Raw genomic sequence first — 72,089 nt, 5'->3', positions numbered from 1 at the left:
AGAAGACACAAGACTCCTAGTTTTGTAGACTGAATGTTTGTTCCCCTCCCAAAATTTCTATGTTGAAGCCTTACCCCAGCAAGGGGCCCCTGCGTAGTGATTAGGTCATGAGAGCAGAGCCCTTATGAATAGGATTAGTACCCTTAGAAAAGATGCCCCAGAGAGCTCTCTCAGTTTCTGTCCTGTGAGGACTCAATGACCATCTGCAGGACCATCTATGAACAAGGAAGGGAGCACATCAGACACCGGGTCACTGGAACCTTGATCCTGGACTTCCCAGCCTCCAGAACTATAAGAAATAAATTTCTGTTGCTTATAAGCCACCCAGTCTATGACATTTTATCATAGAAGCCCAGGACTGAAATACCTAGTTCAGAGACAGAGCACCTTAATACATTGCCCCCATCCCTTATCTGAGGTGAATATGTCCCAAGATCCCCAGGGGTACTTAAAACCACAGATAGTACCCAACCCTATTACATATACTATGTTTCTTCTTATACATACATACCTATGATAATATTTAATTAATAAATTAAGCACAGTAAGAAATTAGCAACAATACCTTTATAAATAGAACAACTATAGTGATATACTGCAATAAAGAGTTATGTGAATGTGGTCTCCCTTTCTGTCGAAATATATTCTACAAATTTAATGTTTTTTCCATTTTGGGTGGGGGGCGGCAGGGGAAGGTAACTAGGTTTATTTATTTATTTTTAGGGTAGGTGCCGGGGATTGAAGCTAAGACCTTGTGCTTGCTAAGCATGTGCTCTACCACTTGAGCTATACCCTCCCCCCAATGCCTTTGCCATTTTAGCGGAGCACTTACCACGTATTATGGTCAAAACTTTCGCCGTTTGAGGGGCAACAACACAACTAGCATGACTTTCTTTTTCCTTCTTCACAGTTTCACGGATAGATTTGTTCTTACCATAGATTTTATCAACCTCAGCATATGACCTTTTTTTCCCTTTTCTTATTAAGTTGAGAACGTTCACCTTTTCACCTAAAGGAAGCACTGTATAGCTTCACTTTGTAATATCCGAATTGCCAGCATCTACTCTCGGGCTTTGGGGCCCTTATTAAATGAAATAAGGGTCACTTGAACACAAGCACTGTGATACTGTGACAGTCGATTTGATAACCCAGGTGGCTAAGTGACTAAAGCGCAGGATACGCTGGAGGAAGGGATGATTCACATGCCGGGCTGATGGAGCCATATTTCATCACACTACTCAGAATGGTGTGCAATTTAAAACTTATGAATTGTTTATTTCCAGGATTTTCCATTTAATGTTTTTGGACTGCAGTTGACCACGGGTAACTGAAACCGTGGAAAGTAAAACCTCGGATAAGGCGAGGACTGCTGTACTCGCACCCAGCAAATGGCAGGAGCTTCATGTTCGTTTCCCTCCTCCTTGCCTCTCAAATCCAGCGAGAGCATTGTGGAGGGGCCCGGGTGAGTGCTGCACACACCTTGGGTTGTGTTACAACCAAAGGACCCTGGGCTTTTGTACTGGACGGTAAGCAAATCCCCTCTGCTCCAGAGGGGGACACCCTGTCTTCCAAGGCTGTTTGCTATACAAACATCCTGGGAAAAGACAGTTCAGAAGCAGAGGGCAGATCAGCCTCTGCTCACAAAAAAATGCAGAAGTGCAAAACACCCACAGAGGATTGTCTCTGACATCCAGAACTTTTCTTCGTATTCTCTTATTTGTTCAGTTTTTTATTGTCTTTTGCTTCCACTAGAACATAAGCTTCAGGAGAGCAGGACCTTCTGTCTTGGTGTCCTCTTGCATTGCCATACCAGCTAGAACAGCACTGGGCACAGAGTCGAAGTTCAGAAAATCCATGTTAAATAACTAAATCTCTCACAATCTTGTTTGTCCTTCAAGACCCGGCTGAGATGACCTGCCTTCGGAAGAGCCGTACCAGATCCCTGGAATTGAGATGAAGTGTTTAGGCATCTGGGCTTTCATAATACCTCTTATAATTTAAGTGTGGCTCTTGGAGATGAACTTTTTGTGTTATAATTCTTTTCACTCCTGTTGGTTTGACTAGACTGAATGTTTTTTGCAGGCAGGGATGGAGTCTTATATATATAAGGCTTAGCCTAGGTTGAAGCAATTAAAGCACCTTGGGTGCAAAACTGAAGGAGGCGCTCACTCTCAGGTTCATGCACGGGTTCCCCAGGTGCCCTGCTTGCCTCCCTCTGGTCCAGCTCTGATTATTTGTCTTTATAGCCTCAGGACCCACTGAAGTGGCTCTCCTCTAATAGATGTTCCATCAATTTTTTTCCATTAAGATGAATAGAATTGAAAGGATCACAGACAAGATGTGTTTGAGACTCATGAGCTTAGTACCTGTACCTGGTGTTTGCCCTTGGCCCCTTCAGAGTCAGGCTGTACCACTCCAGGTGTCACTTTGTGCCACAGAGGGCTGACTTGTATGAACTGCACCGAAAGGCACTCCTGCCTCTAGCGACTAGTTGGGTCACTAGGACTCCTGGTAGGAGATGGAAGGGCAGGAGGAGAATGGCCTCGGGGTATCTTCCCTCAGCTCCTTGCCTGCAAGGTCACCTTGGATTGACTTTGTCCCCAACAAAGACAGAGCTCTTGTTAGTGAGTCCCGTCTCTAGTCACAGTTACTCTCTTCAGGTTCCAATACTGCTTCCTCCCCTTGCTCCTTCATGCCTAAGACGATAATGGCTCCCCATGGTGGCTCGCTCTGGGGTGCGTTCTCCATACCTTTTTGTTTCCCTCAACCCTGCCTGCACTTTTTTATGAGTTCATTTGTTAAAACTTCCAATTACCTTCTTTTTTCTCCTGGGTCTCAAAGACTATAATTTTGGACACCAAGAGATACTTTATAATAAACATGGGAAAAACAAAGATATAAAATATACCACTATTTGAACAGACTAACTACTATATGTAAAATAGATAACAGAGTCGTATTGTATAGCACAGGGAACTGTATTCAATACCTTGTAATAACCTATAATGAAAAAAATATGAAAAGGAATATGTATATATAATTGAAACACTATGCTGTATACCAGAAATTAATACAACATTGTAAACTGACTATACTTTAATAAAAATAAAATAAAATAAAACATACCATTAAATTTTTTTCATAAATGATGCCATTTTAAAAGAAAATTTGACAGTAACTGTATGACATTGTATTGATTTTAACCCAATGGATTTAATTTCAATGGATCATGATACCTAAAATTGATGAAGTAATGAAATTAGGCCAAAGGGAAACTTGTTTGAAGGCTGGGAAGATTGGTGATTATGGTATTATGGTATTACGGATGATGGATGCTGGGAGGTGAGGGGGGTGTTTTTATAATTCACCTTTATGTCATCAACACGTTTAATAGCAAATCTATATATCAAAATTAAAATGTCCAATTATGAGATTACTAGGGCCTTAGATGATTCCAAGAATAATTAGGGCATAAAGACTTTAAAGAGCCTAGAAACTAAAGGATGTTTTTCAAAACAGTTTTAATTATTTTAATGATTAACATTATAAGCATGAACAGTCTTAATACACAGTGGCATAGATGCGCCTGGCTAGTAAAAGGAAAGCTTTAATTGAATAGAAAAGGGTTAAAGTTGATACACTATTTCATCTGGGAAACTCAATTACCAAAAAGAAGAAGAGCAATTTGATTAATAGATGATTTTAACAATGGTTTTATGCTTTGGTCACTACAAACAGAGTGAGAGGTGATGGAAATTCCACTAATTAAATTCATAACATCTTCATAAACCCAGAGAATTTTGGATAATAATAGCAGGTTTATTTTGATGTGGGGCTGACATCTTACTTTAGATTCTGTCTCTTCTAATAGTGTCACTAAGAAAAAAAATCTTTGGATGAAATAGGAAAGGCAGTACCTTAACCCTTTTTTCCCTGCAAGTTATTACCTACAGAACAAATGTGGTTGCTTGTTAAATTTTAAACTTGTAAAGAAGATACAGAACAGAATTAAATAATTATGCAAATGATTGAGTCCTGAGACTTTCTCCTTATGCAAGGAATCCAAGTATTGATGCAAGGATGAATTACCCAGTCTCATTTCTGGACTTCACTTTACAGGAAATAATTGCAGATTCGAATTCATTTGGCACTGATTGAACAGCAGCCCATTCCAAAGCTATCCCATGTGCTGACTCAGTTAATCGTCCTAACACTTTTGTAGTATAGATATCAGTGTTGTCTTACAGATGAGGAAACTTGAGTTCAGAAAGGCTTATCACTTGCCGTGGAGTTGGATTTGAACCCACACCCTGTTACTTTAAGTCCCGCACAGTTTCCTCTGAACCATACGGACAAATAAATGAGAAATGAAACCTGAGTATGGGTGTCAAAGCCACCAACTCCAGGAAAACACCAGCAGCCCAGGAATGAACTTGCGCCTCTAAGTTCTAAGCAAAATGCCTTGAATTTCGCGAGGAGCCTGTGCTTGGGCCCTCAGAGCAGAGGGGAGAGGAAGTTTACATTAAAATCACGTTGTTTTCCTCATCTGTTACCTGTCACTTTCTCTGGAAAGTACTTTTTTTTTAACCTGATTTTTTGAGAAATAGAGGAAATATTATGACATTAAATGGTCAGCAGTTAAGAAGTAACCCATGGGTTATCTAAAGACTATGGAGAAGCTTTCCAGAAGACTCCATGTGCCTTTGCCAATGTTACAGATAAACATTTTGTTTTACATATAGATGATCAAAATTCTGAAAGGGAACAAACAACAATTTAAAATTCCAATGCCTGAGGAAAAAATGAGATAATTCCTCAGGCGTTTACTGTCTCCTATTCACAGAGAAAAGAATGCACACGATTGAAAATACATGAGAAAACTGAAAGAAGCAGGAGACAGAACAGAATAGCTGTTGTCTGGAAAAGAGCAGATGGTTCTCAGTCAGGAAGAATACCAATCGCATTCCAGTGGCGTGTGACTTAGTAGAACCAAAGTAAGTGACGTATTGGGCCAGAGAGAAACTGCCCTAAGTAGAAGCTGGCCAGAGGAGTGAAGAGCGATAGAATGTGTTCCAGGAAACGTGACTGTCATTTGCGTTTTCCCCTTGGTTTGATCTTGAACCTCCCAGCCTTAGTCTCCTGCACACTGAACAGTGAAATGAGCTGCTTTCTAGACCCTCACTCAGCAACCCACCCAAACGTAATCTCAGTCAGTGCCCGACAGAAGCCCAGAAAACCCCAGAGAGGTTCATTATGGGATATTTCTCTTTTTTTTAAATTTATTTTTTCTTGAAGTGTAGTTGATTTACAATGTTAGTTTCAAGTATACAGCAAAGCGATTCAGTTATATATATACATATACATATATATGTATATTTTCAGATTCTTTTCCATTATAGCTTATTACAAGAAATTGAATATAGTTCCCAGTGCTGTACAAGAAGCCCTTGATACTTATCTATTTTATATGTAGTAATGTGTCTGCCAATCCCAACATTAGGGTGCCTTGCAGATAGGAATGTCAGTATAAGATACAGCAGAAACATAGAAGTTTAAGAACTTTATAATGATTTAAAATACGCTTCATCAAATCGTGAAGATTTGATGGTGGTGATATTTCTTGCAAATAAATGTGCTGCAAATCCAAGCTGGGCTCTGGTTCCAGAGTGTTGCGTGCAACGCTCCCCTGTCCGTGATGCTGAGGTCACTCCTGGACAAAGTGAAAGCAGTCTCTGTCGTGGGGGTGGGTTTGGTAAGCAATGCTCCTGTATAGTAAAGAAAAACTGCTTCTTACCTGACTCTTACTAAGTCCCCTTGAATGTAGTAATGCAGTGAGGGGTTTTTTTAGGGCTGTTTAATGGGGGAAAACTCAAATTAGAAAAAAATGCCCACAAGTATTTGACACTAAGTGTACTGTAGTTTGTATTATATCCATGTCAGAGGGACCACAGGAGATGTGCAAGAATGAGGTCGTTTTCCTTTTTTTAAGTTCAAGAGAGTCCTGAAAGTGGCGACTCTTGAGCACACAGGAGAGAAATTTTCCTTCTTTCCCTAAATGGTTTCTCTTTCTGTTAAGCTTTCAAAGTGGCGACTGTAGCCCTCCACTGTCAGCACTAACCTCAAGTCCAGGGTTGGCTATTGCTTCCCGGGAGGGAGGGACCATGGTGGGCGGGAAGCCGGAAGCAGGAGGCGGAGTCGCGCTCAGCATCTCCCCCCTGAGCCTTCCTCCCACCCGCTGTGGATTCCCCTGCCTCCTCACTACCCGTTCATTCGACTTTCTCTGCCTTGTGCAAAGTCACAGAAGGTCACCAAGTGCATCATCCATCATGGCATTTTGACAGAATACCCTCAACCTCGCTGAAGGAAGACTTGGGGTCATTAAGGGCTTTCAACACAGGAGAGGAATCAGATTATATATGAACCAAATTACTTCCCTTGGCCATGAAGGATATTAATGTTGAAATAGATTTCCTAGAAGCTACTGCAGGATCGTCCTGCCTGGACACCTTGGGGAAGAGAAGTGGTACTATCATGTCTAATGCTTAATGAGGGGAGGAGAAGACCTAGGGGGTAAATAGCATAGCCCTCGATTTTCTACCTGCCTTTTTATTTTATTGAAGTATTATCACTTTACAATGTTGCATCAATTTCTGGTGTACAGCATAACGTCTCAGTCATACATATACATACATACATTCTTCTTCACATTCTTTTTCATTATAAACTGTTACAAGGTATTGACTATCGTTCCCTGTGCTGTACAGTAGGAACTTGCTGTTTATTTTACATATAGTATCTACCAGGTTTGGACTTCTGTTACACTTCTGGTAGATATTGGTTACAAGTGCTTGTGAGGAAGTATTAGATGTGAAGTACAACAAATCACTGATCATTTACCTTCACTTAGATCACCTTTGGGTATCCATCAGCTGTTGATGAGAAATAACAAAATTAATGGACACTGTCCACTGCAGAGAAATTGCTACAACCTCTCTGCTCCCTGTAGGCTTTCATAACCAGGAGAATCCATTACCAGAAAGCCCACTGGGGAAGAGAAAGTTAAGGGACAGAAACAAGAAGAAATGATCTTTAAGTCAGTGACCCCATTTTATCCCCTTCTAAACAACCACAACCCCGCTCAACATTTCTATTGACTTAAGTGAAAATGTGAACTGGGCCCCTAGTTGCCATTGATTAATCACACTGAGAGACAAATCAGCCAAGAAACCAATTGAATTAAAAGGCCTCTTTATTTGCTGAGCAAGTTAAATAAAACCTAGGAACAATCCTTTCACGTAGACAGTTATGACTCAGACGTGAACACTCAGCACAAAATGATCCTGAAACTATGGAGAGAAATGACAACTATCATTATTATTTCTACCATTATTAGTTACTATTATTACCACATTTTATAAAAAGGTCATAAAAAAATAGATGTGGCACAGTAAAACCTATCTCAAGAGTTTAAACTATAGTTAGAGAAAAAAAAGTCAGGCTTCCACAGTTGTGCTTCAATTAAATTAATGTTTAATACATACTGCTGACATAATTTTTTGGCCTACAGCTGTAACTAAAAGGCTAAAAGGACTTGTACATTTTCAGAAAAGGAAAAGGAGATAAAGTCAGGATGCTGCAGCAGAATAAATCCCCTTCCAGTTGATAATTACCTATCACACAATACAGTAACTTTCAATTAACTTGGTCACAGTTTAATTAAAACCTAAGTTTTATTCGATCAGATCTCCAGGAAGCTAGTAATTTGCATTTGCATTGTGCTTAGGCTGTGTATTTGGTTCTCCTCCAGATGTTATTACCAGGTAATTCAATAACGATTGCTTGTGACCAGGAGCTGATAGTCGCAGAATTTATCACCTCACTATAGAATGACCTCGGCTTGAGTCTCCTTCGGTTTCTCTAACTTGTTTTATTCATGAGGCACTCCTGTTCCAGGAGAACAAATACAGTTATCAATGGCAAAGGTCAGCGCCTGTCTTTAGATAGCTCCTAAGTTAGTGGTCCTACAAGGGGTTATTACATTGCATTACACGTTATGGACTGCATGTATCAGGAAAAGCAAACAAGGAAACAAATGAAAAGCAGGGTACTGTCCTTTCCCTGATGAAGTCTGTTATCTGCTTTAGGAAGGCATATTGGTATCTTATCCCCTCACAAGGACCTCCCAGCCAATCTCGCTTCCTCTAGCCTCTGCTCGCTACCATAGATCTACTTGGTTCTCTTCCATCGGATCGACTTTTCTAAGACTCTCTGGTTCTGTTACTCTTCCCCAGGATAGCTGACTTCCAATTCTTCAGCCATCAGAATCTACACAGTATGGTTGCAGTCACCTAAATCGCTTCAGTAGCCTCACCCTCAACCCCATGATGATGCTGGCTCCAGCCTTTGTCCCCACCTGAGCCGTCACCTCCTCCTGCTTTGTTGAGATGTAGGCTGCCTGTACTTCAAGTTCAAGTTCTCCTCCTCTACAAGAGTTGTCAGAACAGCCTAGCCCTCGGCGCTCTCACTCTCACCCCCTCTCCCTCTTTCTCTCTCCCATTCATGGGACTTCCTGCTTTGGCAAAGGTTTCACTGAGCAATCAGTCTGCCAAATTAAATCATTGGTTTCCTTTGTGGAGGGCAGGATTTATACCTTCTTGATATACTCAGGTTCTCCCCCAGCACTATTTTTCCCTGCCTAGGAGTCCTCAACAAATGATAGTAAGTCACGATGGAGGATGATTAAAATGGTAAAAAACTGATGATGCAATGCCTTAAAACACTCCTGGTATGTTAACACATGCAACCATTATATTTTAAACTTACTTATGTCTTGCCTCTCCCAACTACATTCTGTTTTCTCTGAGAGTCTAGAGCACGTCTTCTCACATCTTCTACTTTATTGTTTAATTCCAAATTTTTAGCACAGCACTGTGCAGACTGTAGAGATTTACTGAAAAATTGCTGGTTTAAATTAGTTAATTTGGTATAGCAGACACAAATATCTACAGAATGAAATACAAATATCTGTGCCACTGCTGAAGAATGTAAGTTAATTACCATTCTTCAACAATGCTAGACTGCCCTTGTATTGACAATTCACTTCTCAGTCTAATGGGTTATTTATCTAATTAATAGCTACTTGCCCATTAGAATTCATTAACATATCAAAATTGTTTTTTCTGAGACTTATCAAAAAGAATACATTGCACATGTGTTTACTCTATGATTCTTAATTACTTTAAAAAGTATTAAATCTGTTTGATGATCTAGGAGTCCTTAATAATATAACAAAGTATACAAATATTAGATGTATAACTCCGTTGTAAAAATAAGCATAATATATGAATTTGTTAACGTTTTAAATCTTTTCTGAAGTACATCAAGGAGAAATAAATCAGTTTGATTCCACAGGACTTTGTCTTGCTTATATAATAAATATAAAAATGCAGGAAGATATACTTGGTTTAGTTGGGTCTCCAGGAGTTTCTAGGATTTAGTTACACGTTGTTTACTTGTTTCTTGGAGCTTTTGTTGCTTGTTGCTTCTGGCGCATCAGAGGAAGACTTTGCTTAATATGTCATTCTTGGCTGTCATTCTTTGGTTAATATGAGGTTCTGTGTTGGCATCATTTGGTTTCTATTCCCTACAAACGGTTCATTCTCCATTGAATCGAGAGCCTGCTAAGAAAAAAAGAAAGTTAACTAGCAGCAGGCAAAATAGATCAATGTCCAAATCTCCCTAGTAAGCAAATGAGCCAAACCATTGCCTTGAATCTGGGCAGACGGAGCTTCAAATGGCTGCTCCGAGACACATTGAAGAACTGATGTCATTTGCCCTATTTCAGGGAATTCATTCACCGAAAGACTCACTTTATCTTGAAGCAAACAACATAGATAAACATGAACAAAGGAAGCCGTGGTCTTGGTTTCTATATGGGGCGTAAATGCAGTCCACAGTCAGGCGTCTGACCACTCCTGTTTCACTTAGGACCAGATCTTTTAATGAAATTATTGAATTATTAAAGAAGCACTTCTCGCCAGCCCATCAGTCACTGTTTAGAGATTTATATTTCACGAACAAAATCAATAGTCTCGTGAGGACACTGCTGCTTATATTGCAGAACAACACCATCTGTCAGCACTGAAATTTGGGAAACTTTTTATATGACACACTATGTAAGTATCTTATATGCACAGACCTATTTTTTTCTATGAGTGCCTCTTAACTACCCCAATTTGACACATTTAACAGTCCAAGAAAAGGGCACAGTTAATAAAACTCAACTGTCACATTCTCAGCAGCCAATGCCATCACACGTGCAGAGTACCCCTACCATCTGTGTCAGCCAAACCCAGGAAAACTGCAGTGCAAGTTCAGATTCTGCAGAGGGCCAGCCACCACCTACCCAATGCACGCATGCACACAAGTGTGCACATGCACATTCTGTGTGCGTTCCAGGTGATAGATCAAAGGTCCAGGAGTATATAATCATAGCACTCACCACCAGATGTTTTTCTTACTCCAATACCATAAACCATGGGAGATGAATCTTCCTCAGAGGGTGAAGAGAAGGTGCCTTGGGAGGCAGAATTTTTTCCACAGAAGTCGTGTGCAAGATGGAAGCCAATTCTGATGGTAGAATTTCTCAAAAAGGTAAAGATAACCTCCACAGAGGTTTTCCTCAAGATCCACTTGACAGGCTGTGTAAATTCTGTCATTCGAGGTAAGAGTGTTGCAGCAGATGGTTTTGGATACTGGGTTAGAAAGACTTGGTATGGAGCCCACATGAAAATGTTTCTCCTTTTCAAATCCAGGGGGTGATACAAAGGATGCAATCGACTGAATGTTTAGGTCCCTCCAAAATTTGTATGTTGAAACCTAAACCCCAGTGTGATTTGGGGCAATGGGAGGTGGGGCCTTTGGAAGATGACTAGGTCCTGAGAATGGAGCTCTCATGGCCGGAATTGGTGCCCTTATCAGAGAGGCCCCAGAGAGCGCTTCTGCTTCTTCCACCACGTGAGGACACAGTGAAGACAACCTGTGAACCAAGCTCACTGAGGGCTCTCAGCAGACACTGAATCTGCAGACACCTTAATCTTGGACTTCCAAACCTCCACAGTTGTGAGAAATAAATGTTTGTTGTTTAAACCACCCAGTCTGTGATGCTGTTAGAGCAGCCCAAATGGACTAAGTCAGAAGGATTCTTGGGAAAGCATTTTACTCCACTGAGAATTTGTGGAAATCACTCCAACCATGAGACCACTGCAGCTTCAGATGGGTTTCGACAGATATTCTGAACTCTCTTCTAAGAAAATACCAGTGTACAAGGTGAGTTAGTGCCCACTCTTCTGAACACAGTCATTAGACTAGTGTTCTCAGAGGAAAAAAGAGGTAATGTTCTCAAATCACTCAGACCTACTCAGTGTACTGCATCAGTGTTTGCTAGCTGTAGATTACTCATTCTTTATGGATGTCTATAGTGTATCAGGCACCATTTCAGGTCTGATAACCCAGTGGTAAGCAAAGTAGACTAGATCCATGCCTTCTGGTTGGGGAAGTGGGGAATAAGCGTATAAATAAATAAGTACAATACTACCTGATACTCTTAAATACTATTTAAAAAATAGAGTAATAAGGCATTGTAATGGCATTCTGAATTAAAAGAACTGAAAAAAAAAAAGCAATTAAAGTTCTTTGAGAGCAAAACCCCTTGTCCTGTCTATCCTAAGATACTTGGGGTCTAATGCTATGCATGCCTGCTAGTTAGTAAGTGGTAGGTGTGCACCATTTTTTTTTTTAGCAGTTGTTGAATTAATTCCAAATGCATAAAAAATAAAGCATCAACCAAAGCAGGAACTTTGAAAGAAAGGATTAGAAATACACTAACAAAGCTTAAAATCCTTGGCTATCAAAATTCTAATGCAAATGGCCATGGCCCTAAGCACAAGGAAAGCACTTAGAGTTGCTCTCTGCCTGAGGGTAGAGCTTCTGGCCCTCCCCCGATCAGGGCACTGATTAGAAAGCCTCCTCGTCTGTCTAAACCCCAGTACACTTCGTGCTCACTGCAAAGAAGGGAGCATTGGCTTTACTTTGATTCAGATTTATTATGGCAGGACACACAATCGCTTCCTTACTGCGAGGCAAGAGACACGAGACACGAGGGAGACTCTAGGGTGGAACCTAGGTGTTAAAAGCCATTTGATGCTGCGCTTTCAGCCACACCTCGTGAGGGGGTCAGCAAGAGACACCAAGTAGGGAAAGAAGTCATCCTCCCACAGACAGCAGGCTGCTGAACCAGTGTCTCTTCTAACTCGCTAGTCATTACAACTCATCGGCATATTACAGGATCAGACAGAAAGAGGCCACAGATTCAGGGAGGAGGTGTTAGGTCATTTATTCATTTCTCTGAGTTGTCAGTATTAGCTCCTAAATGCATGTTTATGAGAGGAAAGAGGGTTTTGTTGTTCTTAGTTGTAATAAGATGCTGTGTTTGAGTCGGATCAATCTCTGTCTATTTATAATTACAATTAAAAAAAAAAACCTGTAGTACTTTTTGCAATAGCCAAGACGTAGAAGTAACTTAAATGTCCATTGACAGATGAGTGGGTAAAGAAGTTATATCTATATATCTATATATATCACACACACAATGGAACATGACTCAGCCATAAAAAAAGAATAAAACAATGCCATTTGCAGTAACGTGGATGGACCTAGAGATTATCATACTAAGTAAAGTAAGTCAGTCAGAGACAAACAAATATATTACTTATATGTGTAATCTAAAAAAGATGACACAAATGAGCTTATTTACAAAACAGAAACAGACTCACAGTCATAGAAAACAAACTTACATTTACCAGGGGAGGAAGGGGGAGGGGAGGGATAAACTGAGAGCTGAGATTAACTGATACAAACTGCTATGAACAGAATAGGTAAAACAGCAAGGTCCTACTGTATAGCACAGGGAACTATATTCAATGGCTTGTAGTAACCTGCAATGAAAAAAATGTGTGTATATATCTACAACTGAATCACTATGCTGTACACCAGAATACATACCACATTGTACATACATACATAATACAACATTGTAAATCAAAAAAATGCAAAAACATAAAATAAAATAACCTAAAAAAAGGAAGTACAAACATTTTTTAATTTTTTCTAAAAATTAAAAAAAAATTAAAAGCCTGCAGTATCCGTAGAGCAGAGATAAATTTTTGCACACTCATGAATTAGAGTAACATTTATATTGCACTAATAATACAAATTGTTTATTACCATTCAGGTTTCCTGCTTATTAGATCATTGGTAGGAAATAACTTCCTCATTTTTACTGGGCAACCCTCTGCCGTAACGCTCTGGACCCAGGGGCCTTTATGTGTTCTCTCATGCAGAGGCTCTGTAACGACTGATTTTGTGGTCACACCTGGATTCCAGTTTTGGCTCTTTTCTCTCTTAACTGCATGATCCTGGGGAAATTACCTATCTTCTCTGAGTTTCTACTGCCTCCCCCATAAAATGAGGATGACAATATGTACATCAAAGATTTGATGATGACTAAATAGCAATGCATGTTCCTTTGCTAGGGCTGCCGTGACAAAACCCCACAGACTAGGTGGCTTGAACAGTAGAAACCTCTCACAGCTCTGGAGGCTGGAAGTCCAAGATCTAGGTGCTAACAGAGCTGGATTCCTCTGAGACCTCTCTCTTTCTGGTTTGCAGATGGCCATCCTTTTGCTACCGCTTGACATGGTCATTCCCCTCGACACATGTGGAGCCCCAGTATCTCGTCTTCATATAAGGACACTAACCATATTGGATTACGGTACCACCCTAATGGCCTCATTTTGACTTACATTCTGGGAATTGGGACTTCAACATATGAATTTGGGGGGACACAATTCAGTCCATAACACAATGTCTGTAAGGTCCTTAATAAATATCAGACTCCTTCTGCTTCCCCTTTTTCAAATTAGGGGTTGTCCCAGATCAGCAGATCTCAAAGTGTGGCTGTGGATCCTGAGGTTTAACAAGCTTCTTTCAAGGGCATTTGTGAGATCAAAACTATTTTCAAAGTAATAATAAGACTGAGATATTTTTTGCCTTTTTTAAGTGTTGAGTTTTGCACTGATGGTGTTAGAGCAATGATGGGTAAAACCATCAGCCCCCATACCATCCATCAAGGCAGTGGCACCAAATTTTGCTTGTAGGTAAAAACAGTTGCCAATTTCATTTAAGAATGGCCCTGATGAAGAAGTCAGAGCTATTATTCAATCTCAACCCTAGAATACATGCATTTGTAACATTTTGTTTGATGAAATGGGAGATGCTCATATCAAGTATGTCTGCCTCATACTAAAGGAGCGTGGCTGTCTTGTGCGGCTGACATGCGAGCTCACCTAGCTGCCATTTTCGTGGATCACCAGCTTACACACTTAAAAGCTTTGATCTGATGATGTTTGACTTGCAGACAAACAATGGTTATTAGAACATTGATATTTGATGACATTTTCTTGAAAATGAACAAGTAGACCTCTCAACTCAAAGCAGGAAAAAAACTGTGTTTTTCAGTATTTTTCACCAATGATCAAATTGGAACTATCAGGCAAAAATTGGAATTTTGGAAAACATGTATCTCCCACCATGAGCTTAACAGTTTTCCATTGCAGAGACATTTTCCTGATGTGACTGGTGGTGATATTTAAAAATATGATTTTTAAAATATTATATAGGAAAATGTGCCAAAATTTGGAAGGTCTGCATAACTCAGTGAAATAATATTTTCCAAATGACCAATTTATGCATTCAAATCATGCATGGATAAAAAAAATTAATTCAAAGTGGAAGGTGAACTCATAGATTATTTAAAGTTTTTAGAAGTTTATTGATTTGATTTCAGATTCTGTATCTTGCTGAGCTTTGGTGTGATATCAAAGAATACCTACGATTATGTGAAAAGACTATCAACATACACTTCTCTTTTCCAACTACGTATCTGTGCAAAGCCAGGCATTCTTCACATACTTCAACCAAAACAACGTATCACAACAGTGAATGCAGACACAAGTGTGAGAACCCAACTGTCTTCTGTTAAGCAAGACATTAATTTATAGCAATGCAAAACAATGCCACTATCCTTCATACACTTTTTTTTTTTGCTTTGGAAAATAAAGTTGTTTTTAATAACAACTATATTTATGTTACCACATGGGTTTATTATTATTTTTAAAAGAATTAACAAATGTATATTTTAAACACTTCATAGTTTTAACTTCTAATATAGCAAGTATTTCTAGACATAACCCACATAAATATAATCTCTTTGAGGGCTCTCAATAATTTTTAAGTATATAAATGGTTCCTGAGTCATCTCTCGCCACCTCGAAAAAATATTGATAACTACTGACCTAGGTCAATGTTTCCCAAGACACACACTGCTGATCATACATGACATAGTTCTAATGGTGACACAGGTAAACTTTTAGAAATTTTATAACTACAAATTTATTTTAATTTTTTATGGCAAGTAATACTGGCTTACCATTTTTCAAAATTTTAGTCACCAGTTCTTTGACTTTAATCTCACATGCAAGCTATGTCAACCTCTGGGCTTCATTTGAACCAGGAAACATCCCAAACTCATGTTTTAGAGATGGTGATACCACTGTTCACTTCCCAACTCTATGGGAAGTGGTGTGGGAGCCAGCCTTGAGAAGCAGGGTGGGCTAGGGGCTGGAGTCCTGAAGTCAGCATCAGGAGACCTGGGTTCTTTTCCCGATCCTCACCCAACTTTGTCCTGAGGCCCTGGACAAGTCACTTCATCTCTCCAGACCTGACTTTTCTTCTCTGCAAACAACGGGTTGAACCAAATGACCTTCCAGTTTCAACAGCCTGACTCAGAAGAAGACTGGGAATAGTTTCTGGGGGAGCTGGTTGTCTCTGGGACTCCAAAGGGATGAGAGCAGGCACCCCACGTGAGGTACCGCTCAGGCCGCCCAATGCCAGGCTCTGCCTTTATGGACGCAGTCTCCATTTTCATTTCCACTGTGTGATTTCTTCTTAATCTGCGACTCTGCAATGGCTCCAGAACTTAACATAATGAAAGGGAGGGGGCGGACACATCAGATGGGTGAAAAGACGTGGCTGCCTGAGCCCCAGGACTGTGTATTCTCAACTTGGCTCTGCTGCTGTCTGAGGACACACCACGTACCCTTTCTAAAACCTAGACTATGCTTCTGGACAACTGCATTAGCCCATCTCCCAGGCCTGTTGTGAGAAATAACTTATAAAAATAGGCATGTAAAAGAGTTTGCAAAATGAAGTGCTAAAACGGAAACGGGCCACATGCTGAGTATTCTTATCCCACCCGGCTCACTAATAAATATAAATTCGCTATTACTTGAAAAGTCCTTAAGAACATAACTACTTAATCGATACAACACCAGCAGCCTGGCAAATTAGCATGAAGCCACAGGCCTGAGACCCGAAAGAAATTAAATTGGCACTTGATAGAAATTGGACTGTGAGCGAGATTTCTGGAAATATAAAATCCAGCCCATGAAACCAGAACCACATTCTACATGGTTAAATGCTAGGTGCCGGTAACGAGCAGGTCCACATTGTGACACATATTACTCATACTGTAGTGAATGTGAGGAGACTAACAAAAATGTCTTGGAGATCCCATGAAATTTTAACATCTATCTGCAAGACTGACGTATGAATTGTGCTTTGCTAATGGACTTGAGAAGGTATTTTGCAAATGAAAAAATGGTGTTGCTATTATTACTCTAAATAAATTTACCTTTTGAAAAAAATTCGTTTAAACTAGGCAATTTAAGAATTAATGAGAGGGAAGGAGGGAAGGCGGGGAGAGAGCAAGGGAGTTAGCTCAGTTTATTTGAATGCCAGGGTTTTTTCCTTTTTTTTCCTCTAAGTCCTGTATGAGATAACTTAGCAGGAGAATTGCAGTGCCTACGGGGACAAAGGTGTATGTCTGTGTCTCTACAACACCCACATAAAACTCCGGAAAGGAAAACAACTGGAATAGTCAGTTGAGCTAGTTCTCTCTTGAGAGCTGTAGTCATTCCTCCAGTGGCTGGTGGTTCAGCTTTTCTCCTTCCCTTTTCTTGGCAATGAAAGCTGGCCACAGTTGTCTTTATGGCAGCCTCCTTAAAGGATGCTTCGATTCTGGCATAAGGAAAGGTCTGAATGAATACATTGTAAGAGTTTTTGTCACCTCTGTGTTCCCGAGTCCCCTCTCTCTGCCTGCCTAGCACATCTTGCAAACCGAGCAACAGTCCGTGCTCCTAGGACAGCAGCAGTCTTCTTTGATTGCCCTGTGTTCTTTTGCTGGATACAAAGGTTTAGTCATGGTCAGATTCCCTTGCCTCATTTCCATGGAGTTAAACTAAATGACAATCTGGCACTCCGTCTTGTCTCTCGGAGTCAGCAGGAAATGGCAGCTCCACTGAGACCAGTCTTGAAGAGAAAAGATACTTTTTGCTAGAACCAGCCAACACAAACATTTCTTATTCCCCAGGTAGTCCATAAAGTATTCATGACTTAGAGATTTAAAAGACCCAAAAAGTTTGTCAGTTTGTTTTAATTTTCACCCTTCAGCCTTTTGGGGGGTGGGGTGGGAATTAGGTTGATTGGTTGGTTGGTTGACTGATTTTTTTTTTCAATGGTGATACTGGAGATTGAACCCAGAACCTTGTGCGTGCTAAGCACACACTACCACTCGCCCCTATAAAATTAGGGTTGAGGATTAACACATTACTATATATAAAATAGATAAACAACAAGGACCTACTGCATAGCACAGAGAACTATATTCAATTTCTTGTAATACCATTTAACAGAAAAGAATCTGAAAAGAAAAAATACATATATATGAATATGCATAACTGAATCACTTTGCTGTACACCTTAAACTAACATTGTAAATCAACTACACTTCAATAAACATTAAAAAAAAAAAAAGACCCAAAACAAAGATCATATTTCAAGGCTCCACCCTCCAGGCTTGCCCTGCAGAGTACTTCGTATCCACAGGAAAATGTAACTCAGGAAACAGACTCCAAATTCAGTTATCCCAAAGTCTGGGCCAGCCAAGCCCAGACTTGATGACACAAGAATCTTTTCAACATCTGCTCTACCCATCCAGCAAAGGACCAAAGATGACCGTTTATTTGATTTGTTGATAGGGTATAGTCCTTTTGCCCATTATTCCACTGCAGTGAGCTGGAAAACAGCAGTTCTTTGCCACTTGCAAGCCTGCAATAAAATCAAAGAAAATCAGAGAGAGGAGGAGAAAGAGAAAGAGAGAAAGGAAAATCAAAGCCTCTGATTATCAACCAGGTATGCACACAAAGCTCTCTGTGGAAAGAGAGCTGTTAAATAAGATCGTTTTAACAGCTATTACTCTGACGCTACTTGTTGCCATCTAAAAAATATGTCAGAAGCTGTCCTATAGACCAGGGATGAAACTTCCATTTTTTTCCCCAAATGTCTTCTCTTATCAAACCTGGTAACCCCAAAATGATAACTTAATTCCTTGAGCAATAAAATTAAAAGTAGAATTATTGTTCAGTACACTAAAATGTATCAAATGACTGAAAATATAGTTCAAAATTGTCAGAATTAGAGAAGATGACATACTTATATATAATTTTTGAAATGAGACAAATTATTTGCAGAAAGTACCACCCCAGGCACAGCTAGTGAGTTTTGTTAGAGGGATGGAGGCGAGGCAGTGAATAGGTCACCAGGGAATCGTAGTCAGGTGGTCTGTCTCTAAAACAGTACCCTGATCAAACTGCCACTCTTCCATCAAAAATAAATAAATAAATAAATAAAAAGTCAAAACCAAAGGAAGAATTCCTAAAAGTTAGGCAATTGAATGTTTATTTTTGCTATTGTTTTCATACTAAAGAGGAACATGAAAGAAATCTTTCACTCAGCAGCTGCATCTAATTTAATATGAAGCTCCCAAAAGAGGAGAGAACAGGATGTGATGAGCAGCGGTTAAACATGGATGCTAATATTTTGTGAGGCATCTGGTACTGTTCTACCACCTAGAAATCTAAGAATCAAATTAGCAGATTCAATTCTGCCAGAGTTATCAAATTATTGTCAAAAGGATTTTTGCAAAGCAGGCTCCTCCCTCCCAACATCTGCTCTACCTACCCATCTAGTGAAGGACCAAAGATGACCATCTATTTGATTTGCTGATAGGATATATTTTACCAGCTGCTGGTCCAGCTAAATCCCACACCTTTTATTGTAACAGCCTTCAGTTACTGAATCATTCAACACAGAACTCTAATAAACTAGTGCACCCAGAGGTCCAAATAGAGGTGATTTAAACATTTTATTTAATTCATAAAACATTGAATTGTAAAATATTTACATATTTTATAAATATGTTTAAAGTGTGTCAAGATTTAAGTGAACACTCAAACATCTCCATCAGCAAATAAATAAAAGCAGTTTATTTTGGGTGGGGAGGGGAGGCATGAAGGAAAGAGTAATAAAGATTACCCGAATGTTCTACTCAAAGCCTGTTAATCTGCTTGAGAAATATAATTTCATCCTAAAAAATTGCAGAGGTTACTACCAAGTTTTGCTGCTCATCCTTGCTGTACTATTGGAATCAGATGACAGATTGCTGGGCAAAATCTGTTAGGCAAAAAAAGCCATCATGAAAAGTTGCCAGGGACTTGACTTGCCAATGTCTTGCAAGAGGTGTGGAATGAAAGAGTATTTATTTGTCTGGGATGGGATATGTGTGCCTTGGCCTTTTCATAGAGTCATTTCTCTTCCTTCCAACCAAAATGGAAGCCGGAGTTCCAGTGTGCATCAAACATACTGGATTCGGAGACAATTGACTGGAACCTGACTGCTGAGGATGTGGCTCGTGTAGCTCGAATTTATGACGGTGCATCTGCTGTGAGTGGTGTCTTGAATAGAGGCCAGGAACTCTTCCGTCAGCCGCATCCATATGCTATGCATGTGTTCAGTGCTACGCACATTTTTTAAATTTAGCTCTTGTGGGTACATGTTCTACACTTTCCCCCTGTACGTGATTTTCTAAAATATGCTTTAGAAAATATACACAATCTTTTCAAAGTCTTTGCTGACTCACTGGGGGTTCTTTTGAATGTTTTCCTTTTGAAAGCCTTAAGTTAAGTAGTCAAAAGTGTACAACTCAAGCTACTCTTCATCTGCTAAGATTAAAACTTACTGCTTGGTCTAACACAGCTGTTAGGTGATGACCAGTTAGAAAACTTCTCTTTTTCCATCTAGATGCAAACTCTAGCTCTTTTTGGTGGGCTGAAAATTGGTGAGGAAAAACTGGGGAGAAGATCATCCTGGCCAGTTTGGGGCCAGCTTATTTGTGAATCTTCCACACGTGTTTCGTCTTTAAGTTTAGACAGAGGACAACCTAAGTGTCAATACTGCATTTGTTGGTACTGCCTAGAAGGTATCTCCTTGAAGTCCGTGATTGAGGAGATGGGGACTCAGACATTGATGGCTAAAAATTCAAGCAGCTATGTTATCCAGCAGATTAACTTCCACTGCTCTTTTTTCAAATGACAGAGAAGTGAATCAAAGTCATCACCTAAGTCAGGCATTCCTGTTACAAGACTGAGAAATCCAAACTCTGTTGGTTGGCTACAGCATTCCTGGAGGCCTGGGCGTTCATCCAGCTAACATGTAGTGGTTACATTTTATCGTCTTTTTGTTCCTTGGAAAACAATACATCGCCATTATCTGGATGTTTATAAAAATGTTCTTATTTGGCATTTATTTTTTTAACTCATTTTTAAAATTTTTTAAAAATCTTTTTAAAGGAGGTACTGGGGATTGAACCCAATGCCTCTTTCACGCTAAGTATGTGCTGTACCACTGAGCTGTATCCACCCCCCACCCCCGTTCTTATTTAGCATTTAAATGAACACTTTCAAAACATTCCATTTGTGTTTCACTTGACCCTGAAATCCAAGTTCTATTTTTCTTCTCCTTTATAGGCAGGTAAGATACCTATGCTTACATCTTACTGTTATAAATTCTTGAGGGCCAAGACTACGCATTCTTTCATTTTGAATTTTTTTTCTTTCTTCTCCTTATTTTACTTTCTCCATGGCATCTATACTCCTGTGCATACAGAAAGCAGAAAGCATTCTTAATTAGTTGTGTTTCCCTCTTCTCTCAGTACCAAACTACACTGATAGCTTCCAAATTCGTTTTCCTCTAATGTTTTAAATCATTTGAAAAATACATCTAATAATGTAATGTGAAATACAGGGTTTACATCTTTAGCATGTTTTTGCATTCTTAACTGCTCTGAGGCACCCCTTAAAAGACAGACTTCATCAAACTTTTCAAAGAAATTAGAAGTTTTATTTGAAAAGGTAATCATTTTACAGTGAGTGACAGCAAAATAATTGGATGACAGCCACATAATTGATTAATTCAATGTATTCAGCCTATAAAATGAGCCAGTTGGAATATTATATGGAACAAACATCTAAATATTTCATATTCATCATCTTACCATCATATGGCCGTCATGAATTAAAGGAGAAGAAAAGTAACCCTCAAGAAATAGCTTTGTAAAGTGTATTTCTAGATATTTTTCTTCCCTGAGGAAGAATAACCTTCTACTCAATCTAGCTGATATTTTTATAGTCACTGCATTTGATGAAATGATAAAGGGAAAAACCACTAAGGGATTTTACCCAAGGCTGGGAACCACTGAGAACTATGCTCTGAGACTGGAGGAGATGACACTTTTCATGAATCTTTCTTAAGGCTGCTCTATGAACTCAACCATTTTCAAAGAAGCATTCAGAATAGTCTGCAACATCACATGCCTGACTTCCTGTAGGTCTTGTGACTCCCCCCAGACTCTTCCTAAGTCAGGCATAAATCCACAGTGTACATATTAACAGCCCTGGCCATCTCTCTTGCCCTTAAAAGTGGTAGCAATGCTGTATGTTTCCTCATGATAAAGGATGACAGACCAAGTTATAATTCACTTAAAAATCTTACTCCGCTAGGAGGAAGTCATTCAGCTCCTCTAAACATCTGCAAACATTTGATCTTATTCCAATCCACCTAAAAATTAGCCTTTTTTCTCCTACCAGGGAAGGAGCATTATCACTTAGTGCCAGCCTTTTCCTTGTGACAGCTCTATGTCCAGCCCATCCAGTCCGTCACTGAACCCTGCCTCTGCTTGCTCCTAATCTCTCTCACCCACCCTCTTGTCTCTCTGCCCACTGCCACTGGCATATTTCAGACCCTGCTCGTCCTGGATTACTGTAATACCCCCTCCAGCCTACTTCATTACTTAATCCTCCACACTGATGTCAGAAGGATATCTTTGCTCTTCAATTTTGAAATAATTTTAGACTTACACAGAGAAGTTGCAAAGTCAGTGCAGAATTTCCATAGACCAGCCAGCCAGCCTTCCCTAATACTAGCCTCCTACATGATCATAGTACAGTTACCGAAGAATTATTTTTAACCAGAATCTGATCACATTATTTCTTAGCTTAGAATGGGTCCTCAGCACCTTCAAGATAATGCATATCCCTTGGCGTGATGACAGTGCCCTCCACGGTCCAATCCTCTCGGCTTCACTGCTTTTCTACCTGTGATGGTTAATTTTATGATGACTTGACTGGGTCATGGGGTGCCCAGATATTTGGTTAAACATTATCTCTGGGTATGTCTGTGAGGGTGTGTCCAGATGACAGTCACATTTGCATCTGCAGACTGAGCAAAGCAGATTGCCCTTCCCACTCTGGGCGTGCATCATCCAATCTGTTGGAGGCCTGCTTCGAACAAAAAAGCAAAAGAAGGGAGAATTCACTGTCTCTGCCTGTCTGACTGTTGAGTTCTGACATTGGTCTTCTCCTGCCCTCAGACTAGGATCCATACCATTGGCTTCCTGGGGCTTGCCGGTGGCAGAGTGTCGGACCTTTCAGCCTCCATAATCAGTGAGCCAGTTCCTTATAAGAAACCTCTCTCTCTCTTTCGCATGTGCACACACACACCCATGGTTCTGTTTTTCTGCAGAACCCTGACTAACATGCTACCTGAGCTCCACACACCTGTAGGAAACTACACATGGTTTCTCGAATTGTTCTGATTCTTCTGGGCCTTTGCACATACAGTTTTCTCTCCCTTGGATGCCATTCATTCCACTCTCCACCTCCATATTCCAAATCTTCCTGTTTTCATCTGGCTAACACTGACCTGGCCCTCAAGACTCAGCTCTGTCCTGTTCTCTGACTCAGCACCGAGGCCTCTGCTGGTCGTAGTATTGCCCTACACTGTTATCCTGTCTGCTCACCAGATCCTCTCCTACAGCTTCTGGGACAGTAGCTGCTAACACATAATAAATTTTCATTGTGTCTAGAGCAGGGGCCAGCAAACTCTAGCCTCTATGCCAAATCCCACCCTCCTCCTGTTTGGTAAATACGGTTTTGTTGGAACACGGCCATGCTCATTGACTTCTGTATTATCTGTGGCTGCTTTGGCACAATGGCAGAGTTGTGTGGCTGTGACAGAGATCATATGGCCCACAAGTATAAGATATTTCCTATCTGGTCAAAGAAAAGGTTTGTCAACCATTAGTCTAGTGGACAAACCAAGAATCAACTCCATTTTATATTTGATCATCAAGTGCAATGTGTGCTAAAAGTCAATGAATTTGTTTAAAAGAAACCCTTTTCAGTGCATTAATCATCATCATTATGTATGAAGTGGGAATCAGCAAAGATGTTTTAAAATAACAATTTCCAGTGGTGGCGAGGGTGCAGGAAACAGTCACCCTCACACACTGCTGCTGTGAGTGTAAATTAGTACCTTATTTCTGGAGGGCAATTTGACAATATGTTTCAAAAGCATTAAAATACTGCATAACCTTTGTTCCAGAAATTTCACTTCTAAGAATTTACCTTAAGGAGTAATCAGAGATACGCACAAAGATTTATGTACTATCTCACTCACTGGAGCGTTATTTACAATATGGAGACATTATACCAACTAAATACCACCTGAATAGCTAGCAGAAGGAAAAAATGGTTAAATAAATTACATCCACAGCCTGGGAAATTAATGTAGCCATTTTAAATCATAGGGAACACATATTAATACAGGGAAGTGCTCATTATATATTGTTAATGGGAAAAGAAAGTTCTAAAACTGTAAGTAAGGTATGATGCCATTTTTAAAATAGTACACATACTACATGCACAGAAACAGAAAAAGCCTTAAAGGAAATGTCCATAAAGGTTAACAGGAACTATCTCTATTATGTCTGATATTTCTTTTCTTTGTTGTTCATCTGTGAATTCTGTGCAAGAAACCTATATTACTTAGGCAATTATAGTTTTTTTTTTTAAAGAAAGAAAATGTGCTGTTCTCCCATTCCCTAAAATTTGGAAGAAAATTTACTTTTTTTAATTACATAATTTCAAATTCAGAGGGTGAAATTAAAAATGCTCTGGCTGAACAGAGGTCAGAAGCTAAGAAAAGCCTCCTCCCCCACCCACCCATTTCCACATCAAGAGAATCAATATAACAGCTGAACACTGGCCAGGAGAAGGAAAAATGCTCCCTTCGGCATTTTATCAATATTGAGGTAATTTGTTGCCTAAGGTCGACTACCATGAAGTTTAAGCAAAGATTGGTGGCAAAAAAGGTTGAAGTCTGTAAAGTTTGGAGGGTACGGGGAATAGGATGAACTGTCCACCTAACTTCAAGTAACTAGTTGTATTGGTTTTTTTCCCTCACTTTCAGCTGGATATTAAGTATTATGTGGACACAATATTTGGGAACAGTCTCACACATAGTTGACCCTCCAAGGGACAAGGAAAATTAGAATCTAATGGGCCAAACAACTTCAGTGAATGACGTATGTGTGTGTAGGGGGGGTGATGGTGGTGGTGGTGGTAGGTGGAGGTGGGAAGAACCATGAGTACAGATGGAATCTTCTGGTTAATAAGTCCATGGACTCACGTATTTTGTCTGTGGGTGATTTGTATAGCCTTTACTTAAAAACCTGGTTGAATAATTGGTCACCACTGTCTAAACTTTTAAGTGTTTTCTCACTTGCCCCAAACTGACTCCCACCGCTCCAGCTAGGCCTGCGATGTTTCCTCCTATGCCCTGTTCCTTGCCACACACCCCGACTTCTCCACTTCTCTACTTTTTCTAAAATATGCTTATGACTGTAGCCTGCTAAGTGCAGGACAGGGTTTCTCGAAATGTGGTCCAAGTATTAGATTCACCTGAAGCGTGTGTTTAGAAAGCAAATCCCGGGGCTCCACCGCAGACACACCGACTCAGTCTCTGAGGCTGGGTCCGAGGATCTGTACTGTCATCGGCCTGCTGACCACCGATCACCAGGGGATCTTCCTGCATATTAAAATTTGAGAACTCCTGGGTCAATGAGTGCCAGCATTTCCAGGTGGATCCATCTTTACTGAGACTTTGGTGAGATAAAATGACTCAAAACATAAAATGCAAAGGCTAACATGTCAAGGCCTGCTGAAGAATCATCTCTCAGGGAAGGGGTGGTACCTTTTGGCTTCTTCTCTTCCCTGCCTCCAAAAGCCACATCTATCCTGCCTTCCGTTAAGAGAAGCCATCATTCTTTTAGGGAGGAGAGCAACGGGGAATTAAATAGTAAAGCCATATTAATTGTTAGTGTCTTTAAGAATTCTGCACTCTTGGGGTGCTTGATATTTACACTTTTCCGCTTGTTTTTAAGCCCCAAAAGTATCCATTCTAAGTCCTGGAGGGATTGTTTTTTCCTTTACTATCCTACTTCTTTATTTGTATTTACAAACTTATTCTTGAATCAATCCACCCTTCAAAAAGGTCTTTTGATAGAAATAATACCTTGACTGGAATTGCTGATTGGAGTTTTGTCTCTAAAGCTGAATTTGAATGGATGTGTTACCTAGCTGGATAAGGTATGACATTAAGTTTGCGAAGCGGCATCCTTATTTTCAGTCTTACATGTAGTGATGGGCAAAAAGGGATCTCTCCTGAGGGGGAAACCTTTCATTTGCATTCATATCCACGTCAGTTTCAAGGGCAGTAATTTCAAGTCTGCAACTATATTCTCAACCTCAGTCCACATTTCTGGGGGAAAAATTGTGGATAATATAAGGCCACATTATTTTAAATTGCCAGTAGATTCCATTACATATTCAACTCCTGCACAATATCCTTTATCTAGTCACCATCTTACTTAATTTCAGTGGTTTCAAAGGTGAGCTGTTGCTCTTCATGAATATGACGGTTGACAAGGTACAGACTGCCAAGTTTGATCTTAATAGAAGTTGAGAGATATTCATCAGACTCTTGCCTCTCCAAGGCAGCAGATAACAAAATTGTGAAATGCTACGTTTGAAAGACTGCAGATTGACAAGCTCACGGCTATTCCCAGTTTCTTCATTCAGAGGACATTTTGGTATTGCTCTGACAGAAACATCTCTGCAGATGAGGGTATCGTAAAAGCTTTGCCTAATAAACTGTAATGCTCCTAGACCCCCAGGTCAGACTGAAGCGCCACAGTTCCTGTTGCTGTGTAAATGTGACGAGCCATGATGGGAGCTTAGCTATTCATCTCTGAGTTATAAATTCATCCTTGCTGAAGACACTGCATTAATAGGGCTCTGCTTATGCGTATGTATATGTGTATGTTCTGGCTGTGTGTATGATCTTTAAAAGGATGGTATTAAAAAGGAATGGAGGTACTCAAACACAATTTAAATCAAATCTGTAACATATAACAACTTTAAAACATGATAGACCCATGACATGTTAAGTACATGATAAAGGATGTGTGTGTGCGTGTGTGTGTGTGTGTGAAATGTTTAAAAATCCAGACATCTGATACTAATAAATCCTTTGCTGGTCTCCCACTAGGAAAATGAAAGACAATTTTCTAACTGCTTTGTCCCTGAATATGTATATATACAATGGAGTTTTGGGGGGTTTGTTTTAAATTTCAAGCCCTTTATACAGAGCCATCAAATCTTAGAAAATTCTGGTGAAGTGGGAGCAGTAAGTGCCCTCCTATGTTTATTCAATCAAAAGCCAGATTAAGTTGGGAAGTTTCTATGACTTTCTAAAATTGAGGAACGTCAGGCAGCGAGGAGAGATGAGGTGGGGGTGGTGACAGTGGCCCTTCCAGTGCTCTGGGCATTATACTGTAACGTGTGCCTCCAGCGGGAGCTGCAGGAATAGCTTAGCCAATAAGTAACTCACAGATACAGACTCAAAGTAAACTTGACCGACGAGATGCCAGCCCAAGACAGACAAGGCTCAATTTAACAGGATATAAAACACTATATTTGGTTTCAAAAAATCAATTAAACAAATATGGGCTGGAAGAGACTTAACTAAATGGCAGTTCACTGGAGGTTATCTAAGGCTTACACTTGGCCACAACTTTAATGTAAAATAATGGTAATGGTAAGATGGTAGCAACTTACATTTTTATAGGAGTCTTTGGTTGACTTATCTCGTTTGATGCTCCCAAAGATAAGTTGCGAGATAAGTGTTTTAATCCCTAAGTATAAAGATTCAAAAGACTAAAGTTAGGGAAGATTAAGAGCCTGTTCCTGAATAACATACCTAGTACCTGAGAGTTCAATAACCTAGAAGGCAGGATGGGTAACTAAAATTTATTGAGTATCTATTTTGTACTGAGTCTTTATATATATTAATGGATATATATATATATATATATATATATATATATATATATATACACATACACATATATATTTATTCATTTAAACCTCAATACAATACTGTAAAATGGCCAATGTTTGGTCCAATTTATAGATGAAAAAAATTGAGGCTCAAATACTTGCCTAGAATCATACTAATAATATTGTTGTAATGGGCTGAATGGTGTCCATCAAAAAAATCAGGTCCTCCTCCCTGGAGCCTGGGAAAAGGGTCTTTGCAGGTGTGATTAAATTAGGAATCTTGATGAGATAAACTGAGATTATCAGGATGGATCCTAAATGCTATCACAATTGTCCACATGAGAAGCAGAGGAAGATTCGACATCACACACACACAGGGGAAAAGGTAAAATGATGAAAAAGCAGAGAGAGATGCGGCCACAAGCCAAGGAATGCCAGCAGCCGTCAGAAGCAGGAAGGGCACCAGAGGATTCTCTCCCAGAGCCTCTGGAGGTCATGCATCCCACTGGCACCTTGATTTCAGACTCTGACCTCCAGAGCTGTAAGGAAACACACTTCTGCTGTATAAAGCCCCCAGTTTGCAGTAATTTGTTACAACATCCCAGGGAACAGGATGGACACATTGTGGTGGAGGCAAACTTAAAACCTGTATTTGCTGGACTCTAAATTCCATGTTGTTTGTATTGTGAGATCCTAAAGAAAGAAGATTGTGGGAGATGGGGGGAAAGGGACAAGACCAAAAACTGTCACTAAATAGGATATCCAGGGCAGAAACACAGAGAAGTAAGGATGTTTTACACCTCCTTCTAAACAAACCAACCTCCCCTACTGCACCTTCAAGAAGAAAAACAGGAGCCTCAAGACAAAGAGCAAATCTCAAACTAAATATGGGTTCAACTAATAAATGTAATTTTTAAACAAAAGGAGAAGAGCAGATTAGCAAGAGCTAAGAGAAGAAATCCAATCACAAACAAGTGAAGAACTCACAGGCAAGGATAAACTAACATATGCATGGTTTAAAAAGAGACCTAAGGGAAACTGATCACTGTAAAAGAATATGCCAGCGTACAAAAAGGTGCCATGAGTGCTGAGACCCCAGAGAGGAATGAAGACATCACCCACAAAGAGCATTACTGCAGCAGCAAAAAGAACTAGTTATGTATTAGAGGAACCAGCAAAGCTAGTCCTATGCAAAGGAGCAAAGTCACACACAGATGCTAACACAGGAAAAGATGATGGACTTAAAGAATTATTAGAAAGAGGCCCAGGCGCAGACACATGACTAGACTTGCTCTGTTTATTTCTAGAGGTCTCAACCACACTAATGAGAAGGAAATAACAAGAAAGCCATTTTGGCTCAATGAAAGGAAGGAATTTTAAGCAACCAGAACTTCTCAACAGTGAAATAAGCCTCCTTGTGTGACAGTGACCTCCTCATTATAAGAAACATGAGAGTGGAGGCTGGGTGACCATCTGTCAGAGATGCTATAGATGAGATTTCAGCAGCTCTAAATTTTAATGTCTCTTCCAACTCTAGGAAACTATGATTTTATAAAAAAATGCATAAATTATAAAAAATAATTCATAAAGATGTTTAAAGGACAACTGATTGTGATGATGTTTAACATTTCCCTAAAGAGAATCAAGATATAATTTAAATTTAAATCTAAATGTTTAATTTACCTTAAACTACAATAGTGGCTAATCAGAGTTCTCAAATGGATATAGTTAACGTGTTTCAGTGAAATTTAACATATAAGCAGAGGTTAAATAGCTATTCCGCTACACTAATGGAGTCTACATTTGGCAGAAGCATAAGTCATAAGCCTTCATAAGCTACAAGCACCTGAGGATACGGTGAAGCACTATAAGCATTTGAAGACAGAGGTCTGAATTAAAGGCCAGAGAGCCAACTTCCCAGCTCTTAACAAGACGTTGAACCCTACAGAGCTTCAATGTCCTCCACATTAAATGGGGATAAATGATAGCGGTCCTAACTCACCAGTGGTTGTAAGAATCTAACGAGAAAAATGAGCATGAAAGTGCTTTGTAAACAGTGCTATATACACATGAATGATTCTTATTCTTAGGACTTCAAAGCCTCACTGTCTTTTGAGGTACTTATAGCTCTTAAAGCAATAAGCCTTGGGTTGGGCTGGCCTGGAATCAGTCCCTGAGGCAAGGATTTGGGTGCATGTGGTTGGTTTGGACAGTGATCCCAGGACGCTCCAGTAGGAGAGTTGGGAAGTGAGACGGGGAAGGGAAGGAAGTCACTATGGGTGGGTGTTAAGGAACACGTTAACTGCTGCTGTGGGTAAAGGTGGTGAAGTCCTGATGACGACCTCTGGGAGGCAGCATAGAATACACCTGAGTGGTGAGGCAGCTAATGTCTTTACTCCATTTCCCACCAATCTTTGGTTGACGTCTACTCTCAGAGCACTAGCTCTCCATGTTTCTGACCTGCTCCAGCAGAGAGCCTGCAGGCAAGGAGTCACAAGTGCTTGCAGTAGAAGTCATTGGGTATTTTTTTTTCTCTTTCTGGTTTACTTAGAATGACCATCTCTTATAAACTGACTATACTTCAATTAACTTTTTTTTTTTTAAAGGAGTCACTGGGTCTGCATGCTTCCATATGGGAAGGCCAGGGGGAAATGCACAAGGCACCACCAGCACCATCTCCAAGTTCTTATCTTCATTTGGATAAAACCAAGGCACAAAGAAGTTTTAAGACTTGGCTAAAAATACATAACTGCATATCAAAGACATATATCCCAACATAGTGAGCTACTTAGTTACAACGACTCAAATTTCGCCGTATGTGAACCAATTCATCAGAAGCTTTTAGTTTCCTTAAAGGCCATGTGCATAGGAGTCGACAGTATGACAAATATTTTAGCATTTTTTTTGACCAAAGGAGCATCAATTTAAGAAATATGCATCTAGGAGAAGTATAAAAAGACAATTAAAATAAAAACTGAATGGTAAAGAAGAATGCGCATATTTGAAAGAAAGGTAAGGGCATCGTAGTTCAGTTTTAAGATGCTCATCAAGCAAGGCCTGCCCTTAGCCTGCCTTTCTCCACCCACACTCCACCTTCCATCTTGGTAAATTAAGGTCTTTGGAAATTCACAGAGGAGGTTTCACCCATGTCTGGTTCTGCTCTTCCTTTCCTAGTCACGCCTTACGTTATGTTGTCTTGCAGAGCATCGTTTTCTCTCTTTCCAAGGGCTCGCCCTGACCTGTGTGAGACGGCATGCTAATTCTCACTTATCTCAGCTGTAAAGTATGATCTATTACAGCACTGGCCTATCAGCCAGGCTTCTTAATGGTGTAAGGAGTGGGACTCGGTTCAGCAAACCCACTGTGAGGTGTGGGACCTGGGAGCTCCTTCGTTCTGAGCGTTTAATGTCATTGACTTCCAGTGTGGCCTTTGAGCAAGTCATTTAACCTTCTTGGCTCAGTTAACCATATGGAAAATGAACATGATAATATCTCACAAGGGCATTGTGAGATTGCTCAATGTTTACAAAGTGCTTGGGAAATGGAAGGCCCTGGATGTGCCCCACAATGTCATTAATCATGTGGCCAGTCGAATTCGGGCAGCTGGATGCTTATAGAACTCTTTACTTTCTAGATAATTTCACTGCAATACCTCACAAAGCATGAAGCTTAAATCTATGGGAACTTGGGTGACGAATTTCGCACCATAGTGGAGGACCCAGAATTTTTCAGAGACTGTATTTCTTCCTTTCTCAAGAGCAGAATATTATTCAGGCATTGATTCTTTTCTTTTGGGAGCTATACCACTTCTCCAAGTACAATGGGTTTTTCCTTGTCTTCTTTGTTGCTTTGTTTGTTTACTCAGTCATTCAACAAACATCCATTTAGCCCTAGCTATATTCTGGGTACTCTGCTAAGTGTTAGAGATAAAAACACAAGGCAGACAAGATTCCACCTTGGAGGGGTTCCCAGTCTGGAAGAGGAAATAGATATGTACCCAAAGAATTACTAAGGAAGCTCATGCTCCAAAGAATTATGGAAACCCAGGTGAATTGCTAAACTATGTGCCAGGAAGTGAATTAACCTAAGTTCCCCTCCAGGAATGACTTCCTCCTTCCTGAAACCTCTTCCTTGAATTCCATGATATTGTGCATCTCTTCTGGTTCTGTTACTTCCATCATTCTTCTTCATCAGCCCCTCTTTTCCTTTCAGTTCCTTAAATGCAGGCAGTTCTCTAAGGTTCTACACTTGGTTTTCTTCACTCTTTACCTTCCTGTCTTCAATACATCTATCACCCAATGGCAGTGACTGTTAGAAGTGCACAGGTCCCACCCTGACCTCCCGTCTCAGTGTCAGACCTACCTGGAGGTCCTTGAACTCGACATGGCCCCTCCAAACTCACCATTTTTCTAACAATATGACTTCCTCAGCAGGATCTCTCAAGTTTTCTTAATAGTACCACCATTTCCCTTCGAACCCAGGCTTTAAACTCGAACATCACATGGGACTCCCTCTTGTCACTCAACCTCACATCAAAATGACCACCATGTCCTCTTTGTTTTGGTCCTACAGGGCCTCTCAGACACTCCATACTCCCATGCGCATGCTTGCAGTGGTCTCTTAGCTCCTACCCCTCTGGCTAAGTTCTTCTCCAGTGCATTCATATACACCGACAATCAGAATTTTCTTAAGCATTCTTCTATTTATATTTCTCCTGCTCAAAAGTGTTGATTGCTCTCCAGTGCCTACTAAATGAAGTTAGACCTCATCCTGGGTCTCAGGAACCTTTACAGAATGTCTCCAGATTTGTTTTTTAGTCTTTTTCCTCCAACACTGAGCATGAGATGGAGCTAGGTGGATGGTTGCTGGTCTCCAAGCAGATATCCCATTAGTCCCCTCAAGGCCTTTACACACACTATTCCTTCTGCCCGGAAGGCTCTCCCTGCCTGTCTCTGCCCAGTACACCCCCCCCCATCCGTCAAGGCCAGTCTCCAACATTGCCACTTCCACACAACACTTCTTCCTGGTCCCCGACTGCACTGGCCGATTCTTCCTTCCAACCTCCAAAGCTCCTTTTGTTTCCTCTCTCACTGCATGAATTCTGCTCTGCATCTACGTTATTCCCATATCCCTTTCTATCCCCTGCTTACCTCCTCTCAGATGGAAAGCTCCTTGAGGAAGTAGAATGTATCTTGTTCCGTCTTCATTATTTCCCTAGGACTTGCAGCAATACTCATTGAAGTAAGTAAAATGAGAAACCCCAGTCTTGCTGCTGCTTCAACTACTCTTTATTTATATAAATGGGCCTTGTTCGACAAGATTTTAAATATAATAGCTGGCCTCATTATTGAAAAGAAAAAAAGCAAAAAAAAATTAAAACAAAAAAAAAGCAATGCAGGGTCTGCTCTCACAATGTAAATTTTTACTACTTCAATTTAATAGTGAAACAAACATTTTTCGAGTCACTGAGTCTATGTTTGTTCAGTGCTGGCATATAGATAATAAGACCTCATTTTTGCCCTCAAGAAACTCATCATCACATGTGGGAGGCTGATAAATAAATACATTGCAATGCCAGATAAGAAGTACAAAACTAAAAACGTGGCCAAGATACAGAGCTTAGAGGCAATGACTTAATGTAAGGGAACGTGAGTATGGGAAGTCTTGCTATAGGTGAAGCCAGACAGCTGTTCTGGAAAGCGAAGAGGGGGAGACCAATCCATGTGGAGAGAGCAGCCTTTGCAAACGCACAGGAACATGAAATAAGACGGTGGTGCAGCAGAACTGGACCCGTTCAGTATTCCTGCCACATAAACATAGACGGAGAGCTTCCTAGTGCGATGGTAGTTAGAGAAGTCATCAGTAGCCACACTGCAAACAGCCTTCAGTATCTTGCTCTGGAGTTTGGATTTTTTTTCCTAGAGATGATAGGGTGCTGATAAAGGAGCAAGTCTGACTTTCTTAAACTAAATTTTCTCATCATGGGTTCAGTTTTGACTTAAAAAAGTAAAATACCAGCGCTGACTAGAAAAAGGAAGTCAGGCCAAGAACTGGAGAAAAAGCGTTGCCTTTCACGGGTATTTATGCATAAACCTACATTAGAACCTGCAGGGGGAGGTCCCATTTGTCATCAGCGCTGCCTTCTGGAGCAGCAGTGGCCGTATTGAGAGTTTATACGCACCAGGTAGTATTCTAGGCATTTTTAATGGATTACCTCATATAATCTGTCCAACAGTCACATGGAGTCGCTGTACAGAGGCGGAACTGAGGCGCAGAGGGTCGAGCCGCTATCTAGGGTCCCCAGCCGGCGAGAGGCACCCCAGAGGGCCCCCACAGGTCCAGCCCCTGTGTATCCCAGCCCCCGGCAGTGGCAGGAAAACTGTTGCGCAGATCTGCGCCTCTGTTTGTTTTCGTCTGTTTCGTGAGAGCAGCTCTGTTTCCGCGTTACTCCGCCCTCGGGGAGCCCGTTGTGCGCTGCGCGGCCTCACGCGGGGACGGCTGCTGCCACACGCCGTGCGCCTCGCTCTGGAACAGAACCGGGTTGTGATTCAAAACAAAAACACTCCGAGCAGCACTGGAAACTCCATTTACAAGTTAAGCACATGCCTTCTAAAAGGAGAGACGATTCCGGGAGGGGAGCAGCCTCTCATTGCCTATTCATGAGGGAGCCTGTCTCCCAGGGACGGTAGCATTTCCAACCAGGCTGTGCCCAGAACGGCAGCCGCAGTGCAAACAGCCTGTCCCTGGACTCAAAATCTTGCTGTAAACACATACAACACAGACCCCCCCCAAAGCCCACTTTTCACCATCTCACTGCAGTGGGTCTAACGTTAACACCTGGGATCTTGAATTGTGAGCTTACGTGTCTGGGCACGTGTGTACTTCTACACAGGAATCCCATATGTACAGGCTGAGATATTAATGTAATAAGAAAGATTCCAAAAACCACGTCTGACAATCTGCTGCATTACTTTGGAGTCACGAGTCACAGTGTGGGTGAGCAGACACACAGACACACACAGTGCTGCATAACACACAGCTATTTGCCGTCTCTATTTTGGAGTGTGGAGGTCTAGGGGAAAATCTCACGTCTCTTCCTTGTACCTTTCCTCACGCTGCCCCAATCTTTGTATCCTTGAAAAAACTCTGGGTGCCTCTGTGTTATCAGTGTACCTTTTCAAAGGAAAAAAATACATAACATATCCATTGAAACAGACTTGCTGTGGAAAGTGGACATGTGCATCTTTTGACAAAAGCCCTGCCTCTTTTTTCAAACTTGAAATTTTGCCTGCCTGAAGTTGTTGACTGACGGACAAGAATTCTAGCAGGACGAAACTGTCTACATGGCCACTTCAGTGTCATCCTGTCCTGTCTGAACACGTGAAAAACCTGCACTCTCCTCTCCATGAAAGCGTCACAGACCCACTGCTTTCCGTTCCAGGCTCTGTACAAGTGTCAGGGCGAACTCAAGACACGTGCCATGTTTGAAGTCATAAATGCATTGAAGGTGGTTTTACAGGGCAAGGACAGACTTTGAACTGTGGGATTTTGATGCTAGATGAAGTTCTAGGACCTTTATGAAGGCAATCTGGAAGAAGGGTTCTAAAGCATGCTCAAGATGTTAATTAGAAAGCTATTCCAGGTTACGAGAAGTGAGATGAGCAAAATTATACCATCTAGATTTGGAGACGACGAATGAAGCCAGGGAGTAGGACGGCAACTTGGACACCGATAAAAGGAGCGTGAGACCCTGCCAAGCTTTGAAGATGAGGAATGGCTAAATTCCATTAAGGACTGTGGGACTAGACTGAGATTTGCTAGAATAAAAAGTGTTCATTGCCTGAGTATTTTAAGAAAATGAAAGTTGCCTTGTTGGACTAGACCAGAAAGAAGAAAGAGGAGGCGAGAGGTGGAGAAGGAGGAGGCTGTGATGATCGGCACCGGAAAGGGGGTGATGTCAGGAGGAAAGCACCCCTGGGGACCTGAAAGCAGAGTCAGCTTTTCTAGGCTGATGCTCGCTGATGCTGGAAAGTGTTCATTTGAATGTCATTAAACGTGACCTAGTGGCAAGGATATAAGTAAGGCCTGATATGAGCGAGAGAAAAAGCCATAGTTATGGGGCTTAAGTGGCCCAGAGGGACCCAGTCACCTTGCACAGGGGCCCTTTTTCTGCCTCTGATCAGTTCAGTGACTCCACCACTGTCCTCTGAGGTATTGGCCACCACTGACAAGCTGGGCATCAGTGTAGACTCTTCACAGACACTGAATAACAGGAGGCCAGAAGGTATGTCTTCCACTTGAATTGGAGACTGGGGGGCAATGTTAGGGAAGGTACAAGGGAGAGAGGTGAGATTTACCCCAGACCTCCACACCTCAAAATAGAGAAACCCATAGGCATGCATCACACAGCACTCTGTGTCTCTGCTTGAATTAGATGAGGTAGATTCCAGGAGAACTAGTGACCCCCATGTAGAGACTGAAGGTGCTCCAGAACCTCTGAGGTCGAGAACACAGACTGTGTCAGGCAGTGTGTGTGCCCATAACCAGCCACAGCCACAGCAGGGCAGGGACCTGCTTCATTCCTCTCTATTAAAATGCCCGGCCTAATCCACAAAGGGCCCTCAAATGTGATGGTGATCAGATTTGTCACCACCCAGAATCAATTCTTGGTCATCTACTGGGGACCGGGAAATATATAGCTCAGATAAATTAAATCCGGAGTAAATCTCAAGCCTTTTGTAAACCAGCGGTTATAAATAGTTGGCTGACAAAATCCTTTCCAGCACTATTTTGACAAAGGTGAGTTTCCTCCTGTTCTCCCCTTATTTTATTTCCTCCAAGATTTGCTAGTGAACTGGGCAAAAACTTAGGGTAGAAGAGGAAGCGAGCCTCTGAAAAGCCAAGTGCTAGCTCTCCCTGGAAATAGAACCTTTTCTTACAGCTTCCCTCCAGAAGTTGAAAACCAATTATGGCCATGTTTAAAGAGGGTCGGTTATGTTAAGAATGGAGTTAATCCATAGGAATGTACGAGCGAGCCCCAGAGGGTGTCAAGCATTTCAGAAACAGGCTGGCACTTGTGTCAGGGTTCTCTCTAGCACCTGAGCCAAGCTGACTTGTATGGAAGCTGATTTTCCAATCCTTGGCCAGGGCCCATCTTGACACACAGCTGAGGCAGCAGAGTGGGTCCTTTTTTGTTGTTTTTTCAAGTTGTTAATGCAGTTTATATAACTTTAAAATTTGTATATAATTTGAAACTTATAGAAAAGTTGCAAAAGCAAAATTCCCACACACCTTTACCCAAATTGGCTACTTATTAACATTTCACCCCCTTGGCTTTATTATCAATGTAATTTTATAGACATGATAATGTATAATGAAATGCTTTTACAGCAACTATAATTAATCAATATTTTTAAAATGGTTCAAACTCAAGTTAAAGGGAACACCACTTTGCTGCCAGGGTCAACAAGTCCAACTCTAACCACAGCCTTGAATTGGAAATCTCATTGGATTCAACCAAATCTGAAGCCCATACGTAATTATGAGTGACAACCTATGTCATGATACCCAAAAGTTTCCAAAGTGACCACAGTGGGTCTTGGATCCTCCCCAGATTCTCCTGCATTTGTGTTCTTGGCTCAATATCAACAAGTCTCCCCAAGGTTTTATTTTTTTAACTAACGTGATTAGAATTCAAGGAGTGGCCCCTCCTGGGAAGGAAAAATGTGAGATCAGAAAACTATCAGGACTCGGAAAAGGTAGATCATGAACTGACAAGCCATGAAGTTGGTATTTTGGAGCAGAGGCCTTAAATTCCACCATGTAGACAAGGTTAACATGGCCCCAAGAGCTAGAACCGAAGGGAGAGAGAACTCTGCAAGAATAGGCATGTTATAAGAAGCTCACCCCACCGTTCTTCTCCATATCAAGATGATGGGGGTTCCTTGGGGGCTGAGATGTGAGGGAGTTGGTGGCAGTGGGCAGGCACTGCCCCCGACCCACTCAGCTCCATGGGAGAGGTGCTGTCCCCCTCCGCTGGTCTGTTTGTGAAATCATTGCTGACATTTGGTCTCAAGGCGTATACGTATCAGATTTGGTGTGAAAATCATTTCGGAGTGATCAAGGACACACTCAGTCAACGGTGCTCTCTGTAACAGCTTTGTGTTGCCGGGTGTCAAACTATATTTCCTGCCTACTTCAACACCAAACACCACGTACTTCCACCGAATTCCAATTATTTCATTTTGAAGGATGCCACCCAGGGGTAGGTACATAGGGAACCTAACTTTGAAGTTAGGACTTCTCTAAACCATGCTGGTTTAAAATCCCAGAGAATTCGTTTTTACAGCAAACCTCCTAGGGAGTTTTTACACAAGGAAATGAAAACCTAAAATTACAGTATAAAGTATTCAGCTGATTTCCCTGGGGGGTTTTGGTTGGGAAGAAATGTACTACTGTGAAAATTTCATCTCTCACAGTCTCATAAGATTCATCTCTTTCACTCCTAAACCCACATAGGTTATTCAGAAACCTCAGATTGGGGGCATCTTATTTGCTGTTTATTATTTAGGAATAATACATTTTATTAAATTCTTTATCCATGTTTTTAAAAATTATTTGTTTCAAATATGTGTTCATAAGCTTTTTTTACTTTGATCTGAATTTTAGCTTAACTATTATAAATGGATAACATGTGTCCTTGGTACAAAATTCGAAAAGTATGAAATGATGTATAGGGAAAAGTGAGTCTCTCTACACCTCTGTCCTCCAATCACCCAGTCTTGGATGCTACTATGTTTTAGCTGTGCTTCTGGATACATTCCAGGCACATTTGGCAAGTAGATTTTTTAACACAAATGGTCAACTATTATACAAGGTGTTCTGTACCTTGTTTTTTTCATTTAACAATATACCTTAGAGAGCATTCCATATCAGTGCGTGCTTTTTAACTGCTACAGATCATTCCATTGTATGACTATTCCAAAATGTATTTAATTATTCCTTTATTGGTAAAAACAAAACAACCTAAAAATACTAATGCTAATACAAATGATACTGGAATCACTTCACAGAAGTTGAGTGTAACTGTAGGATGAATATTTAGAAGTCAATTGCTAGGTCAAAGGGTGTGTTTGGTTTTTAATTTTCATAAATACTGCAGATTGCTTTCCACGAAGGTTGTAAAAACATGAACAACATACGATAGGGCCTGTTATCCACCCCTTGACCACAGAGTGTATTATCAATTTTTTTTAAAATATTTGCCAATGTGATAAGTGGAAAATAATACCCCATTGTAATTTTAAAAACTTTTTCCTTACCATAAGTGAGGCTGAACTCTTCTCATATACTGTAGAGCGATTTGTACTTCATTTCCAGGCAACTGTCTTCATACCCTTTGCTGGTTTTCTAATGGGCTTGGGTCTTTCTTTTACTGATTAACTAGCTCTTTATATCAGGAAAATCATGCTTTCACTGAGATAGGCTTTTAAAATGTTCTTCCAGGTTCTTATCTGCCTTTTTTTCTTCTGTAAAAAACAACTTCCATTGGTTTTTGCCGTATACAAATGTTTGAGTTTTCAATAGAACTTTGGAATTATCTTAAATGCTTCAGAAGTTACTTACCAAATAATTTTTAAATATCACAGAATTCATGCCTATCCTCTTAGACCAAGGAGACTTGAAACTTTACATTAGACCTGTATTAGTTTTCTTTGCTGCTTAGCAAATAACTACAAACTTAGCAGTTTTAAACAATATCCATTTATTATCTCAAATTTTCTCCGGGTCAGCAGTCTGAATGCAGCTTGGCTGGGCCCTCTGCGCTGGGTCTCACCAGGCTGCAGGTAAGCTGTTGGCCAGGGCTGGGGTCTCCTTGGGAAGCACAAGTGGGGAAGCATCTTGCCTCCAACCTCACTCAGATTTTTGGGAAAGTTAGTTATTTCCTTGAGGCTGTAGGATTCATGACAACTATCTTCTTCAAAGCCAACAATGGAAAGAGAGACTCTAGGGCCAGAATCTTGGTAAAATGAAGTGTTTTAAAATGTAACATAATCATAGAAGTAGCATCTCATCACCTTTGTCATATTCTGTTTGTTAGAAGAAGCCACAGGTCCTGCCCACACGTAGGGTGCGCGGGGAGGACTTGCACAAGGGCATGAACACCAGAGGGCAGGGATCCCTGGGGCTTTCTTTAGGGTCTGTCTGCCCCATGCATAGTATAACGTTCTAAGGAAGGTGTAGATATTAAATCGTCAGGGCGTATTTCTGTAAGAACATAAAGTGTAGAAGGAAAAATGGAGATAACTTTAATATCAGACATAACATGGAAACTTCTACCGAAAGTGGTGTGAGAGTTTAGAGAGGGAGGAAGGAATCCGAGAAGTCTTCTTGAAGAAGGTAGCATATGAGATGAGCTTTTTATTGGTTGTTGCTGTCACTACTACTTTTATTATTTAAAAGTTAGCATTTACTGAGTGCTGAGTCTGTCCCAGGCAAGACGCTGTGCACTTGGGAGTTCTGACTTTTGTCCCAGCCCTGTTTTTAATCTATTTTAGATATTACACTTTCATGTAAGGCTCTGATTTTATTAAAGAGTTTTTATGGCTGAAAGACAGATATGAAATCACTGGTTGGGATTGGGGAGGGATTTTGCAGGAGGTCAATTCAAGGTCAGAGCTAAAATTTCAAACTGAGTTCAAAAGCTACAAAAACTGGAGCCGAGCAGATAGGACCAGAGTCCCACACAATGACAGTCATATCACAGGGCACTGCAACTGGAGGGCAGAAATTCTGTCCTTTATCTAACCCTGGCCTACACTGGGTCATGGGGGAAATGGGTTCTCCAAAAGTTAGGGGACCAGGAGCAGAATGGAACCAATGCCAAGCCCCTGAGCCTTAGCTCTTAGCCTGGGGCAGAGGGCACAGACTGATTCCAGAGTCTAATACTAAACCTGGTGGTGACAGGAGTGGAAGAGGGTAGAAAAAAGATAAGGGACATCACCTGTGAAGATTAAGAGACTCAGTGGCTGTTTGTATAAGTAAAGGGTGGTGAGTTTAGCTGTGCTGGGTGAAATAAGTCAGACAGAGAAAGATAAATAGTGTATGATCTCACTTAAATGTGAAATCTAAAAACATCAATCTGATGGAAACAGAATAGACTGGTAGTTTCCAGGGGCTGAGGGATGGGGGGGTGGAGATAGGGGGTAGAGAGAAGATGTTGATCATAGGGTACAAACTTAATCACCTAACATGTTAAGATAATCTGGAAGATATTTTTTAAAGTCACAAAATTTCTAGATGAAAATTATGTCTGAGATGAAAAATACACTGGATAAGGTTAACGGCAGATTAGCCATTACAGACACTCGTCGATTTACAATGTTGTGTTAGTCTCTGTTGTACAGCATGGTAATTCAGTTATACACACACACATATATATATTCTTTTTCATAACAGGCTACTACAAGATACTGAATATAGCTCCCTGTGCTCTACAGTAGGACCTTATTGTTCATCTATTTTATATATAGTAGTTAGTGTCTGCAAATCCCAAACTCCTAATTTATCCCTCCCCTCTGGTAACCATAAGTTTGTTTTCTGTCATGGGTCTGTTTCTGTTTTGTAAATAAGTTCATTTGTGTCATTTTTTTAGATTCCACATATAAGTGATATCATACAGTATTTTTCTTTCTCTGTCTGGCTTATTTCACTTAGTATGATCATCTCTAGGTCCATCCATGTTGCTGCAAATGGCATTATTTCATTCTTTTTTATGTCTGAGTAGTATTCCATTGTATTTATACACCACACCTTCTTTATCCAGTCATCTGTCGATGGACATTTAGGTTGCTTCCATGTCTTGACTATTATAAATAGTGCTACTGTGAACATTGGGGTGCATGAATCTTTTCAAATTAGAGTTTTGTCCAGATACATGCCTAGGAGTGGGATTGCTGGATCATAACAGTAACTCTATTTTAAGTTTTTTAAGGAATCTCCATACTATTTTCCATAGTGGCTACACCAAATTACATTCCCACCAACAGTGTAGGAGGGTTCCCTTTTCTCAAAAAATTAACTCTAAATAGTGGAGTCTTATGTTTCCCGGAAGCCCTGTGACAGCAAGGTCCATCCAGAGATAAGAGCACTTTTCTGGCGTACATCATATCCCCCCAGCTGAGAGCCCACCACTTGTGTCTCTACCTCAGCCCACTGCAGGATGCTCACTGCCCATGTTGTGAATCTGAGCAGGTGTCAATGTTCATCTCCTCATTTGGATCAACAGAGCTCACCACTGTCCTCAGAGGTGCCATCCTAGGGCTCTGATCCACTCAGACCCCTCAAAGCCCTAAGCCTAAGAGCCACCTGCCTCTCAGTAAGTCTGCTGCTGCAGATTCAAGCAGTAATAAGCACACATGCTAATTCAGTTTCGAAACCTCCTGGGTGAAATCTTAACTCTTTCAAGGATATGTAAACCCAGACTGAAATGCTCATTAAAAACATTTCAAAGCTGTTAATCACAGTGGCTTTTAAAAGGCAGCAGAACCACAGCACCAGCTGAAGAGAACCCAAAGTTTCTCAGTGTTATTTATTCCTCCAGTGCCTAAGCCCTCTTGAGAAAGAAACTATATCCAGAAGGATTAGAAGATTTTGCCTGAAAATCTGTTAACCCAGTATTGGCAGGAGTGGGTTAGACCCTTAGCCACCTTATTATTTTTTAAGTTTGTCATTAGGAAGGTTGTCAGCTTTCTGGCTTAGTGGTGTGTCCTTATCCTATAGGAAAGCAAAGCTAATTTATCACACAGCCAATTTCCATCTGGGTCCTAGGGCCCAAGACCACAGGGACCCTTTTGCTCACCATTCTTCCTATAATCCTTTACTGAGTATCTGCTTTAGGAAAATACTTTCTAGCGCAAGCCCAGCCCGTCCAGAGTATAGTAACCATCCCTCCCATGGCCCCGTTCTCAAATCCCTTTTGGGGAAAGGTGGTGAGAAGCCATGTTTACGTGTGTGACATACCCCCCAGGAACTTCTGATTCAAGCAGGATGAACACCCAAACCCAACCTGACCCTTCTCAGGGCCAACTGGTGCCTAACCACATTCTCTTCCTTGAAAGTTATCATCGGCAGGGGCTGTATTTAGCTGGACCTGTGGAAAATACATTGACATGGGCTGTTGGCCATTTGGGGCCATGTGTAAACAGAGATCAAGAGGGATAGGAGATTGTAAAAGTGGAAGGGGGATCATACAGCTTGTAAGAGGCCGAGAGCACCGTTTCTGGAGCACAGAGAGTGCTAAGGTACTGCTCTTAGGAACTCTAGCTGTCCTCAGGGACATCAACTGTTGGTTTGTGAGCTTAAGGGGGTTCCTGTGGATCAAACAAGTTCTGATTAAAACTAATAAAGCTTATGACTCAATGTGTCTAGCCTACGCTATGTCTGGAACTAAGAGGTCCACGGTTCCCTGTTTCCCATATGTAATACGAGTCCCAGTTTAGACCTCCTCCCTATTTAGCCTAGTATGCTGAGATGTGTCTGGCGGGACCAACCTACTATGTACGCATTTGCATAAGGAGCCTTGTTGCCTCCTGGGAAAGAATTCATCCTAAGGTAAAAGAGAATTAAGGCGTATATGTTTGGTTTAAAAACAATGCCCAGTACAGTGGAGAGGCGGAGCATTTTAGTACAGTAGTGTGTTACTACTACCGTAAGGGATGCCAAACCCATGCCGAGTCTTCTGATGAGGGAACTGAAATGAAGGCCTGCTTTCAAAAACAAACAAAAAGCAAGCAAGCAAACAACAGCAATGGAAAAAAAAAAACCTCTCTGATGTGGGGGTACAAAAACCTCACTATTTTGTTTTCCAAGTAATGGGGTAATTCCTGCACTAGAGAAAGAGATTCTTCCCAGCTCTTCAGCACAAAATCTGGTACAGCATAGGAGGGTCACGTTTAGCCACAGCAGTTAGAGCCCCCTGGACAGATATCTGTGGCCACAGCTTGGGGACTGTGGCCCTGTGACCGCATGGGCAGACATCTCCAGTGGTGGCAGGCTTTAGCAACATGGTAGCTGTAAGAACTGGGTCCATGATCGCACATGATAGCCCCAGAAACTCTCAGATGGAGGAGAGGAGTTGAAGGAGGGAGATTCAAAAATATTCTGAAAATCCCATATTGGCTGGTGGGCACTGCAGATAGAAGAATGCTGGTTTTATTGCTGTTGTGACAAACCCTCCTCTTTTGCACTTTTGTTTTTTAACTCTAGGCTGTGCATCCAAAGAAGCAAGGTGTCTATGTGGGAAGCAAAATTTCCTTTTAATGGTGCACCCATCTTTTGAGTTTCCATTCCACTTCTGTTTCCTTGTATTTGATGGACAAGGACACCCTGACTCTTGATCATACTGTAAACGTTCCCATCCTTTACCCCATCACACTTTCTCTTTGAGGACTGATGTTTTCTAATTTTTTGTCTCCATATTAAAAAGAAATTTTATTTCCATAATGGAAAATTGTGATGACCTAACTAGTCAAACCCCTCGTAAAACTGGGGTTTCATTAGCACCCTCAAAGTCTCTGCCTCTTGAAGGTAGAGGTGCGTCTGTCCTAAGATAGCTGCACGACAGAGAAAAACTTCCATTAAACTTAAAACTGGAATCTAAAGTAAATAAGACACTCAGGAGCATTGGCAATGACATAAATGTCTACCTTAGCTCAGACCACAGGTCAGCAAAGCGCTGAGGCCCCTGCTCTCAGCAGGCTGGGTCTTCCTTGCTATGCTAAGCACAGGAGGGTGCCAATGTGAAATCTGAATAATGCTTTGAAGGAATGTAGCTCATTCTGGGAAGATGAAAGCACTTTGCAGACAGCATTATCTCTTTAATTCACACACATCCCCTATGCAAGCAGAAGATAGGAAGTAGGTATTTATTCTGAGTTTCTGACTCCATGAGTGTTGAATGATTTGCATATTTATGGGAGCAGAAGGACCCCTGGAAAATGAACGCAGTGAAAGGAGGAAGACTTAGGAGGTTAGCCACCACTAAGGCCACGTGATGGCCAGTAGATGACGCTGTTTGTCTACCCTGGGGCAAGGGCACAGAGGAGACAGCGCATGCGCTTATTCATGAAAACGCAGAGTCCAGTTTGCCTTAAGTGATGGGTGTGTGTAGAGAAGTCATCACAATAGAACGGGAAGAAATTAAAGGATCAAAGGAGAGAAGGTAGGAGAAAAAAGTAATGACCAGAAAAGGGGCAACGGGGTCAGAATACACAGAGCTCTATACACACTATGAGCAAAGAGTTTGGACTTAATTTGGTAACACGTGGGGAGTTGCTGATGGGTTTACAACAGGGCTTGATGTATCAGAACCAACCATAGGAAAACTAACCTGGAAAGAGTGAGTAGAGTTTGGAAGAGAAAGACTACAGTCATCTAGACCAGGCTTTGATCTTGAGATGACCTTGGCTCCTGAGGTACTGATAAATCACTGACTCTCTGGAAGTACTGAATCTTTAGTACATGAGCCTCTTCACAGAGGGAGGGGTGGCAAGTGTCAGGGCCAGTTCTGTGTGCATCGGGGCCTCTACCTCATCACTGTCTCAGGTGGGGCTGCCCCAGGTGGCTGAAGTTCTGGTCCTCAAATCTCTAGCTACTTGGCTACTCTCTGGACAGCCAACCTATGAAGTCTGGCAGCCTAGCTGACCTGGCTTTGCCCGCCCTTAACTCTTTGTTCATCACTTTCCCTCGTTCCCCCCTTGCTAACTAATCACTTCCTAGTAGAGACACAATAGCCCCAATGATGAAACTTAAGTCAGCAAATATGTATGACGCACCCCATGTACCAGGCATCATGCTCCAGATACGGGCAAAATCACAGTGAGCAAGTCCCAAATGCCCTACTCTTGCCCACCCATGTTCTTGTGGATTTGGTGCACACCACAGACCTGTAATGAAAGTTGTTTGAACGTATTAACGCTGAAAAGACTTCATTCAGCAGACCTAAATAAAACTCTGACCTCCATGGGCCTGCCTGTCTGTGGTCCTTTCTTTGCGTTTGGTGGGAGCTGAGCTGCGCACTGCAGGGAGTTCAGCTGCATTCTTGGATTTCTGTCTGTCTATACCAGTGGCAAACCCACCGCCCGGGCTGTGACAACCAGAAAGGTCTCCTGAAGCTGCTTAGTGTCGGGGGGGAGAAAAGTCCACCCATGGTTGATTGAGAACCACCGTTTTAGAGGAGCCACACAATTTTATAGACACTCAATCTTCATCTGTAGGGAAAAGTGGGTCCCACATTTCAGTGTCAGTTTCTCTTCGTCATAACTGGTCTCTTCATTCCACAAAAGATGCTGCTCCCCAGACCCAAGAAAATGGGGGCCTGGGTGAGGAATGGGATCGCCAGAGGCAGGGCACCACCTGTACTTTCCGGCCCAAACCGGGGGCAGACAGACTCCAGGAAGACACCTGGATTACGGGGTAGGCGGTGGCCTGCCTGCTTCCCCCCCTGGCTTGACGGCAACACCCAGAGCTGTAGTCACTCTGACCCCTGCTCTCCATGCGTGGAGACAGTCTTCGCTGGGAAGGGGGCACTGAACTCCGTCAGCCACTCATGAAGGCCAGGAGCGGGAGGGAGGGAGGTGTCAGCCTAAGAGGACCCTCACTGCTTCAGGGATTTCTGTCCCCTCCCAGGAATACCAACGGTCTCCAAGCCACTGGGTCCAAGGCCAAGGTGAGGTGAGAGAGATGAGGAGAGAGTATCCACCAAAATAGCCCCAATTTACATCTGCATCTTAGGGTGTGCACGCTGAATTTAAAAGAGAAAAAAGATTAACGATGCTTTGGTTCCTCAAAGCCTCATAGAGTCAACAAAGTCCATGATCCGTCCTCAGCTTCACTCACTGGAAAAATAAATTTCTCAGTGCTCCCGAAGGGAACACAATTCGGGATGATGATGAAAAACTAACCAAACTTGCCGTAGAGAGATGCAGGAGCCAGGTCAACACTTTGTTTCTATACATATAAGGTGAGCACCATGCCTGTCAGGGCCTAAATATCTGTATCTGCTCTCCAGGCAAACCTCTTTCTTTTTATCAAAGTTCCTAAAGTTTCGTCAATACACAAATTCTTTTAACAAATTTATTTAATGAATTTTTACTGAGTGACTACGTACCAGGGTCTCTGCAAATCAGACGGACTGATTCCTGCCCTCTTGGAAGGTACAATCTGGTCAAATGAATGATTATAAGTTCCTTGTTGGCTAGTAAATCAGAGGAAAGTGTATGAAATGGTATTAGGAAGGCATTCAAGGTAGAGAAAATGCTTATAAGCTATTTTAAAACCACAACAGAAGAGAAATCTCGTATCTCTCTCTGAAACATGATGTTTAAGCTCTAATAAATTCCAGCTTCAACACGTACTTGCTTATGAATAAAGGCAGATGATCATGGCTCCCCAAGTGGCTGCTTCTGCTTTCGTAAAATGAGGTATAAGCACCTTTTTCTGTCCTCCGCAGTGCAAGGTGGTTATGAAGAAAACACACGCATGGGTCCTTGGTCCTGACGAAGGGGCTGGTGGTCGTGGTGACTGTGGTCAGAGCAGATGCTTGCATTCTGTTTCATTCCATTCAGTGAATGGTTTTTAGGGACCTACTCTGTCTCCAGCCCTCACTTAAGAGAAGGAAACAGGGTTTGTGTAAATATTGCAGGTCAGCCTGGATTTCTGTCAGTCTGCCGATGTGAAAAATGGGAACAATTTGTCTAAAAGATCATTTATTCAAGAGAGGTCTATCGAGAGCCTTGGTGTACCCGGAACTACAGGTCTGTTTACAGAAGTGAAAATGGAAGAGCTGGGAATCATTTCCGTGGCTCCAATAACAAGCCTTCCTCCTGCTGCCTGGCTGCTGCGGGTTAGTTGGTTACGGTTGATAAATTGCTAAGTACATGTAAAGTTCTGTCACATTATTAATTCAGTTGTCCTTCACTGAATTAAGAGTACGAGGAGGGAAGAGGGGGAGGAAAGCCGATCAGACTGCTCATCCACTAGAATAAGCAGAGAAAATGCTTAAAACAAACAAAAATAAAGCCCCTTCTCCTCTCATATCCTGTTTCTAAATCAAAGAGTTATTATTAAACTTCAGAAAGTCTTGCATAGGAGACTATATTAAATTTCAAAGATCCATTAAGTGCCATTTTGCTGCAGTGAAAGACAAGGTAGAAAGGACTAACTCAAGAAGGAAAAACAAATTCCGAAACAGAAATTTATTTTAAAGGCCATTTTTTCTCAAGAAACAGCTGAGAACCTTTCCTTAGGAAGCAGTGGCTGGATTTCGCCAAGGTCATTTTCTGTCCTTAGTGTTCAGAGTCAGAGGAGTCAGCTTCGCCTTCCAAAGGACATGGTTAAGTCATGATGATCTGAAGATGTGTCACACTGTTTATTCTCTCTCTTTACCAACTGCCTCAGCCTCCTGTCTAAATATCATGCTTCCCTTGTAAATTTACAACCAGCTTCTGTCAAGTTGTCACAGGAGAAGGATGACATGGGACATAAAGGGGGCCATAGACCATGCTTTACTTCCTGCACTGCGGTGGTCCTCAGCTAGGGGCAGGTTTGCTCCTCAGGAGACATCTGGTAATGTCTGGAGTCATTTTTGGTTGTCACTGCTTGGAGCTGGGAGTAACACTAGCATCTAGGCAGTCGGGGCCAGTGCTGCTAAACACTCTGAAATGCCCAAGGCTGAGAATCCCTGTGGTGCCGTGAGTCTCTGTTTTTCTACCCCAAGCGCTGCCCTCTTGACAATGAACTCGTGTTGACAGTGGCACGCGCCACTGAGTGTCAGAGAGCCACAATTCCAATCAGTTCGTTACCTGCTCCCCAACCCCCGTCACCCCATTTTTCCTTCTTTGTTCATCCTGAGTGGAGGCACAAGTACCCGCACACGGATGTCTTAGAGCCACCAGCTGACAGAAAGGAAGGGAGGAATGCTGCCGTCATCACGCTGGGCAATCAAATTTCAGCATTTTGCGTGGCTTTCTTACAGCCTCACTCTGCCAGGCGTCGGGTTGCTGAAAAACAAGTCCCAGCGGAATGTGCTCAAAAATATCTCATCGTGAGAGAGGAATCACAGAGGACTGGATGAGGTAATATTGATCGCCTGTTAGTAAAGAGAATAAGAATGCCCGCCAAAGAATTAAACCCAAGAGCAGGAGATGAAGAGGAAATGATGAGAGGGCTGATACGGTAAATAAAGACGTCAACTCAAGTGACAGGGGGACCGAGGGGCCATGTCTGCATCTGGCGCAGTTACAGTCATCTCTTCTAGGATGGTACACATTTTCTCCTGCCACTTGACTCGACACACCACACTTTTCTGTCTGATTGTCTTTATTTTCGTGTTATCTACATGCTGCCATCAAGCAACGTGGTCTGAGCCTGAACCAAGCCTTGCTACCTCCTTTTGGTTCCCTGAGAAGGTTTTTATTTCTCTGCTCTGAATTCCATGTAGTCAAATAAATGCTTTCATCATAGATCATGTTTGTTAATGAGGAGAGAGGCCTACCCCAATCATCTCAGTGGATTCTCTGCTGCTCGATTCAGTGTATTTAATACTCAGATGTTTTTAGCTGCTTTGCCTCTGAGGAGTAGTATTTAGAGGCAATTTCCAAGTGTACCCCAAGTCTCTCTCCTTTTCAGTACATTTCTGCCAGCCGGTGTGTCTCCATCCAATGACTTGTTGATATTGTCAAGGAGGGGCAAGGGGCCAGTGCATCTCAGGTTTATTTACAGCTGAGTACATCTCTGAGCTCTCAGAGCCTGAAGCAAAAGCAGGACCAAGCGTTTGAGCATCAGCCTCCTTTGTTCTGATAGCTTTCTTGGGTTAACCATCCTCACAATCAAATCATCACCACAAAAACATCTCGTGTGCGTGGAGTTACTGAGAGTTTAGCAGACACTCTCCCGTGATGATTCACGCTTCAAAGCTCCAGGGTGTAAAAGGAGAACTTCAGAATAAATCTTTTCTGAGGACCTTGACTTAGGGGGACTGGGATCTGAACTCACCTCCCGGACATCTCTCCTTTTGCCTCTCAGGCACTGCTGGAGCTCTCCCCTCTCCCCTTGGCCTGATGGCCGAGCCTCGGGCCTGACCCGACCGGTCTGCTCCGTGCTGGTAGCCGTGGGCACGAGTCCCCTGTTGGCACGTGCGGAGTTCTCCATCCGTCTGTGACTTGCCCCGAGGCGGTCACGTTGTTTTCGCCGTCTTTTCCCCGATGGCGTATAAATCAACTTCACGGGATAAGTACCGGGTGCAAACTTTGCAGTCACCCCTGAGTTTCACCTCCTTTCGTTCTGTCATCGTTACTAATCGCCAGATAACAACAAACGCTTGTGTTTATCGTAAAGCAGGCTTCTAGACCTTCCGCTAGAAGGAAAGCCCTTAAAACAGTCACAGCCTAAACAAAGATTGTGTGGCAAAATGCTAGCTCCTGTCAGTGTTTTACATGTTCCCTGTTTTTTGCCAGCATATTTACCTGTGGCACTTCCGTGTAATCTTTTTATTGTTATTGTTGAAGTACAGTAGGTTTACAATGTTGTGTTAACTTCTGGGGTATAGCATAATGATTTATATATATATATATATATATATATATATATATCCCTTTTCATATTCTTTTTCATTGTGGGTTACTACAAGCCATTGAATATACTTCCCTGTGCTATACAGTAGAACCTTGTTATTTATGTTATTTATCCATTTTATAGACAAGTAGTCAGTGCAGTCTTTATTAAATCACTCTTACCCCTGGAATTGTTTTGAGGAATGGGATGGTTCGACCTGGATGAAGCCAGGGATATTTGGCCCCTGTTTTTCCTTCTGTTTTCTGAATATAGAGAGCGGTACATCTAATGTACCACAATGGTGGATTCGGGGAAGGGATGCCACCCTCAGCCCTTAAAGCCATCACAAGCAAACAGCACAGCAAAAGCTGCACTGCTGACAGCAGTGGAGGAACGAACCACATATAGCTGTTTCATGGCATTTTCATCTTTTTTTTTACTGGATGTTCATGGTTGGTAATTTGAGAAAGAAAGAAAAATCTCTTGGGAAAGGATAACTTCTCTGTCTCCTCTGTCTTCTGATGATGTTAAAATGCATGTGTGGACAAGGTAGCAGGCAGGCTGCCCTCTGGACCCATGAAGGAACACACAACAGGACCCAGGCTGCTGGGGAACGCTGACAGAGCTCTGGGAACAGGGAAGTCCATTAAAAATGTAAAATAAATGCGACGGTTGCTCGTGGTTGTCTTTGGGGCATTTTGCCTTAGACCTCGAATGTGTTGGAAAACAGTACTGCAAATGCCATAATTATTTTAAGACAGAAAATGATTTAAATTGGCTAATGAATGCAGATCCTGACACCAGTCTGCATAAATCTGGATTTATTAGGACGTTCTCGCAGGGGAGGGGGTGAGTCTTGGAAACAGCTCTATTCATCAGCAGCAGCATCTGCATTTTCTTCTCCTCGGCCCTTTCAGAGACAGAATGTCCTAAACTGCGTGATCATCTAGAGGCAAAATACACCTTCGCGTGCGTTGGTTCCAGTAATTCCCGTAACTGGTTTGTGTGGCTGTTGTCTTCCCTGCCTTAGCCATGTTTCACCTAGGAGGAAACTGCACTCACAGAGGTTAACTGTCTTGCATGAGATCACACAGCTGGGCACAGTTGCTTGAACCTAGGGCCTCCGTTTTCAAATCCTCCCTCTGCTATTTATGCCAGCGGAATATTCCCAGTTAGCAGATTAATCTCAAGTGATCGGTCCTGTTCGAAGGGAGACTTTCTTTTTCTTCAGCTGGGTGTCTAGCAGTTTCCAGGAATAAAAGAGAATCTGTGTAGAAGAGCAGCTCTGTACGTAGAAGCTTTTGCTGATTCATCAATGTGCCGGATCAGTTTTTGCCAAGGACGCTCTTTCTGGCCTCCCTTTCCCTCTCCAGCCATTTTACTGGCAAACTGACCTTGCCATGGTTTTAAAGCTGCCATTGGCCGTCATCGCCCTCCAAGGGCAACAGGTGAACATAATGGAATTCCACAGCGGCCGTCTCAGTCTGCGGCTTCCTGAGTGCAAAGCTATCTCGGCCCACCTCTTTGTTTTCCGAGAATCCTTGTGTTATTATCGTTGTTATTATTTCCTAGTAGAGGGTGGAGATTGCAGCTATTTGAGACAGTGCCCCCAAAACTATTTTCTCCCATTTCATGATCTTTCACCTTATCCGTTAGCACTTACTGAGCACTTGCTCATGTGCGATACTAAATAAACTTTGGAGTCTGTTCTATCCCGGGACTGGAGCTCTGGGATTGATGCTGGTTAGAAGGAGGTAAAACTGTAAACTGAGGAAGGAGACAAGGTGCCATGAATTCTGGGGACCAGCATGAGATTACAGCCCCAACTTCTGAGCAAGATGCCCCCAAGAAGAGCTTGGCCGCCAACTACGGCCTGGCTGGCTCTGATCCTTCCGATCCTACCTAGCGAAACCGCAGGCGATGATCAGCTCTGTCATTTGGGGAAGGCTGCATTCATCCTATCTGTTGTCCCGGAGGGCAGGTAGTGAAGAACATCGGGAAACTAAGTGACGCCCAGTTTCATACCAGAGGGAGCTTCACATCGCCTGTATCCCAGGGAGAAAAATCTCTGTCAGTCCACTCTCTGCCTGATTTTTCTGGGACCTGCACACACGCCTGTTATTCCTGGTTTTTTCTCCAGCACCATCTCATGCAGGAGGGAAGATCTGGTCTTCATTAACTCCCCGGGGGGCCTGGGCCTTAGGCAGGTCTGAGAGATGAGAGAGGGACTCAGATTTCTGCAAAAAGAATGAGCCTCCCTTATCCAAGCAACCCATGCAAGGAAGTCCTAGCACTGTACCCATTCGTGGAATTGTAGATGCCGAATGCTTAATTGTTTCATCTCCCCCCTTCATTTAAAAATTATTTTGTTTCCTAGGTCAGCTGGGATTTGTATTTTAACCCCCAGGTTATATCTGTCCAACTCCCCAGTATGAGTGGAATTTTGTTAGAGAGATTCACTGATACAGAGAGATTCAGTAACTGATGAGAGATACTGATTGACTGATTGACAAAGCGCAATAAATGCCATGTGGAATAAAGAAAGTCACACCTAGGTACCCATCATGAAACTGAAGACCATCAAAGACAAAAACAAACTAACATGCAGGCAAAAAAGACACACAGACACTGCACACCTCCAGGGACTCCCAACTAGAGTGCAAATGGGCCCCTGGAGTTGTGACAGGTGGGAGCACTGATCGAGCTGATAGCTGATTTCTTAACAGCAATACAGGGCATAACAAGTGGTAGTGGGCACAGGGGTGAGTACAGCTCAGTGGCAGAGTGGGTGCTTAGCATGCACGAGGTCCTAGGTTCGATCCCCAGTACCCCCATTAAAAAATTAATAAATAAGTAAACTTAATTACCACCCCCCCCAAAAAAGCCCAAAATAAAATAGTTGCTTAAATAAAACTATAAATTAAAAAAACATTTTAATTACTCCCCCCCAAAAGTGGTGGGGGGCAAAAACCTACTTTGAGGTATGAGGACATCAGAGACAGTGCTAATGGGTGACGGGGGGCTGATCCAGGATGGGGGGCATGAGGCTTGTAAAATTTGGGGACCTTCTTTATAAAAAAGTACAAAATTACAAATAGAAAATAAATATGAGGCTTTGGATGAGGCTTGTTCAAGAGAGACGCCCTGAGGGGGGAGGGTGCAGCTCAGTGGCAGAGCGCATGCTTAGCATGCACAAGGCCCTGGGTTCCATCCCCAGTGCCTCTATTAAAGTAAATATAAATAAATCTAATTACCTGTCCCATTTTTTTTAAAAAAAAAAACAAAAGAGACCCTAAAGTCTGAGCTTTGTTAGCATCAAGGTAAATCCACCTCTGTTGGTACAACACATTTTTGCTTTCCAGCATCCAAGCTCTTTTCCTCCAAAGTCAGTCTTTTCCCGACATGGGCAGCAAAATGCCTTGCTCGTCCTGGGCCTGGCACTGGAAAGCTGACCCAGTGCTCGCTAATACCCCATCCTAGTTCAGAGATCTTCTGAGCCAGAGCAAAGAAGACTCTCAATCCTGGGTCTCCATCACACCATAGGAGCCTAAAAGCCAGTGGGGTTCAGAAGTCCTGAACAAATGTATAAAACGTTAGTAAACATACATACATATTTACTCGAGGTTTGTGCATGCCTGTGTACCCCATTTGGTCTATCCTGTGTCACTTTTCATGTTAAAAGGGAGTCGCTTTGTTCTTCTCCTACATCTGCATCCCCACTGCCTTCTGCCTTCATCCAGGCCTCATCACTTCCCAGCATCCCGGCTTGTCTCACCACCCTCATTCCCGCTTATACTCGGCACCCAAAGTTACCATCCATAAAACCAGTCACGACAAGCTTTCCTCAAGCACTAGCCAAGAGGTATGGTCAAGGTGCAAGATGATATATCTCAACCCCTGTAAATTTCTCCCTCTGGTTCCAAAGATGGGACAGTACCTGGAGCATCTCCCTCTTTCTTCATTGCCAGTAGCTCCCCAGGGGCCAGCACGGCACTGGGAGCTCCTGAAGAACATGCCTGTTTCCCAGAGAATCCGCACCTGCTGCTGCTATTGTAGCCAAGCAAGCCACACCTCAGTGGAGCCCCCCAGTGGGAGGTGCAGGAGACACAGCCCAGCCCCCCAGAGAGGCCCGGGAGGCTCACCCTAAGCGAGTGCAGAATTGCCTCATGGGTGCACCCTGGTCACTCACTGTCAAGCAGAGCCCCGCCCTGTGCAGCCCCAGGAAGCTGCCCTTTGCTCTCCGTGTCTAACTCTTCCGCTGCACCTACTATCCTTCCTTCTCACACACGGCTTCGGGGCGCTGTGGACTACGGGGGCCAGTTGCCTCTGCCTCCCATTTTCTCCTAAATTCATTTTCCCCATGCCAGTCCTCTCATCTGAGAATCCAATGCCTCCCTTTTTCCAGAGAGAGTGAAGTCTCTCCTTTTAAACTAATTGGACTGGGTTTCCTCCAGCCCAAGCGGTAGCTTCTGCAAGATCATGGATACCCTGGACATTTGAAAGAAATTTCCTCCATGATCGGTTAATGTTATGCATCTCTTAATATAAGATCTTTATTCAAGAACCCACGGACATGGATTAATTTAGAAAATGAGCTGCTCTGACTCACTTTGAAGACCCCCTACTCAGACGGCACCCTCCCCTTCCACTCCTACCTCCCGGAACTCCTGGTCAAACTGGCAGCTCAACATCCCCACCTGCTCCTCTCTCTTCTTAGGCCGTATCCTTCCTAGAATTGCTCTTTGGTTTCCCCGAAGCCCGTCTCCTCTGAGCAAAACCCTCTCCATCCACCCCAAGGCTTCTCTATTCCTCAAGAGGTTCCCTGACCCTCTAGCCCACCTTGACCTTGCCTTTACTCCTGAAGCATCTGCAGTCCCTGTTGTAAAATATGTTACTTTGCAACTGTGGTTCTCAACCCTGACTGGTGGGTATTTTTCAATAATACATATACTCAGTCTCCTACCCCTGGAAATTCTTATTCTGGAGAATTTGGAGCTTTTGAAAGCTCCCTGGGTAATTCTGATGTGCAACCAAGGATGAGAAACACAGCTTGAGAAACATGCTATCTGGTGATTTTATGTAATTGCCTTTTATGTCGAAGTCTTGTTTCCCCCCAAAGACTGTAAATTTATTGAATACAGAAGCTATAGCTAGCTTCCACATTTTTTCTGTTCCCTCCACATAGTCTTGTCTACCAGACATAAGTACGTGTCAGTGACAACTTAAATGATGGACTGATTGATTTAGCACAACACCAAGCTTGGATTCCAAGCTCTTGGATAGGAAGGAGGAAACCTGAGGTCTGTTCCTCACTCCAACTTGCAAGCCACTATCCTCTCTGGATTTCTGCTTCCTCATTTGTAAAATGAGGGTGATAATTAGGTTTTCAAACTACTGGGAGCTTAAAGGAAACAGTAAAAGCTTATGAGTTAGTTTCAGTATTTCAAAAAGCCATTGAAAGCTATGGATTGCACATCAATTTACAGATTAGTAATGTATCAAAATACATGTTGATGAATGATGGGTGAGGAAGAATAATTAAAGGAATCTTTAGTTTAAAAGTACTTTGAAAATGATAGGATTCCATGATTTCATTTGCTCAGTATTTATGATCCAGATCCCTGGGGAGAGAGAATAGAACGGAGTATAGTAAGAAATTTGGGTTCAAATCCCAACCCCAGCCACTCACAAGCTGTGTTAACTTGAGCAAGTTCTTTCCCTCTCTGAGCCTGTTCCTTCATCTGAAAAACAGACATATTGGTAATAGCTGTTCTGTAGAGCTGTTATAAGGATAAATAAATTGATACATGGAAAGCCTTTAATGCACTGCCTGGCACATAGCAAGTGCTCAATAAATATACTCAAGAATATGCTTGGTGTGCTAATCTGCTCAGGCTGCCATTAAAAAATACCATAGAGTGGATGGCTTAAACTACGGACATTTAAATCTCACAGTTCTGGAAGCTGGAAGTCCAAGATCAAGGTCTCTATGAATTCGGTCCCTAGTGAGAGTTGTCTTCCAGGCTTTTAGATGGTTTCCTTCTTCCTGCATGACCACATGACCTTTCCTCTGTGTGTGAGCAAGGAAAGAGACAGCAAATGAGCTCTCTGGTGTTTCTTTTTTATTTGTTTATTAGTAGAGGTACTGGGGCTTGAACCCAGGACCTCGTGTATGCTAAACACACACTCTACCACTGAGCTATATCCTCCACCCCCTGGTGTTTCTTCTTTCAAGGACACTAATCCTATTGGATAGGGGCCCCACCATTATGACCTCATTTGATGTTCATTACTTCCTTAGAGGCTCCATCTTCACTCTCACTGAAACCACACTGGGGTTCAACATATGAACTTAAGGAGGGGAAAACAAGCTTTTCATTCATAACACCCAAATGAGATAAATACTCAGAGCTAATGCTAAGAAGAGAAAGGATCATCAAAGTCACAAGGAATATTTATCTCAAGAAACTGTCCCCTAGGCTCATAGCAGCTTTGGGAACAGCCCTTCAGCTCCAGAACAGTCAATGTGTTTGACAGCAGTCAGTGTGGTGCAGCCTGCATCACCGAACATGGAACATGGGTGGGGGAACCACAGCCATCCCCAGGCCAGCCTTCTCCCACTTCTATTCATCTTGTCATCACTGGGAGGATGGGGTAAAGTGCTAACTCCCAGGCCCCACCGCCAGAGACGCTGAGTAGGACAGGATGCTGCATTTCTGCATTTATCACAACTCTTTAAAAATACTGCTCTCAGGAAATTAGTCTAGAAGAAACACTCAAAGCCCAAGTGGAGAGGCAGCGAGTAAGCTGAGTATGATGTTATGATGCCTGCTGGGGTGGAAGCTGCCATGTGTGATCAGGAAGTTCAGTGGCAAGAGGCAGAGAGCAGGGAGCATGGGGAGGACCAGGAGGACTGGCTGGGCATGGATATGGGCACACAGTTGGGCAACAGGACAGGAGGAGGAGTGCTACTTGGATGACCACCTTCAAAGGAAGCCAGCCCTAGAGGGCCCGGGGTTGTGGGATACCCAGGTGGCAGAAGCCCGGGGGTCCTGGACACCTGTTCCAGAGATCCAGGGAGGGTAAATCAATCACAGAGAGCCCCCTGCTTTACTTTCCTTCCAGGTGGCTTTGTTTGCTTCTGGACTAATTTTTTTTTTTCCTGTTACCATCAACCCAAGTAAAGTAGAAGCACTACTGATTATCACCTGAAGTCCAGGGCTTAAGGGGGCTAGCGGTGATGGTGGTGGTGGTGGTGTGGACCTGGCATTGCTGCAGTGGCATCTGGTATCTAGACTGAAGAGGAGCAACGTGACCCGAGAAGAGGAAGCCCCTGTTTTCGTAAAGACGCAGTCAGTGTCCCTTGACTACTTTTCATTGTTTTTCTGTTCTCGTCGATCTGTTGTTAGATTCACCTCTGCCCTGATGACTGAATGCCATGACCCCAGGCCAGGCAAATGTTTGATGGTTTGTTTGATTGTCACGTGCATGACACAAACCTTTTCTGCTTTGCCTGAGACTCATTTTTGCCATCACTGGGAGTCTCGGCAATACGGAGAGAGACTTTTCAGCCTGGGACTTTACCCTAGTTCCTAGCCACTAGGGTTTCTAATATTTCACATTTTCCCTCTGGCAGGTACTTTTCCACCATGCATGGGAGGGAACTGTGCCTGCACTGAAATCGGAAGGGAGCCTTGTGACTTCTGAACCTCGCCTCAACCTCAGGCCTTATCTGAAATTGGATCCAGCTTAAGAATTTTAAAGCTCACCAAAGAAAAATCAGGGATGAGCATGACAAGTTCTCCGTCCAGAGTCCATGCCCACGTCGGGCTGCTAAAATGAGGCTGTTATTAGTTATTGTTCAGATTGATCGGATGGCTAGTGCTCCGGATTACATAAATGGGGAGAGAAATGTCGAGGGGAGCACTCGGTTGACAGAACTTTCTTTCCCGCCCCTTTTTTCCGCCTTGACTTATATGCCCCAGCCCTTTTTTCCACACCTTGTTACTTGATCATTTATCTAAGAGGAAGAGTTGCTAAACCATCAGGCAGGGCCAATGCATCGAAAAGGGCTGGGTAGCCACGAGCACCATATTTTCCACTTGCTGCAGATCACTGAGGAAGGCCCACCTTCCAGGGCAGGCCGGTGGGGGGTCTCCTTATCCTCTTCCCGCTCTCCCGGCTCTATGACAGGCAAGCCCTTCCTGTTAGGAAGAAGCTTTGAGGCCCCTTTTTGGCCTTCAGCCTAAGTCACGTGCTCCAGTTCAATTTAACCAAAGATAGCTTGCTCGGGGCACGTGGGGTGGTAACAGTATAAGTGGACGATTGCTCAGCCACTAGTAAACCTGGTTATGATTCCCACACTGCTGATCTTTGTATATATAATTCCATCAGAAGGAAGGGTCTGTCTTAGGATTCAGGTACCACGTTCTCTGCCTTGAATCTGTATCAGAATTCTCCCACAGTCATTGAATGAATATTTACTAAAAATCTCTTTGTGACTCTTTTAAGTCCCATGTGGTTTTTACCTCCACTCTCTAAGGAAAATCCACACTGTACCTGACAAAAAGGCTAGGATATTTTCTACCACATTAGCTGCCGGCTTGCAGTGTGCAAGGTGGCCCACTTAAGAACATCACGTGTGGTTGGAGTGCATCATTTCCAAATGATGCGTGCAAACTTTGCTTTTAGCCTTGTAGTGAGACTGTAAGAACCTGGTGTATTTATTTAGCAGAGTTCACCATCCTTACCAACTTAGACATGAGCTCATCACTGAGAAGTTTCCAAAGTATTAGGGTCTTAGAGGTGATCTGGGCTATATCCCGCCCTTCTCAAGAATTCCTTCTGCTCCATCCCTGATAGCTGGGGTGACCAGCATCTACACACACTTCCATGCCCACAGTACCTAAAGAATATCAATATAATCTGTAAAGTTATGTTTTTTTAATGTCTGAAGGAAATATAGTAGAATTTGAAACTATAAAAAATTTATGTGGTAGGAACACGATTGTTTGAGATTTGATATAGTATTCCATGAATGCCTGAAATATTTTATAATGAGAAAAAAGATTATAGTTGCTGATTATAAAAATAAAACACAAAATGAAACTAATATTTCTATTAATTACCTGAATTGCAGCTCTATAGGCACACACTGAAAATGTACTCAATACCTATGTCCCTTGAATTAAGGATATTCCATAATTTCTCATTATTTACCCCAAGAGTATCACGCGATACAGTGGTCCCTCAGTTACCTGCAGGGGATTGGTTCCAGGACCCCTCCCTGCCTTTGAATACCAAAATCCAAGGATGCTCAAGTCCCTTATAAAAAAAGGCATAGTATTTGCATATAACCTACAGACATCCTCCAGTATACTGTAAATCGTCTCTACATGTAATATCTAACACAATGTAACTCTTATGTAAATAGTTGTAAATGTTATGTAAATAGTTGCCATGTGGCAAATTCATTTTTTGCTTCTTGGAATCTTCTGGGATTTTTTTTCAAATATTTTCCATCCGTGATCACCTGAGTCTGTGGCTAGGGATTCGGGCTGAAATGGAGGACCAACTATTCTTAGCTGCCTGATACAGTTTCTATTCATCATGAGTATGTACGGGGTCTTTAAAAATCACTGTTACCTGTTTCTTTTTCCCCCTTAAAAGACCCACATCTATATTAGCCCAGGCAGATGGCAGTCTCTGCATTCTCCATCTTCTGGAGGGCAGCATGGGGGATTCACAGTTCTCGGTGCCCACAAGTCCTTCCCATTCCTCTTGTTCTAGTTAAGGTTCCTCTCCTCTCCTAGCCTGGAAACAGGGAAAAACTGAGCACTGTTCTCTGTAAAAGTAACATTTCATGTACCGTGTATGTTATTTAAAAGGTTAGATTATCCTCAAAACATTGCATTCCACGAGATAAAGAGTCCACAGTAGATCCAGCTAAAGGAGGAGGGTTGAATAGAATGCATGGACGTATCGATTATTTTAATATAGGAAGTGATTCTCGTTGGAAACGGCCCCGGGATCCTTTTTTCCCTCACACTCCTGTCTCACCTTTCCTACCATCCAAACCATCACTCTAACATCAACCTCCTCTGCTAAGTGCACTGATTATCAGTCTAAATTGTTGGTTTTGTATGAAACCCACCACCCATCCTTCTGCAGATTTAGACTGGTTTTCCTGGAGAGCTGAACCTGGATCTTATTCACCTTCATGTGCACCAGCTCTGTACCAGCTACAGAGTAGGTGTTCCAGAAATACCCACTAGTTGGAAAAAAATAAATGAACAGATCAATGAATCAGAAACACCTAAGTGCAACCATTATATTAATCAGAAATGCCTAACTCATCCCACTGGGTTGTGTTAAAACCAAGCAGATTATAACGATTTTCCAGCTACCAATGTTGAGCTCTTCACACTGGGCTCATGGATTTACCTGTAATCTGCCCTTCAGTTCCCACTCCTCCTAGAAGGTAACTCAGGCTGAGAGAGAGGATCAGGAGAGGTTAAAAGAACAGCTCTTAACATCCCCACCCTTTGTAGTGTTGTCCTAATCTTACCCTCCCTGCCTTTTAATCATGTAGGTCCTGCAGTCGCGCAGGTTTTTGTGGTCCTGGTGGGCAGCATTCAAGGCGCCAAGACTGAGGAAGTCAGCCAGCTGACCTTGCACTGAACCGGCCTCCTCCTCCATCTCTTTGTCCTGGGCCAAGGCTGGTGTATTCCGGTTCCCGTGCGCCACCTGCTGGTCTCCCAAGTCCCTGCTTCCACAGTGCCTCGGCAGTGCCATGTTGTGCCGGGAGAAAGGGAAGGAGGAGCCCTGTCACAGCAGGGGCTCCAAGCCACCCAGGAATCTATTCTAGGGTGTGAATCAGTTCATTCTTACTACACGTCAGTAGTGGTGATGAGGGGGCTGAGGACGGAGGAGAGAAGTCTCTCCCCAAGGCCTAGATCTGTGTGTAGGACTGCTCAGTCCTTCTCAAAACATTCTTTAACTATGCATCCTTGGAACATCCACGAAAGGATGCTTAGAAGAAAGCAGGAGAAATCTCTGTACCCCATAATGAACACATGTCTGGGATGAATGGGTCAGATCAAGTGAGAAAGGGTGATGTGGATGTTTGGGCAAATGTCTGCCTTTCCCTCTAGCAGAAAATAAACAGAGGAGGAAGGGAGGGGGGAAAAGGACAAAAGAAGAGAAAAATATACTTTCATTTTTTAAAAATTGCTTAATATACATTTAATGATTTCTAAACACTCTCTGAGCTGAAAATGTTGAGGATTTATTTTTTACTTTTTTTATTTCTGGAGTTTTATATGAAAGTAATAAACCATAAAAATCATTGATCGCAAGCTTATTCCAATTAGAAGCACTCACCAAGGCAGAAGGTGATGACCTACAGAGGCCGGGGTATTGATCTGGCGGCAGCAACTCTAGGCTCAGAGCTGTGATCCAGTGGGCTTCTTTGGAAGTTCCCCGAGTCTGCATTATGACCTCTGCTAGTTTGGGTTTCAGAGCTAACATTCAGCATGAATGGTTCTGTAAAGAGTATTCTCACATCTCCTCCCATGGATTCTTCATCTAGATCAATGTTAGGAACATTTCAGAATTTCCAGAGACATGTGCCTTCGCCTTCTGTTTTAAGAAGTATTTATTTCTTGCACACTGTGATAGCTGCCAAACATTACTTTTATGTAAAAATCCTTTCCCTCCTGAATGTCTTCCCCTGCTCTTTTCTCCTGGGCCCCAGGCTCAAAGATGTTGTATACGGAAGCCCTGTCAAAGACGATTCAAGAGTGCTTCTCTTTTCTTTCTCAGAGGCCAGAAGAGCTGCTTCCTCAGCATCTCAGACCATTCTTCCCCACTCTCCTCCTGCCTGAGCCCTAGCCAAACTCTGCCCGCTGAACAATAGGTCTGAACGAAGTCTGAAGCCCCATCCCCCACAGAAGCCTCAGAAATGCTGCCGTTAAAAATCTGAAGAGGAAATCAAGATATCGGCTCTTTTCTTGGCCCTCTGGGTTATCGTGAAGGCAAGTCATTTTCCTCTGTATCTAGGTTTCTCTGGTTTTAAAATGAGGACACCAGTACTGGAATTGCAGTGTTGCTGATATCCTACAGTGATAGTTAATATTTACAGAGTGATGACCGTGTGCTGGGCGCTGTGCTAACGAGGGTTATCTCAAGTAGTTCTCATAGAACTATGCAAGATAAATAGTCTGATTATCTCCACGTCACAGGTGAGGACAGAGGAACTACAGTGGGTTAAAGCACCTTGTTTATTGTTTCTACAGCATCCATCCTTCAATGTAAATAAACACTTCCTATGTGCCTGCCAATAAGCTGGATTCTGGGAGCCCAGGACTAAATACAAACAGAATTCCTTCCTTTTTAGTTTCTCACAGGCTAGAAGAGGGACCAGAAAGGTAAACTCTCAGGTGCCAAGGTTTGAAAGAAGTACACGTCACATGGAGCCGGGACTCCTGGAAAGGACTGGGAAATCTTTGGGGGTGTCAGAGAAACTGACATGGTGAGTGGTCTCTTACGGGAAGTCCTCAGCAGAGAGGGAAGAGGAACCGTAGAATCCTGGTGACTACAGGGGGCCTCTAAAGACATCTACGCCCATTTTCCATTTTCAGATGACAACTCTGAGATCCTGTATTGGGGGTGCTGACCTGCCCCAGTGCATACAACCATATCACCTACAGAAGGGTCCCGTGCCTGGGAAGCAATCAGGAAAAGCTGGATGTATATTTGTGAAATTCAAGTGAGTGGTAGGTACCTCTCTCACTATTTCTGCAAATATTCAGACCTCAAAGGCTTTTATACTTAATGAAAGGATTTCCTCACCTAGTTTGACTCCTGCTTGAGTTCCGATTGACTTACTGATTGAATTCCTTCTAAAGACCAGACTTTTCTATCTTCCAACTTAGCTTTGTGTGGAGGGTCATCTAAGTGCCTTAGGGTGTCGTGTCGTCCTCATCAAGGACCAGAAACAGGTTTGGAGAAGTCTGGGGGACACTTATCTGTGGCCTGGTCTGGGAAGCTTGGTGGTTAGGCCATGGCGGCAGGGAGGTAATGACCATCATGCATCTTCTGGGGACGAGACAACTCTGGATACTTCAAGTGTGTGCCCTCATTTGAGATGAACAAGCACTAGGCAAAGTGGCTCTTGTGATCCTTCATTTGAGGCTCCAAGGAGAGGAAAAATTTGCACAGAGGACCCAGTTGGTGACTGGCAGAGTCAGGACTGGGAACCAGGTCAGCTGGATCTCAGAGCCTGGGATCATTTCCTACCTGACACGCCTCTCTCTGCCCAGGCCATGGCATTTCCAAATGAGTCCCCAACAGATGCCAGATTTATGAGCAAAGATGGATTGACGATATAGCATGTTCCCATGACAGGAAGAACAACTCCAAGTGCACGTCTTAATAACAGTGCCTCTGCAGTGTCATCTCTGTATCCAAGGACAACATAACCCCCCCAGTAGACAACAGTTACAGGAAACTACTTGGTGCTGCGCTGGGCACTCTATATACAAGATCTTGTTTCATCTTGTTATTCTGTCTCTCTCATACATGGTTAAGTAAGTGCCCCAAAGACACAAGTAAAACCAAGTCATTCAACCCCAGAATTCAAGTTGAATGACTGTACCCCTGGCCATTGTTGTCCCTGCCTCTTCATGAAGAAAAAAACATCAGTGGGCCCATTATCCCAAAAATGCCACCATGAGGCAGCCAATCTCCATGCCTTGTGGATTTTTCTAGTTCTAATTTCCAGGTCCTGCTTCAGTTACCTGTATGGATGGTAACAGCCTGATGCACTGGTATGAATAAAACAGATCCCCCATCCCTAAGCAATCCTAAGCGCTGTGATGAACTCCAGGTAAATGAGAAGAGCCTGAGCATTTTGAAGTGGAGCCTATGAAACTGATTGGGTTTATAATCAGAAGAGAGAAAGCACAGGCTTTAGGAAGGCTCACTTCTCACGGGCCCTTCCCATGACAATGTGCTTTCATCAGTTCCTAACGGAAAAGGTACAGATGCTGGAGTTCAGGTCTTGGTTCCATCCCCAGCCAGCTGAGCGACCCAGGTCAGCTAACTCCGTCTCCTTGAGCTTCAGTCTCCCCACTGCGCACAGCGGGCATAGGATAGTAGTACCTACTGGATGGGCGGGGACGGAGCAAGACTGCCCATGTGAAGGGCCTGGTATTGTGCCTGACACCCAGAAAATGATCAAATACATGTTCATTAAAAAATAAAGCGGGAGCTAGTTTCCAGGGCTGGCCAGGAGTCCTTGATCACCAGGCTGGGAGTGTCCGCCCAGTGCCACCTCCTGCGCCTATGCTGGCACCGGGGGTCCCTATGTCCATGCTGGGGCAGGTGGCTTTCCCCGCATCTTCGAAATCGGGGAAATAAAGCCTGGAAGCCGACCGAGCGCTGCCTTTCTCCAGCATCAGCTTTGTCAGGCCCCCTGCTTCTGATTGAGAATCTCATTTCTCAGCTCTCAGTCAGGTGGTCTGTGGGGTGAGGGAGACGAGGGGGCCGGAAAAGCAACAGCCCTGGTCTCAGGGTTGACGGCTTCCAATCCCGCAGGGGTTCAACTACCTTCAGATTTATGGGCCCATAACCGTCCAGAACTGCCTTCTGCCTGAGTCCAGTGCCGCCTCAGGGCCCAGGGGGCTCCTGGCTGATGCTGTTTGTGAACCTCTTTATCTCTCTAATGCCATGTTCCCTAAATCTGCAGTATTAAAATGATGAGAAAGGGCGGAGGAGGGTGATTCATGCCCCGGTTACATTGACAATGAAATTCATCGAAATCAAATTTCTCCCAAGCATGCCAACAACATCCCGACTGGTGCCTGTCTCAGCTCTAGGGCTGGGTTTGTTTGGTTTCTACAATGATTTTTCTTTTTAATGTCATTATTTTTATTATTTTCGCCTAATGTTTTTATAATGTGCTTACTGCAGAGGTTGCTCCGGGCCGCCAGCTCTCTGGGGTTGGGGATGGGGGATGAGGATGGGCAGTTTGTTAACTCCCAAAGCTGTTCTTTTGCACATCCCTCCAACCACCAGAAGGGACAGAGTCCCAGCCCTCTCCCCTTCCCCAGCCCTGTCCTGACAGGGAACCCAACACCAAACACTGAATCTTCTGCACACCGAGTCAAACCCCAGGATTAACTAGTGAACCCATCCGACCCTCCCCTTCACCTACCCACCTTCCATTCTTCCACTTAAATATCTCTGGATACTTCTTTCTTTGTATGTCATGGCTTCTAGCCCCATCTCCCACCCTCCCACCCTGGAAAGCCACCCCCTCCCCTGTTTGCCAATATTCCTCTTAAAATGGGACACTGAGAAAGGCAGAATAAAGGCAGCACATCTGTATCATGGAATAGTAAGCATCATTTTTTTAATACTTTAGCTCTTTATAGATTAACCCAGAGAAGTGTCGATGCCATATCCTTAATTGAAAGAAAGTTGGAGAGTAATGAGTTTTGCAGGGTCCACTTTATTAAAAAAAAATTCCTTTAAAATCTTACACACATATGGGTTTGTTTTGATATATCAGTGTGAGTAACAGTGTGGAAGGATGCGCCCCAGGCTATTAGCATGAGTTACTTGGTTTAGGGGATGTTGGAAGGGGAAATAGTGGTTTTCCAAGTACAAATAATCGTGTTTCATTAGCTGCAGTTAACCCTTGTTACTCCTGTAATTTCTGAAGAAGAATTTGGTAAAAGAATTTTCAATCAATCAATAAGTGATATAGACTTTGATTTTTAGTTTAAATGTGACAGACATCCAGAGTCCTGTGCAGGGCTCATTGGCGAGGACGCTGACTGTGCGTCTATTTCTGCAGCCTAATTTGCATCCTCTTTGTGGTTAATTCATACTGGGGCTGCAGTCCTTAGTTGTTCTTGTTAGAATTGCTACAAAGATGGATCCCTTCCTTCCATCCTATAAACTTTTGAAGCAGGTTTATTTTTTTTCATAAGTGCGGGACCTTAAATTTCTTCTTATTAAATTTTTCGTGTTGGTTTTGCCCTTGTGTTCCACTTGTCAAGATCTTTTAAAAATCTGATCTTCTTAGCTAGCCTCCTAGCCATTCTGCCCCGCTTCAGGCCACTGAGGGTTTGATCAGCAGATCTTTTATGTCTTAGTCCAAGTCCCTGATGAAAATGTCCAACAGGACAGAGCCCAGGGCACAGTCTTGCACTTGCCCATTTTAGATGAATAAATACAAATATTTTGTATTTGTCTTTCAATGAATTCCGTTCATTGTGTGCAAGGCTCCTAATAGAGAGATCTGTATGGGGCAGATCAATAACCATCGCTGCCATCTGACTTCGTGATGATAACAATAAACACTAATCACAGTCCAACTTGAGCCAACGTGAGAGCACCACAGTGTGAGTCAGAGCCGTGGAACAGATGGCTCTGTCCACATCTGCTCTGAGGCATCCAGATGGGAGTAGGAGGTGGGCTGGGGGGCGGGGGTGGGGGAGCAGACTGTGGGGTAGGGGTGAGGGAGGAGGGAGCAGGCAGGTGAAGGCAGCCAAGGGAGGGCTTCAGGGACCAGGCTCCCAAATCAATCTCCGCGATTGTGTGTTTAATGTGCGAGCAGCACGCAACAGCTGCCGACGGCTCCCATCCGTGACAGTACAACTGTATGACAAATCCTCCCCGTCATACTTAGAGAGCCGTGTCTTCTGCTTTTTGGTTAATGGACCTTGGACGCGCCCACTCAAATAGCTTCTTCCCAGGCCTTACGGGTCTTTGTCACCGGTGTGTGGTCATGTTTCTCTTCTCCGCGTGGTTGTTTCCTCGGTGCTAGAACTGAGCAAGAGGCCCATACTGCCCTGTCCCTCCCCGAGACTCCTCTGCAGCCTTCCAGAAGCTGCCATACTCCTTGAGCCTCAGTACATCACCTTACACAAAGGATAAGCCTTCTGCGTGATAGAAGGTGCGAATTCAAGCCGTCCTTGTTGGTGATGTAGATTGGAGCAACATTTAAGCCTCTCTGTGTCTCAGTGTCGCTGACTGAAAAAAAGGAATTTCGTGACTGCAGCTTTTTTCTCAGACTAAATGAGATAGTATGTGACAGGCAGGCAGATGCTAAATAAGCAGGAGCTGCATCTGCGGCTGGAACCTGCAGAAGACACAGGCAGGACTCATTCCAGACTTCTGGCTTCAACTCTTTGCAAGCACGGGAAGGGCTAGCATCCTCAGTGCTCTGTCATGACTCCTCTTGGCCTCCTGAGGACGCGCTGAGAACTCTGTGCAGGAATCTCACTGCTGCACTGCTTTCACTTCATTCACCCAACATTTACTGACTGTCAACTCTGCAAACACTGGACTAGGCCCGAGGCATACAAAGATGATTGAGGCAAGACCCTGGCACTCAAGTAACTCAGTCTAGTGCCCAGGATCCACAATAAGAAATGTTCCTAGACCCAGTACACACACACACACACACACACACACACACACACAACCAGCAGCAGCAGAAGCAGCAACAGCTAAAGTCCACATACTAGACCCTTACTGAATGAAATATACTTGATATTTTCTGTTCTATTTCATTTTAAAAATTGATTTCACCACCTACTAATGATATATTGACACACAGTTTTAAAAACTCCACTCTGGAGCTGGATAGATGTGCGAGGTTCTGTTATCAGTGTTTCCTAGACCGCGGTGGGAAGGCCAAGCGAGGAGGGCCTGGGGGAAGACCCAGGCCCCAGGCTTGCAGATGACTCGGAGGTGCACAGGGCCCTTGGTGTTTCTGAAGAGGCAACAGCGTGGGCAAAGGCACAGAAGAATGAAAGCAGGAGTGCTCAGGGAATTCCGACAAGATCTGAATAGGTAGAACATGGGAAGCTTTGGGGAACATGGGAGAAACACAAAGCTGTAGAGAGAAATTCTTCAATAAGCAAAGATTAAGGGTTCCACTGATTGAACCCTCAGGGGAACAGATTTCTACTGCGAAGCAAGAAACCCAGTCCAGCATACAGTCTAGGCTCTGGGAGATGAGATTTCAGGGGAAGAAGAAAGTGGATACATTTTTGAAAGTGAAATAGATCACAAAATATTCATGCCCTGTATTTAAAATGTAAAATGTCTTGGGTGTTGCTGATTGTTTGGCAGGATGAGGACATGGCGTCCCAGTGAGTGCTGGGCTGCGTGGAGGTGCCTGCTGCGTGCTGGAGCACCCACCTTGGGACTGGGGCACCCCGAGGTCCTTTTAGCAGAAGGCGTGTCTGCATCACTGACAGCAATCCATCAGCCCAGTCAAGTTTGTCCTAAGGAGCTTTGCGGCCTGCTAAAGCGTTTGGACATTCATCTGGCCAAGGAGGCCACTGGAAGATTCAACGCAAGAGCGTAGCTAAAAATCGGGAGAAGAATCAGTATTGCTGTCGTCGCAGATGGAGCGGAAGGAAGGATTGGCTGGGGGCAGGTCAACCAGATGAACTTACTAGTTCACGAGCTAGTGATAGGAGCTTGAAAGAGAACAGAGTTGAGGAGGAAGAAAAGGAGAAGATGACTTAGGAAATAGAAATTTGGGGACTCGACATGATTCAGGGACTGATTCACCATACGGCATGCAAGAAGGAGAATCCCAGGATGATGCAAGTACTAACTTGGGTGGCTGGGAGGATGGTGGAACTCCCCGAAGAGCAGATGTGGGGTATCTGGGGAAGAAACAGGAGGATCGGGACAGTACAAAGACACTGTGTGGGACACAGGTTGGTGTCCTATGCATTACCATAGCCGGAGAAAGAATTATCTCCTACCGATAGGCCCATATATCCAGGAATTGTGAAGCTCCCCTCCCTCCTGGACACCCTAAGGTCAGAGTCAGAGCCAGGAGGAAGGGCAGGTGTCTGCTGGCCATTGTGCATATAATGACACCAGATGCAGTGAGGATTCTTGGGGGCTTCCAAGCAATTTCTCTCTCTAGTTGATCACAGACCTAGGTGATTATAGGAGAAGAGCAGAAGGAAGCATGTGTCAGCTGTGCCTCCGGAAAAATCTCCTTATCACTGGAGACCCAGGCATGCAGGATCTAGAGACCATTCAGCTTCTCCCCAGACCCAGAGTTGGAAGGATGACATCTGTAGTGGGTTTGAATTATGTTTCCCAAAAAGATACAACCAAGTCCTAACCCCCTGTACCTGTGAATGAGACTTTATTTGGATACAGGGTCTTGCAAGAGGCAATTAAGGAGAGATGAGACCATCCCAGACTTAGGGTGCCAGCCCAAATCCAATGACGAGAGCCCTTATCAGGGAAGGGAAAGGGGGGTTAAGACACACAGACACAGAGACACGGAGAGAAGCCAGCCAGGAGAAGACGGAGGCAGAGATTGGGGTGATCATCAGCTAGCCGAGATGGGTGCCGGCTGCCCCAGACGCCAGCAGGGAGGCAGGGAACTGACTCTCCCTCTGAGCCTCAGGCTGGAACCAACCCTGTCTGCACCCTGATTTGAGGTTTCTGGTCACAACTGTAAAATAATAAATGTCTGTTGTTGTTAGCCACATGTTGGTGATAATTTGTTAGCCTGGGCTCCAGGCAACCAAGACAATGTCCCAATTAGTGCTTTCAAGACACTCGGGTGAAGGCAGCCCGGTGACCACCCCAGAAGGGCTTATTACTCTCTGGAGGCTTCCCTCTTCTCTCCTGTCCACGTCCCCGGCAGAGGCACGCCTCCTCACCCCGGGCCTCTGTTTTCCACCTTTACTTTGCTCTTTTTCCAGAACAGAAGCTCTTCTTCCCAGCTCAGATGCTGTTCTGAGCTCAGGGGAACAGCCAATTAAGCAGGCCTTCACGGAAGTCCTGTGGTGCACCAGACGGAGATCCCAAGAGTGACGAGGAAAGAACAAACATGATTTTCTTCAGCATTTGGTGAGAAGTTCGGAGAGACTTAGCCTGTATTCCTTCATTCCTGCCTTCACCATTGGGCTCCTGAAGAGGTAGAAGGGATGCTATCAATCTTAAACCCTAACCTGCTTGCTCTGCACTCGAGCTGCCAGCCAGGTTCTCCTTTCTTTGGAAAAGTCTCGTAAGAAGAGGACTAAGATCCAAAGCCTTTCCTGTCTGGTCTTCGATTTGCACTATCTGCCTCCCAGTTCCTTCCTGGGCAGTCATTCTTAAGAGTTCAAAAAACAGCTTCGCATCAAGAAAAAGTTGGAGACCTCAGCTCTGTTCTAAGGCTTGGCCTCAGCCTGCGGGTCAGGGAGGTCGTACGTCCTTAAGAAATCACAGCATTCTCATTTCTACTTGAAAAGCTAACACTCCCCAAAGAGCAACTATCTCCTCCGATTGCCCAAGTTCACGGACTGACCCTGACAGTATCACATCGAAGCTGCAAATTTTGATGAGCACTGGAATTAAAATCATCTTTCTTCCTGGAAATTAAAAAAAAAAATGAATAAAAGAACTGAACCAAATCCCCAGGCAACCCTGGCCCAGTCATTTAACCTCTGCTTGGCCCAGTTTGCTTATATATGCATTAAATGGGAATCGTGAAAAGACATCTTATGAATGAATTAATTAATGATTGAAAGACGCTTTAAAAGTGCTATGCAAATGTTGAGCATTTTCGTAGGGCCCGTGGGAATCTAGGTACAAAGCAGGGAGCCAAACTCCAAATTGAGGATTATAACCAAGGAGCAAATGTAAGCACTCTGGAATGTGAAAGCACTATTAATATTGGTTACAATGATGTATTCGGTTTTTTTTTTTCCCTAATCCAGATCAAGGGGTGAGAAATTGTTAAAATGTGGATTCAGTTTTAAAACCCATGCGAGCCCGGATGCTCTCCAAGTGGTTACACATCAGCAAACGCCTGCACATTAAAACAAAATCAAAAGCTCGAAGGAAACTGGGGCTGGAGACGAAGCAGGTGCATAAAACAAATGCTGTCAGCATATGTGTGAGCACAAACAATGCATTGTGCCTGCAGAAGTCAGATGATTGGCATTTGCAGATGTCCGCATATATGGTTCAAATACTGCAAAAATAAAAACCTCTTGAACCCACCTAATTTTAATATTCTACTCATTAAAGGAAAACCTCTCTCAAACCACAAGCCTATGGAAGCCTTCCAGGCAAAGAGGCTTAGTTTTGTTTTCTTTTCCTCAATAAATGGACCCCTGGCTTCCTGGGGGCCTGGGGGCAGCCAGTGATCCTTATAATTATAAACAAAACGGGGCATTAATTCATCCCTTTGAAAAAATTCATTCAAGTTAAGCTATGGAGATGGGGCTGTAATGTCTTCAAAGGGCCTATGAAGTCATCTTCACAACAACCACCAGCAAAAATCAAGAAACAGCCCAGACAAGTTTTTCTATTTAAACCACTCTGGCTTCAGTAATTGGAAAAGGATGGTTTTGCCTGATGGAAAAAGCAGCTTTTAGTGTCCAGGCCTGACTTAACTTCTACTTGCATGCCTGCATGGCACTCGAAAGCTATCAGCACTGAGTGTCCCTTGGTTTATCAGGCCAGAGCAGCGTCCTCTAGACTCCGCATCTTCACGATCGGTGGGGAAGCCACAGTAACCGTGGGGCTCGAGATGGCAGACTGAACGGGGAGACCGGAAAAGCAAGACACACCAGAAACTCTTTCTGCTTTTCAAAATATTTTTTTCTTAAATGAGAAAAAAATATTTGGTCTTTATTTTCCTGTGCTGCTTTTGTTGATACTGCTGGTCCAATTCAATAA

The 72,089-nt window shown here is 43.0% G+C and overlaps 2 long non-coding RNA genes across 3 annotated transcripts; one reads left to right on the top strand and one right to left on the bottom strand.

The window, feature by feature from the left end:
• Positions 1 to 18,164: 18,164 nt before the first annotated feature.
• LOC140697840 (uncharacterized) lies at positions 18,165 to 34,140 on the bottom strand. 2 transcript variants are annotated; one of them, XR_012075207.1, is made up of 5 exons: positions 33,967 to 34,140; positions 27,531 to 27,607; positions 25,314 to 25,440; positions 21,065 to 21,168; positions 18,165 to 18,285 (listed from the first exon to the last, which is right to left on the bottom strand). It is a non-coding gene; the product is annotated as an uncharacterized lncRNA (long non-coding RNA). The 2 variants fall into 2 exon arrangements; XR_012075208.1 differs by lacking the exon at positions 25,314 to 25,440 and having other exon boundaries at positions 33,967 to 34,135.
• A 22,569-nt stretch (positions 34,141 to 56,709) lies between these two features.
• LOC140697839 (uncharacterized) lies at positions 56,710 to 58,279 on the top strand. The gene is made up of 3 exons (XR_012075206.1): positions 56,710 to 57,165; positions 57,545 to 57,715; positions 58,000 to 58,279. It is a non-coding gene; the product is annotated as an uncharacterized lncRNA (long non-coding RNA).
• The last annotated feature ends 13,810 nt before the right edge of the window (positions 58,280 to 72,089 follow it).

Source organism: Vicugna pacos, chromosome 8, assembly GCF_048564905.1.
Source record: "Vicugna pacos chromosome 8, VicPac4, whole genome shotgun sequence".
In the NCBI taxonomy this organism is placed as follows: domain Eukaryota; kingdom Metazoa; phylum Chordata; class Mammalia; order Artiodactyla; family Camelidae; genus Vicugna; species Vicugna pacos.
This window is presented reverse-complemented; position numbering and strand designations above follow the sequence as displayed.